Source organism: Apium graveolens, chromosome 8 (genome assembly GCF_009905375.1).
Source record: "Apium graveolens cultivar Ventura chromosome 8, ASM990537v1, whole genome shotgun sequence".
Taxonomy (NCBI): domain Eukaryota; kingdom Viridiplantae; phylum Streptophyta; class Magnoliopsida; order Apiales; family Apiaceae; genus Apium; species Apium graveolens.
Window position 1 is genome coordinate 45,298,091 of NC_133654.1, and position 72,089 is coordinate 45,370,179.

General features: G+C 35.1%; 3 protein-coding genes across 12 annotated transcripts; 1 reads left to right on the forward strand and 2 right to left on the reverse strand.

Moving 5' to 3' along the window:
- Positions 1–15: 15 nt before the first annotated feature.
- Positions 16–3,587, forward strand: LOC141677119 (uncharacterized). Its single transcript, XM_074482879.1, has 2 exons — positions 16–271; positions 3,218–3,587. Exons 1-2 carry the CDS (start codon positions 136–138, stop codon positions 3,316–3,318), a joined length of 237 nt encoding a protein of 78 aa, XP_074338980.1. The 5' UTR covers positions 16–135; the 3' UTR covers positions 3,319–3,587.
- A 340-nt stretch (positions 3,588–3,927) lies between these two features.
- Positions 3,928–11,825, reverse strand: LOC141677118 (magnesium transporter MRS2-1-like). Of its 3 annotated transcripts, XM_074482878.1 has the most exons (6): positions 8,452–11,654; positions 6,581–7,180; positions 6,173–6,297; positions 5,741–6,080; positions 5,594–5,641; positions 3,928–4,576 (listed from the first exon to the last, which is right to left on the reverse strand). In XM_074482878.1, the coding sequence occupies exons 2-6, from the start codon at positions 7,163–7,165 to the stop codon at positions 4,346–4,348; spliced, it is 1,329 nt and encodes a 442-aa protein (XP_074338979.1). In that variant the 5' UTR covers positions 7,166–7,180; positions 8,452–11,654; the 3' UTR covers positions 3,928–4,345. The 3 variants fall into 3 exon arrangements, with proteins under 3 accessions (XP_074338979.1, XP_074338977.1, XP_074338978.1); XM_074482876.1 differs by lacking the exons at positions 6,173–6,297; positions 8,452–11,654 and adding an exon at positions 11,693–11,825 and having other exon boundaries at positions 3,931–4,576; positions 5,741–6,076; XM_074482877.1 differs by lacking the exon at positions 6,173–6,297 and having other exon boundaries at positions 3,931–4,576; positions 5,741–6,076; positions 8,452–10,338.
- Positions 11,826–20,182: 8,357 nt separating this feature from the next.
- Positions 20,183–55,931, reverse strand: LOC141676882 (uncharacterized). Of its 8 annotated transcripts, none has more exons than XM_074482603.1 (12): positions 55,661–55,931; positions 50,212–50,273; positions 48,505–48,618; positions 48,324–48,410; positions 47,767–47,845; positions 26,922–26,999; positions 25,088–25,378; positions 24,826–24,955; positions 24,456–24,714; positions 23,893–24,296; positions 23,487–23,755; positions 20,183–21,119 (listed from the first exon to the last, which is right to left on the reverse strand). In XM_074482603.1, exons 4-7 carry the CDS (start codon positions 48,365–48,367, stop codon positions 25,115–25,117), a joined length of 465 nt encoding a protein of 154 aa, XP_074338704.1. In that variant the 5' UTR covers positions 48,368–48,410; positions 48,505–48,618; positions 50,212–50,273; positions 55,661–55,931; the 3' UTR covers positions 20,183–21,119; positions 23,487–23,755; positions 23,893–24,296; positions 24,456–24,714; positions 24,826–24,955; positions 25,088–25,114. The 8 variants fall into 8 exon arrangements, with proteins under 8 accessions (XP_074338704.1, XP_074338701.1, XP_074338700.1 ...); XM_074482600.1 differs by having other exon boundaries at positions 50,212–50,341; XM_074482599.1 differs by having other exon boundaries at positions 50,212–50,341; positions 54,520–55,931.
- Between the last annotated feature and the right edge of the window lie 16,158 nt (positions 55,932–72,089).

The following is a 72,089-nucleotide window of genomic DNA, read 5'->3' on the forward strand; positions in this document are numbered from 1 at the left end:
GAATACTGAATTTTATTAGTCTCCATTTTGTAAAATCAAAATTAGGGTTTTAGAACCAGAGAGATTTACAGAGAGAGAGATTGAAAGAGAATGAGAGAGAGATTGAAAGAAAATCAGAGATAATCAGAGAGAGAGATGACAAGCGAGGCAAACGGAGGATTCAGGGGAAGAATGGAGCATTATCTATACAGTGGAGAGAAGAAACATGTGTTTGCTGGCATAGCAATCATATCTGTTGTGTTTGGTGTTCCTTGGTATCTCTTGAATCGAGGTCATTTCTATCTTCTCAGTCTCATCTTTAATTCTCATAATTTTTTTGTATATGAATTATATGTGTTCATTTCTATTGGCCCTTAATCATGTCCTTTTTATAGAGAATTTTTTAGTTTTTTTTTATGAGTTGTTTGTTTGTAACGTAGTGGAGACTTTAGGGACTGTTACGTCTGTTGCAAAATTTGGTGGGATCAAATCTTGGAATTAAATAAATGTGTTGGGTTTTAGTCTAGCAAGTTTATTGAAGTCTTTGGGTGGTTTTTAATGCAGAGCTAATGCATTTAAGAATCGGCTTTAATGTATTTTGAGTCATAAATTTACCTCGTTTGTGTTAATTTGGTGAAATGTAGCAAACAGTCAGAGTTTTTCTGTTTGTACGGGCTTCTACCTTGTTAAAGTGAATAATTATATGGAATTCCATACCATGGACATGATACGAGTAAATGAATGGTTTGAATGATATTATAATCAGTGTTGTTTGATACCCTATCCCAGTTGTAAACTTGCTAGTAAGGGAAAAAGAAGTATACTGATTTTTTTTGTCATCCTTCATTCTTTGTTAATTATCACATCAATGTTCTTTTATTTTTACACATACTTTTTCTTGAGCTCAATACTTACGTGGATCTGAGTTGGAACTCCAAAAAGATGACATGGACTGTTTGATTGAATCAGAGCGATTTTTTATGGTCCAAATGATAGGAAAATATGTTGTGGCCTTGTATCACGGCTAGCTGAGTGGAAATAAAAAACTGTCAATAGATCACTTATGTGTACCTCTTTTATGGCTATTTGAGTTCTGGATTTAGAAAACCATAATATGAATACTAGATTGGTTATAGATCTTATAGTTAGATGTGTACTTTACCTTACAGTACAAGTTTGATTGACCATCTTTGGCTTCAATTCGCTGCATCTTGTTAGACTAATCTATCTTACAGGGTTACAAGTGTGATCAGTTTTTATCTATAATTTTTGATATAGAGAATGATCTCGTATTATCTACAAAATGAATTGCAATTATTAATTATTTACATAATCATGTCTTTGTCTGTGTCTGTGTTCATAGATGATAGATATAATCAGAACAGGGAAAACTGTAACTTGGAGTTTTAAAAATATCAACTATTTTATATAATAAGGGCTTGATGCTATAATATTTTCATAAGCAATGACATAACATTTCAAAATGGAAGATACAGGAAAAACTGTTAAGCTATGACGTAAAACTGGAATAGAATATAACCAAATATTGTGATTATCCCTCCTGAACCACGGGAGGAGAATTTATGATTATGCCTCCTGAACCAGAGCCTGTTGCTTAAGTGCAGTTTACCTTGATTCTCGTGGTTTGCAGGCTATTGCGTGAGTCCGTGGGGTTTACCCAGTGCGCACCCGAAGGGTAGCGGCTGCGGGTTCTCTACGATAAAAAAATATATTGTGTATCTACTTCTCTGTAGGCAGAAATATACATCACTAAATATAAACACCATGATTTTTGAAGGTTTACGTCCATGCATAGCCATACAACAGCTCTTTTTGCCAAATTCAGGTTCCTAACAATTGACAATCCTTAACTGCTGTGTTGATACAAAATTCGACACACGGATAATGGGAATCATAATTTCGATTTTGTACAAAGGGTAGAGCATAATCCAGAAACTATTTCCATATTTCCTCATTTCAATCTTCTTGGTCTCATCTTTAACTCCCATATTTTTATGTAAATAAATTATATGTGTTCATGTTTGCTGGCCTTTAATGAATTTGTCAGAAATTTGTCAACAATCACACCCTTTCTTTTAATAAAGAAAATCGAGTCTTTTTTATGGTTAGTTTGTTTGTGACATAGTGGAGACTTTAGGAAATGTATATGTCTGTTGCAAAATTTGGTAAAATTGATTACCCAGAATTAAAGAAATGTGTTGGGTACTTGGGTTTTAAGTCTAAAAGTTCATCCAAGTCCTTGGGTGGTTTTTTTATGCAGGACTAAACTACTAATGCATTAAAGAATCAGATTTGATGTAATTTTTGTCATAAATTTACCGCAATTAGGTTTTGGAATCCAGATTCCTTGAGTACTGTTTATTTGGTGAAATTTAACAAACAGCCAGGGTTTTGTGCGGGCTTTTACCTTTTAAAAGTAAAAATTATTTTAGGATCACAAGATACAGAATACAGTACCAAGGAAACGATACGAATAAATGGTTTGATTACGTGAATGATATTACAATCAGCATTATTTGATACTCTATCCCAGTTGTAACCATGCTAGTAAGAGAAAAAGAACGTTAATGTTTTTTAATTTTTTTGAAATTCTTTATTCTTTGTTAATTATTACATCAATGTTCTTTTATTTTTATACACTCTTTCTATTGAGCACTATATTTATGTGGATCTGATTTGAAACTCCTAAAAGATGACACGGGTCTGTTTGATTGAATCAGTGCAATTTTTTAGGGTCCAAGTGGGTAGGAAAATATGTTCTGGCCTTGTATCATAGCTAGATGATTGGAAATAAAAAACTGTCAATAGATCACCTATGTGTATCTATGGCTATTTGAATTCTGGCTTTAGAAAACCATAATATGAAAGCTAGACGGTAAGTTTAAGGTCTTCTAACGAGATGTGTACTTCACCTCATGTTACAAAGTTGATTGGCCATCTTTAGCGTCAAATCGCACTTATCTATCATACATCCTTACCTGGTTACTAGTGTGATTGTTTTCTTATTTATAATCCTGGATATAGAGAATGATGTCATATTATCCTATTCTTAAATTTTGTTAGGGCTCGACCGGTCAAGGAATGATGAAAATATTTATTTTCTTTAAGTAAAATATTATAGTTCACTTTGCATTTACATTGTTTGGTTTGCTTATTTAGAAGTTTTCGTTGAAAAAAATTTGGGTAAAAAATTATTGATCTTCTGTCTCTGTTCCAGGCACGAAACAACTGTCACACCAAGATTATTTGGAAAAGGCTGAAAAAGCTGATAAAGCGCGAAATGCAAGACTTTCTTCAGGTTCATCTTCACCTAAATGATTGAAGAAACTATAGGAAAAAGAAAACGATATTGTGCTACCGAACTCAGAGGCTCTCTTGTTTATCGCCTCAGTCTTCTTCTTTTGTTGACAAGAATCGGCTCAGTCCTTTTCTTTTTGTAACAAGAACAATGAAAGTGTTAGTCCACAAGAGATAGACTATCAAAGCTGATAAAGCTTCGTCTTAAGATGTTTGTTTTGTAATCCGAGTTTGAAAGGATTTCTCGGATAAAGAAACTTGATTGTTAATGCAGAATAATTTCGCTTTTCTTTTTCTTATGAATTTAAAAGTCATTCCTTTATCTAAACTCCTTGCTACTGAAGCATAACCTTTGTTTTTCTTGTAGTACATATTGTTCAAATGATACAGAATTGCAAATATGCAAAGTGTAGGAAGCAATAGTCAAATTATGAAGTGGCGGTGAATTATGAATTATTCTATCAATGAATCCGGAGGTAATTTCATTGCTTGGAATCAGCTGCTATATAATAATTAACCTTGTCTTTGCCGGCTTCTTGCTAGTATTTGCAAATTATTGAATTTGATATTTGCCAGAGGTTTTAAAAGGGCAATACAGTATGCACAATAAAGCGTCAATTAGGATTGGAACCACTTTCTATACAAAAACGGGGGAAACAGCCCATCACTGATGTTAAATTAAATGGAAATTATCTATTGGCACGAAAACATATTCCTCAGTCGCTACTTCGTACAAACTTCTTTTTTCGGAAAGTAGACACCTCTGGGCATGGCCATTATATACTTAAATTTACATTGTAACATGAGTCTCCGAAATAAACTCAATGTACAATACTCAGTTTTGCACTAATCAAAATGAAATGAATAACATCATGCAACATAGGCCCTAAAGGGGACCAGCCTTTCTTTTATGTCCAACTAAACAGTTCCTAATCCAGCTCCAGGCTAATTGCACGATCTGTTTTTTCCTTTCTTATATTTCTAGTCCATACTCGAGTAGTGAAGCACCAACTGCACGATTCTCTGAAGAAGTTCCCAATAGAATCATCTAAAGCGGCATCAGTCTTCTGTATCTGAAAAACCACAAGAAAATAGAAAATATGACAGCCCCTGTGATTCCAGTAATAATCAGGACCCACTTGAAAGCACCAGGAACATCAAAAAATGATATTGGGAAGTTCATGCCAAATATTCCAGCAACCACACCAAAGATAGCAACAACAAATGTTGCAGTAGTGAGTAGCAGCTCAAATTGTATAAGCTGGTTCCGAACATTATCCTGAAGTTGCAAAAACCAGATTCTTCAGTTTAAGTGCAATATGAAAATAATTTTGAGATTAGAGATGATTAAAAAAGTTTTTCTGCCACCTTGTGCAAACTAATATTGCAATATCTTCTATTTTGTACTGTAAGGGAAGATATTAAACTGCTGCCAGACTATCCATCTGAAAAATTACAGATATGGACCATTTTCTACTTCATCTATTTCCATCTTCATTAAGGTTTGTTGAATTATTCAGAGTTCAATCCATATTCTAGCTGCATAATTATTTTTATTCGGTGTATAAAATATTCTAATTGAATCAGATTTGGACAATAAATCTAGTACGGATACACTGAGTCTACCCTCCAATGATAGGCCCAGCCAGAAGCATATTGCATTTATGAGTATATCACTGAAGATACTTTGCTGGTATTTCATCTATCATAGCATTACCAGGGTTGACAAAAGGAAGCATTAGTTCTTTAATGTAGAAAGCTGTATTGGGGGTCCGTATCGTTTCAAAAAAACTAATGGTCATCCAGCAGACTGTCTCTAGCAAATATACAAGCAAAAAGTATGTAACCGACTGGATTAAGGTTAAAATAAATTTTATAGTTCAAATTTGGTTGATAAATAGTCTACAGGCATGTTTTTAGATGTGTGTAAGCTGTGCACAATAATTATCTAAGTTAAAGTTAATTGGCCATGAAATCGTCCCACATACATTATATGGGCATAATGCTACAATGTTTATTACCATAACAATCGGAATTCTTCCATCCGTGTTCTATGAAATGGACATAAAAAGGTATCACAACATCGTGAAGTGATCAATCTAGATACTATAGAACTAGGTCGTAAAATTTATTGGTCATTGTCTGACAGATAAAGTTCAAATATTATTCAACGTCTGCAGAAATGGACCTCGCTCACCCTAGTCTACTAAAGTACTTGACTATGGAAGAAAGAAATACCACAACCCAAACTATCAAATTAGAGCTGGAGTTTATGGGAGCAATAAAAAGCACATACCAGCTGAATGTTAATGAAGTCTTCTGTGTCATCTATGTATTCCTTCAGCTGGAATGAGGACAAACAAATTAATTGTTAAAACATTCTTGTCCTATTGACGATTTATCTGAAAAAACATATGTTTCATACAATTTGTAAAGTATTTACCGATGTCAGCTTGTTGAGGGTGCTATCGATGACAACAAAATATGCCTCCAACAACATCTCCAACTCTTCTATCCGTTCTGTGCCACTCTCCGTACTCATGCTCCCATGCCTGCTTCTTCCAGTGCTTAAAGTTTTTTCAAGCTTTCGGCTATCAGGGGGTGAAGAAACAGGTGTTATTGGAGCAGAAAGTGAAAAAGCGGGGTCGATGGATCTGAATCCCATCAAAGATTGATCCCCATAGAATGATGATGATTCCATCCGTCCTTTCTTGTCTGTAAGATACATTTCTGCCATATCTCCATCATCATCCATCAACTGCTCTATCTCATCCCTGACCTTTAAGAATTGAAGTCAGAATTATACATATAGGAAATTATAGTTGGTTGAAATATATAGAAGAAACAAATACTAGTAGAAGAAAATATCAACTTCTGGACTCTCCGAGTCAAGGCCAGAAGCCTGCTTTTAAGTCGACGAGCTTTTTCCAAGGTTAAGGTACTGATCTTTAATATAAGTTCATCTAACAATGGATAAGCTTCGATCTCCAATTCCCCAGCCTAAAACATTATTTAGATATTTGAATACTAATTTCCAGAGCATACTATCAAGAGAAAAAAAAACTTTGTTCAAACAGAAAAATGCAAAATCGATATAGTGCCATGGTTCCACTAGTGGCTCTTATGGGTTCTAGAGGTGGCACCTAAAGTCTAGCTTATGATCAACCCTAGTGCACATCTTGGAAATTATAATCAAAGCGATTGAGCTGATGTTAAGATGACAATTAATTTAATAACTTCCAACATATTAAAAATCTAGGGAAATGCTCCTACTTTTACGCACCTGGGTATCCAGAAATGTGCAAGCAGACTCTAGAGCAACTTCAAGAGCCCTAAACTCAAACGGCAAGTAGTCAGGCGATGTGTTCTCATAAATATTATTAAAGCTCCTATTTCCTCTCCTTTCGTTAAACTCATTGCCTTCAAGCTGCCAAACTTCACTTATGCCACTAGTTGTCAGTTTTCGTTGTAGCTCCACCACATACTGCAATACATAACTATCGAGAGAATTCAAAAGCAAAACCTCATCAGCTATAATAATACATCGAATCTGCTCCAAGTTTACAACTATGGCCTTCTCTCTGCCAAGAATCGTTGAAGGATAAACAAATAAAGGATCGAGCAAACGTAGATCACGAGCCGGGAGATCACATCGACACATCATGCTAAATTTATCAACCTCGATAACCTGAGAGTTACCAGATGTATCAACTCGAATCCATGAGCGAACGCCTTGTCCACGTTTCATCAGGCCTAAAACATCCACACCTTGAAAAGGTTGACGACCAGAAGCAGACGGCCTATAAGATCCATCTCTGAGATTCGGAATAGAACCAGGCGCCAGTAGGCGTTCTTTGAGGTCCGCCATTGTGGATGAGTCTGACTGTTGAATAAAGAAATCACAAAAATTAACAAAGAGATTTTATTAGTCATAGAAAAACGAGACTTCACCAAAACAAAAAACAAAAATTTTTTTTTTTGCAAAGTTGATTTTTCTGTCACATTTATTTCAATAATGTAGCACATATTATTTCTCTCTAACCGCAAAAACAAAACCATTGTACATTCAAACAACAAAATGGAAACATTTTTTGCCTTTCAATTGAGCACCAAACAATTGCATATTACATATCAAACTAAATCATTTGATCACATGGGTCATGAGTCTAGCATAAAATTACAATTGCAACTTCCACCTCTCAATTGAGCCCAAATCATCTCGCATATCGAACCAACTCATCCACTCCCACGCGCCACGCGTATAATATAGCATAAAATTAAGATTACAAATATAACTCTTTAAGACATCACACTCCATAAGATCAACAAACTATCAAATTTCACTTACCCCCTCTGCCCCCGAAAACTCAACAACTTAACAAGAACATATTCAAACACGAGAAAATCACCCCTCAAACCATCCACAAGAGCCACACATTTAGCATAAAATTGTGATTACAAATCTACTTAGTAACCTTCAAAAACTCACATTCTACAAAATGACAAAGTAAATTTACATATTATTGTTCTCCACCGAGAAACAAGTCTGTGTACATTCATATTACAAAAATGAAAACAACTTCCACCTCACAATCAAGACCGACTCATTACATATTAAACTAAAACATCTGATCACACAAGTCACACGTCTAGCATAACATTATGATCATAAATAAACAAATAAACAGTTTGAAACCTCAGTTTCTACAAAATCATCAAACTATTAAATTTCACTGATCTCAACTACATTGCATATCCAACAATTTGACATGGATAAATTCAAACATGAGCAAATCACTTGTTCAATCATCAATCACACGAGCCACACATCTAGCACAAAATTGCAATATAAATCTACAAAACTCTGAAATTTCACATTCTATACCAAACATACTTAGTATATCCCGCTAAAACACAGGGTCTCGGGAGGGTAAGATGTACGCACCCTTCCCCTCATTCCGAAAAAATGAAGAGGCTATTTCCCGAAAGACCCTCGGTTTGTGTGTGCGTGTAAAAATACGTAAAAAGTGAGATGAACAACATAACATATATGCAAAAATCAATACCAATTTAAAACAAACCAAAATTTCATCACTTAAATTGAAAAGATTCCAAACAAACCTTAACCCATGGTATTATTCACACGGGACTTACCTAAAATCCACTTTGAAATAGGTAATGATGAATAAGTACAAATTTCGCACAATTTCCACTGCCATGTAAATGTAAAATTGATCACAAGATGTGCCTTTTCTTTATGAATATTGGATGGAAAACAGTTTGTAGACGTTTGTATCCTCTTCCCAAAATTGCTTAACCAATCTTTGTAGCTTGTGCTTTGCACTTGATCCCCAATCCATTGTCCATGAACAAATTGATGCGCAAATTGCGAGTAGAAAGACACTAGGAATTTGGATGTGAAATTGAAATGTCTCCCGATTCATATACCAAATTGCATGTCTCGAATGAAATTTTGAACACCAAACTCTTCTTTCTGATTAAACTTTTGAATGGATTTTCTTGACAACGGGATGATCATAGTCGTAAGAGGATTAAAATAAAAAAAGGGCAAAGAAAAATAAATTGACAAGAGTATTTGCGCGAAGCATTAAACATATCCAAACCCTAACCCTAGGTATGAGTCTTCTTCACGATTATTTTCCCCTCACCAGAGACACATCAGGTAACTTGAAGCCAAATGTTGTTCTATCCTCTACATTGCTTCGATCAACTTTTAATCAGATTCAATTAGGTAATCTAGTTATTCGAAATCGACGCAATACAATTTCTGCTATCAAATCGGAGATTTCTAGACATCTAGGAGATTCAGGATCGATTAGTATCGATGTCTACGACTCATTTGGACAGGATTTATCCCTTGCTTCGGGTGATCTGGACCTGAATTCAAGGATATAGAGGGGTAATGCAAAAAATGAGACTCAATTGGAATATTTACATTTTCAAGATCAAGTTTCTTTCGTCCTTTGATCTTTTCTCTCCATTTACAAGATCAGCACTCTGTAAATATTCCAACCGAGTCTCATTTTTTGCATTAATTTAAATGTATGCCATGTGATTTTAAAACCTTGTCTTATTATCTTAACTTGATGCATTTGCCATCCATTACTTGCAAGCATAATGATAAGAACATGAGTAGAAACCATGTTATGGCAAAGACTATCAGTCCTCCTAAGGTTAGGAAGGAAACTCCTACTTGGAAGCTTAAAGACATTTTTAAGGCTTCTAAAGAGAAGAAGGAGTCAGTCGATGAGAAACAAAAGCATGCTGAATTTGCGTATGATATTGTTCAAACTGTGAATCTCTCTAGGTCCTCTGGACCCAACTTAGTTTGGGTACCAAAAAAAACTTGATCCATAATCTTTTCTCTCCATTTACAAGATCAGCACTATGTAAATATTCCAACTGAGTCTCATATTTTGCATTATCCTTCTCTATCCTTGAACTCAGGTCCAGGTCACCCGAAGCAAAGGATAAATCATGTCCAAATGAGACGTAGACATCGATACTCATCGATTCTGAATCACTTAGATGTCTAGAAATCTCCGATTTGATAGCAAAAACTATATTCCGTCGATTCCGAATAGCTAGATTACCTAATTGAATCTGATTAAACGTTAATCGAAGCAATATAGAGGATATAACAACATTTGGTTTCAAGTTACCTGATGTGTCTCTAGTGAGGGGAAAATAATCGTGAAAAAGACTCATACCTACGATTAGGGTTTGGATATGTTTGAGTTTGAAGAAGAAGAGAGTGTTTTATTGTTTGGATATAAATCCTCAACACTCACCATCAAATGATCAACCAACACAACAACCAACACACACAGAGCATGTGTAACCAAGTGCCCGTTTGGGAAATCTTAAAATAAGTAACTTATGACTTAAAATTAATAAGTGACTTAAAAGTGATAAGTAGATGAACACTTATAAGTTATGTAATTGGTTAATTTTACTTATAAGTCAGAATTTTTTATAACTTAAATGAACTAAAATAAATAATTTTTAAATATTATTATCTTAATTCATAAATTTTAAATTAACTTCTTAACATTTAAAAACATATATTTAAAAACTAAAATAAATAAAAAAGTGAAAAATCAAAATAAGTTAAGAAAAAGTACGTCGTTACTAACATTCAACTTATCAGATTATAAGGTGTAAATTCGACTTATAAGTTGGGTCGACAAACAGTCCGAGATAAGTACTTACGGGTTTATAAACTATAAGTAACTTATAAGCCCGTACACAATCAGGCCCCAAAATTCATCACAATCATTACGCACATGTTATAAAACTATTAATTGCCAATACTCACTATTAAATGATCAATCAATTAATCACAACAAACATACACGCAAAGGGAGGGAGGGAGAGAGCGAGGGGGAGAGAGAGGGAGGGAGAGAGACAACAAGCATGTTTAACTACAATCATCACAATCATTACGCACATGTTATAAAACTATTAATCCTCAACACTCACTATCACTATCTGATCAACCAGTTAATTACAACACGTACGCCAGAGAGAGAGGGGGGAGGGGGAGAGAGGAGAGAGAGTACATACAGAATCGAAGGAAAGTGTATTGGTCAATAGGAGAGGGAGATTTGTTAGGGCTAAAAACAGAATTAAACTTATTGACAACGAGTTTAGAATGCTTCTCAACATCAATTTGCTCCTCACCATCGAAAACGAAAGCCGAGTATTTACTTTTACTTTTACTTTTGCCTACTCCTGTGCTCATCATCTTCCCCATCTCTCTACAAACCCCTAATTTTTGTAATTATAAATCTACTTAGTTACGCTTTGAAAGCTCACACTCTACAAAATCATCAAACTATCAAACTCCACTAACCTTCGCTATAGTGAATCCAACAAATTAACACAATGAATTCAAACATGAGCAAATCACTTGTTAAATCATCCGATCACACGAGCCACATATCTAGCACAACATTGCGATTATAAATCTACACATTATCCCTCTCTATCGGAAAACAAGTCATCGTACATTCGCAGTATACAACCGAAAACAACTTCCACCTCTCAATTAAGCACTAAATCATCGCATATCAAACCAAATCATCCGATCACACGACGCACACATCTAGTACAAAATTGCGACTACAAAACCTCCACATTCTACAACCTATCAAACTTCACTAACCTCAATTACCCTGAAACCTCAACAATTCAACACAAACATATTCAAATACGAGCAAATTACTAGTAAATTTCCCAATCAGCTTTTTTAATTAGGTTATAATACAACATATTTAAATGAACAAGAATGCACAAATGATTAAATTCGAAATAAACAGAAATTTAAAAGAGAAATTACACATAAGAGATCGAATAGAATATAGATACATACCCGATGATTACGAGATTAAAGAGTTTGTAAAATAAAACTGATTAATAAATTGAGAGTGCATGATATTTGTGTTGTGTAGTTTAGAAGTGTACAAAGTGATTGAAGAAATGACGACAAAAGCTATATATACAGGGTATGTGTTTGTATATGTACCGTTGATATGGTTGCAAATTTATTTTTTTTTTTGTCAGAAATCTCGAAACATATAGATTGTACCGAGATTCAAAATAAAAAACGGTTTTTCTGGGATATGTCCATTAGCACACAATAAGCACAAACTTCTATAATTTTGACTTATTTTGATTGGTCAACACTTTTTAATAATGATGAACCCCTCATTTACAACAAGTGCATCAATCAAAATACTCCAAACTTTATAAGTTATAGTGTTTAGCATGTGCACATGGGCACACGCTAGACAAACCCAATAAAAAAAGGAGTTTTCTTCATACAATAAAGTTTATCATCTAACTGAAGATTTTGCTTAATGGTTCTGTAAACTTAGACAATAACGCCTTGAGGTCTGAAGAGAGAACACCCGAATAAATAAAAGAAAAGTATGATAACTTATCTAAAGTATATGCTTAAGCAGACTACTTGTAGATTAATCCAAATTTTCGACTTTCAAATCTAGTCCAACTAATATCCTATTCAAAGACCATACCTGAATAAGATAACAAAAAAAATTAGTCACTTAAAAAATTTCGATCAGAGATGTAACTTCAATTAATACAAAAATTCAATTTGATAACATAATTATAAGATAGGTAGAAGTATTAACATTATGTAAAAATCTAAGCAAAGGGATTCCTTTGGTTAGATACATGAAAATATTTGAATATGTTTCAAATATTGATACATATTGATATATTTTAACTTTCGTGACCCTCAGACATTATTAAATACTGACATATATTTAACATATAAAATGCTTATTATAAAATAAAACATTTTTAAATTATAAGTTGGATATGCCCACTACCATAATATACAAAGGTATATGCCATCAAACCCAATTTGGTACAATATACCATTCGAAAGGCACCAGACAATAGACAATGGTATACACCAGCAAACCCAATTTGGTACATTACTACCTCTCAAAAGGCACAAGACAATGATATACACCACCAAACCCAATTTGGTACAATATTACCTCTTAAAAGACATAACACATTGATATACACCATCAAACCCAATTTGACATGACTTTACTGTTAGCAATCTTGTACGATAAAGACATTGTTATATATATATTGAATATATAACTACTTCACAAAAACATTGTTAATTCTTAAATCACATAAGCATATGAGAATTAACAATTAAATTAGGAGAAGGGTTTGAGAAAACAAACAGAGATTGGATTTAATCTCGAGTCCAGAAAACTGTCTCCTTAAAGCAGTTTCGCCCCGCACCATCCGTGTTTAGCGACCTGCTTCCCAGGATAAAACGAGATACTAGTATAATCGATAGATCGAATATACTCTCAGCGAACTTGAACTGAGCCCGAGAACTATCACCGGAATATTGGAAAAATTTAAGACTAAAGAGACCGAGAATGAAAGAGATGACTCTTATTTCCTCGACTTAATAAAACTGGTGCCCTAAGACTCTATTTATAAAGAGAGGCTTGAAAGGACTTGTTTTTCTTTTCGATGTGGTACATGGTATTTTTAAGAAAAACTAAGGAATAGGTTTGTGCTACTCTCGATGTGGTACAAAACCACTTTTCATATTAAAAGGTAAAACTTTGGAACATCAGTTCTCATTCACCTTTTACTCATTTTGAGCGTGTTAATATGCGTTGGAATCCCCTCGAAGAGAAGAATACGTTCCAATAAATACACACCACTAACACATAATGTGTCTCACTCATATAGAGTCTCAAAATGATTGACAACTTAGTCTAAAATACTAAGTTTGTCCAACAATCCCCCACAAATGAGATTGATGGTCCAGTAGCACGCACCATATAGACAGACAGACGCGGAGCTTGACTTGGTGATAGTTCCGGCGGTCGGATATAGCATACGATAGGTAGAGAATGCTCCTTGAACCTTCGCTCGAATAAGTATATCGACTTTACTGGTAGACAGTATGACGCGATGTCCTTGAACTGTTCGACCGTTTGTGTAAACGATGACATACTCATCACTATATCTTTCCTGACTCATTCAGTTCTCATGATTATGTCCATTTTGGCCCTGGAACATCGTCCTGGTTCTGCAAGAGTTTCTAAAGAATTGTGCCTCGCAATTCTCCTTTGAAGCGGCCATACTTCTCTCTTACATAGGTGATCTTTATCTTATAGAGTAACCCGTGTTTACTTAACCGAATATTATGTATTCAAACTTGAAATCCCTGTATTCGTCAAAGATCATTAAAAACATAAAGCTTAACCTCGTACCTTACGGGTCTCACTGTTTCATCATCATAGAAATAGGCCAGGGGTTACCCCCACAGTGATTTGGTCATCATGATTTAGTTGTCCCATTGAACCAAGTTCTTGGGATCTCCAGTCAGCAAGGTTGGGTGTCCACCATGACGCCGTTAAGCAATAGGCAAGGCCCATTCCTCTCGATGATTTGACAACTATCTCTCGGTCTAACTAGATTCCCTTGGCTTAAACAGATTCACTCAGTTTAACCATCTGGTTAGTGGATCCAAACATTATCATTTAACTTTACATAGTCAATCATGATAATTCTCGTTGAGAATAGTTGTTTAATGGTATTATGTCCTCATCATAGATGTGAGACATACCATTTCATACACAATAATGTGATCTCCCAATTTGCATATTGATTACACAATATATGCATATTGAAGACACATTTTCCTTGTCATTTAGGAATATCCTTATAAAGTGGCTACTCGGCCTTTTAACTGCATTTATTTTATGCACCAGACTCGTATTCCATAATGAATCGAGCTAAGTTTAGGATTTTCATGACACGACTGCTAAATGTGAAATGTATTCTCGAATGACTTTTAAGTTCTTAAAGTCAAATATCTAATTTACATACTATATTCACATAGTACAATTAGATATCTTTCGTATTGAAGTCCAAGCTCACGAGCACATATCATACACCTTAAATCTCATTGCAATCACTTCCAAGTGACCAATTTCCATTGTACTCGTGCATCTACCCAGTTTACCAACTGTGTAGCCTATGTCTAATTTTGTACAATTTTAAAAAGTACAACAGACTTGCAATCCTTCTTGAGAGATCCTTGTTCATCTACGCTTGGATATATATAAATCCATTCCAGCTATGACAACTTTAGCTTCGTTGACCTCTTCAAAATTCACATCACCAACATGTGACATGTATCATCTAAAACTTTTAAAGTCACGAAGATTGTAATCTTCAAATCAAAACTTTTCAATCTCATCAAGATTTTCAGAGATGATCCTCTTGTCATTACTTCACGTAATGATCAGATCACTCACATGCAATCAATTATGACTTGCATATCATGTGTAAATAACACATGCACACTTGTCAATTCTCTGATTTTGAATCAGTTTGACATCTCATATTGACATATTTCATATTTATGAAATAACTTTACTAGTTATTACTTAAGGCTTCACTTGTTATTGATATTACCAGCTTTTAGCGTCCCAAAAACCAGCAATTTCAGTTTGCATCATTACCGAGTTTAAGCGTCCTTAAACTGGCAATCCTTATTCACATAGCAACCAATATTGACCGTCCTCAAAATGGCAACCATGTCATTTATTTGAAGCCATTGCTTATCATAGCAATATCAAATTTAATATGTCATTATTTCATGTCAATGTTGTTTCACTCAACATGATCACCGAAAATACAGATTTTCTACTCTTGCTTTATCTAGAGCAACCCTCGGGTTCACGTAAATAGATATTTCTCCAAATATCTATTTAGAAAGACCATCTCAATGTTCATTGATGCACTTTTAAATTTCACAATACGATAATTTTAGTATCATCTTAATGAACCTTATTCTCAAAACTCGAGAATATTTCATAAATTATATAAGGTCATCACTTTCGACTGTAATATTTTTGTATCGGTCTGACCTTATACTTCCTTCAGACCCAGATATATTTTCCCAATTTAAAAATTCATTTGGATCCTAATGCTTCTATCTCGTAAGAAGATCTATATATATTTTTTAAACAAGATTCTGTCAAACAGAACCACTCTCTCTATTTCTTAACATCCTTTCCCCCACAAAGGACATAGAGAGAACATGCACAATCCATTTTCTAGTACACGTGCTAGAAAATCTTGATTTATTGACTCTCAGTAATAGTCAAATTTTCTCTTGATATATTCACTTATCAAGAAATTATACGTGAAGCGCATTGCTTCTATTAAATTTACGAGTTCACCTTCAAGCAAATTATCAAGACATTCGGGACTAGCAATTATCCAAGTCTTTTGCTCTCTGCAGGTTCATCCTCACATTCATCCAATAACTCGTAAGTTCATTTAGATGACTTTTAATTACAGATCTACTAGGATCTACTAGCTTATCGCATAAGCATTCCTAAACTCTGTAATAGTATTCTTACGAATCTCAAAAATTAGATTCATATATCGGATATTATTAGACTCAACCATTGTCTATGTATCCATCCAAAATATCTCAATTGATTTTGGATCTCATGGTACCAACAGAGGTATTGATATCAAGTTTCGAGATACCCCCACATTTCAATTATTTTCAAGAATGTTTCATTACATTCCACTATTCATAGAAAATTCAATAATTTTCTATTTTAGATACCCCCACAATTTTAATATTTTACAGAATGTCAGAAAATATTCCAAAACTAATAGGAAATTTAATTATTTCCTTCTGTGGTATCATGTTTAAGGAACGATTAGCCCTTCGTAACTAATATCCTCAAATTCAGTGATAGTCTGAGCTGATCACAATCGTTTTGCATCTTTTTCAGAGCGCAACTCAAGTCTGCATCTACTCCATTTATATAATGCGAGTAAGGTGCAACGACCTCATGAATATTCACGTTGCAAACAGAATTTGCCCGGTGATTATTTATCATCAAATTTATTCACAACCATCTTAATTATCTGTATTAAGTTGGATTTACCCTTGAGTTTATAGAGCACACATCTCTCTATTTAGCTTCAATATTGACTCGACTACGAGTACGAGTGACAAATGTTTTACTATCAAACTAGACAGTAAACACGTATCGTGTCACTACCTCTCATCTGAGCAGGTTTTACGTTATTCATTAAAACCTATAAGATTTTAATATCATGTTAAAAGAACTTCCCGTAGTTCTTATCATTAAAAATTCAATTACCGAATTTCTCGAAAATATTTACATGGTTCACACGAACCTACATTTATGGCTCACCTACTGGTACAACCAGAAAAGGCCCAAGGAAGAACATAAATCTTCAATAAACCCACATTCAGTGATCCTTGATCAACTGATGCGTTAGGGTTAACAACTTTTCGGATTCTCTCCGAAGTTCAGCATAAATACTGATATCAATATTCGCCGTATTAAGTATCACATGGATCACTATAATAGGCTCGTGTGTCACTGCCGCAGCAGACCGACACCAACACGTGAAATTACTATTTAACTGGAGGAAACATCCAACCAGAAAAATATAATTTATGTGCCGACCCATAACCTGTACTCCAGGCCCATTAGGTTTTTTAATGTGGAGAATCCTGAGCAATTGTAAATCTGGTTCACTTCAGCTGCCCACCTCGTCACATTATTTAACAACAAACATGTTACTGCATTCTATCCAGTATTACAAGTTTGTGATATAACTCCATTATTAAAGATTAAACAATAATAATTGATGCCTTATCATCACTCAACAATGATTAAAAAATTAATCACCAAATAATCAAGTTCCATCATGAAGGGTCACATTTATGTAGCCATATCATTTAATTGCATAGCAATATCATGTTATGAACTTGCAAACATGCATGTAAACTATAGCATATATGATTCTTGTATCAGTGTACTAATAATTCCAAAATCAATTCAGAATTAAGAAATCAATCACCATGTTAACAAAACATAATAAGCTATCCATTAATAGCAAAAACATGGACGAATTATAAATTTGGGTTTAATCTACCAATTTATAATGATCAACCCGAAAGAGATGTCACCAAATATGTCCACTTGAATATAAGTTGATCATAAATCAATAACCATTAAAGCATCAATAGCCTTATAAGAAACCAATTATCCAACAACTTTGTGCTTACTTTTGCCTCGTACCTGTTATGCTTAAACAAAGCACCACTTAAAATCAAATTTATATTAATTTTAAGCACATGACAACAAGTGATCAAAGAAATTAACGCAATAAATTTAATTTAATTAATGAGGCAAATAATGGCCACTCATATACCCATAAATAAATCCAATTTAAACAATCAAATTGACTTTTGCGTCTACTCACAAGAAAGTATGAAAATTGAAGAAAACTGCTTTAAGATTGTTAGCAATCTTGTACGATAAAGACATTGTTATATATATATTGAATATATAACTACTTCACAAAAACATTGTTAATTCTTAAATCACATAAGCATATGAGAATTAACAATTAAATTAGGAGAAGGGTTTGAGAAAACAAACAGAGATTGGATTTAATCTCGAGTCCAGAAAACTGTCTCCTTAAAGCAGTTTCGCCCCGCACCATCCGTGTTTAGCGACCTGCTTCCCAGGATAAAACGAGATACTAGTATAATCGATAGATCGAATATACTCTCAGCGAACTTGAACTGAGCCCGAGAACTATCACCGGAATATTGGAAAAATTTAAGACTAAAGAGACCGAGAATGAAAGAGATGACTCTTATTTCCTCGACTTAATAAAACTGGTGCCCTAAGACTCTATTTATAAAGAGAGGCTTGAAAGGACTTGTTTTTCTTTTCGATGTGGTATATGGTATTTATAAGAAAAACTAAGGAATAGGTTTGTGCTACTCTTGATGTGGTACAAAACCACTTTTCATATTAAAAGGTAAAACTTTGGAACATCAGTTCTCATTCACCTTTTACTCATTTTGAGCGTGTTAATATGCGTTGGAATCCCCTCGAAGAGAAGAATACGTTCCAATAAATACACACCACTAACACATAATGTGTCTCACTCATATAGAGTCTCAAAATGATTGACAACTTAGTCTAAAATACTAAGTTTGTCCAACATTTACCTCTTAAAAGGCACAAGACAATAAATTAAATATGTATATATGACTCAAAACACAAATACAATGCATTAACACAAAAATATAAAAACTGGCAAAAGTTTTAAATACTAAAACTTAAGCAATTAAAATATAATAATAAAGCGTAATTAAAAGTCAACACAATCAAGTCAGATTAAAAGAAATTAATGCATTAAATTTCAAACCCAACCTTTGCAAATCCGAAACGTGCTACTTACAAGTTTACTTACTGATGAAACTTCAAATTTATAATTAATTAATTAACTGATTTCATATTTTGAATAAAATAATATATGTTTTGAAAAATTGTTTTGAATAAGTATGCTGCAAATATATATAATAATGAATTTATTCAAAAATTAGATTAGTTGAATAATTTGTTGTATATATTATACGGGATTTAGGAAGAATGTCACGTTTGAAAAAAGACCCTTTATCTCATAATTTGGAATAAAATGGTCTCTATCACTAACTAATGAAATTGACGCTTCCATCACGTAGAAATGCAATTTTAATATGGATTTCTGAAAAACGCAATTTCATCATGCGCTTTGAGCAAGAAAATCATTTAAAACACTTTTATTCTGCATTTCAGGAACAAATTTTATGTTTTTGAAAAGTTTGGATACGTATTTACAAATGCATGTCTTTTGTAATTTACAAACGCATAGTTTAACTGTGTTACTTCGTGATAATTTGGGCATTCTATTAAATTGTGATATTTTGGACTATTTGATTCAAATTATGATATTATGGCCCAATATCCGCAAGTTTTGAGCTATATGTTTGCAATTTTACCGACTTGTCTAAACTATTGTAAAAATACATTAATTCGAAATTGGACAATATTTATTTTGCAAATATACGTTATTCACTTTTTGTAACTACCTAACCCATTCTCCAACCCTGGCCACCTTCTTCACTTTCGCTCTCTCACTCTGTTTTCTTTCTCTCCATGGGTCTTCTTTCACTTTCAATCTTGTTTTCGTGTTTTACTTTATGTATAATCCTCTCCCTCCCTCTCTGTTGCTCCTTCTCTCTCTGTTTTTGTCTCTATCTGTTTTTGTCTGTACCTCTCTCTCTCTCTCTCCCCCACCCTCTCTCTCATTCTGTCTCTGTCGCTCTCTGTTGAGTATACAACAACAAAAATGAAACCCAAAGCGAATAAACAAGAACAAGAAATAAATGATAATCACACAAGACAAAGATTTACGTGGTTCGGAAATTCCTACTCCAGAAGCCACACTAATTTTTTATTGATCTCTCACAATTTGTTGTACTATGATTTTACAGTTACATGAGTATTTATAAGAGAAGAAATTAGGCCCAAAACAAAATTATATTCCAAATCTGAAAAATAGACTAATCCATAAACTAATCTGAATTCAAATTTGATTAGTCTATTTTCGTGGGCTTAATTAATAGACTCCACAAAACCAACAATCTCCCACTTGGAGTCTGGCCACATCTTCACTCTTATAAGTCTACTAAAATCAATTATTCAATCAATAACTCTAACTAGTGCAGCGTCTTCTCATGAATCAATTCTGAAGGCTAGTTGAAGCTATGCAAAGCTTCAACTTTTCATTCGTAACCACCCTAGTCAACATATCTGCAAGATTCTTTGAACCAAGGGTTTTCTTCAAGGAAAAAGTACTATTGCTTATCAACTCTCTTGTAAAGTGATATCTCATTTGAATATGCTTCGTCCTAACATGAAACACGGGATTCTTCGCAAGATGAATAGTACTCTGACTGTCGCTATACAAAGCACTGTCCACCTGTTTCTTGCCTAACTCCTTAAGAAAATTCTTCAACTAAGTCATCTCCATGCTAGCTTCAGAGATAGCCATATATTCTGCTTCTGTGGTTGAAAGAGCAACACTCTTTTGAAGTCGAGACATCCAACTAACTGCGGTGCCACCCAAAGTGAAAATATAACCTGTTGTACTTTTTCTTGTATCCAAACATCCACCCAAATCTGTATCAGAGAACCCTTTCAAGATAACATCGTTCTTATTGAAACATAGTGCAACCTTGGATGTGCCTTTCAAGTAGCGTAACAATCACTTGACTGCTTCCCAATGCTCTCTTCGTGGATTAGACATAAATCTTCTAACAACTCCCACTGCATGAACAATGTCTGGCCTTGTACACACCATAGCATACATCAAACTGCCAACTGCAGATGCATAAAAAACTTTAGCCATATCATTTTTTGCCTTCATCTGTTTTTACTAGTACAAAATAGGCATTTTACATCGGATAAATATGTTATATACGTCGGAAAAATGCCGACGTATACCGGGGGACGCATAAAGTGACCGGATTTTACGTCGGCTAAAAAGATGATGTAAATATTTAATATACGTCTGTTTTAAAACCGACGTAAGAGATCTAATACCAATATATAATATTCTTATCTTTCGACGTATAAAAGCATAATAACCGACATATAAAAGCCTTATAGTCGACGTATAATCTTTAAAACCGACGTATATGATTTGCAGATTTACGTTGCTTTTGGTACTAACCGACGTATATGTCTGTAGTATATACGTCGTCTGGATTTTTAGAATGACGTATTTCGCCAAAAATGACATTATATTCCCAATTTATTTATTTGTACCCTGAATTTTTGCTATTGCAAACCAAAATTTTAACTAAATGTAATTGAAGTGTGCACTCAAAAATTATCAACACAATGATTCATAGATTAAAATAACTATTATTGCAAACTTGAAAATCATCCACAATATTTAAATTTCTTGATACATAACATTTAATCATACATACATCTCAACATGTTTCATATGTCACTTTCATAAATCCAAAAGGGAGTAGCCGTTTAATAATTGTTTCAGACTATCATGAGATCACACTCCCCATTAGCAGTAGTCCCCATGATAGCGGTACTGCAAAAATTGTGTGTTGGAATTTGTTAATTAGTTCTAAGTAGAAAATACAACTATTCACGAGTAAAATCTTTTGTTTTTTTGAACTAAAATTATGGTAATGTACCTAATCACATATATTCACGAGTAAAAATATCTGCCCAAATATCTCGAATTTCTCCAATTTGTTCGTTTGTGCATCTTTTTCTAAGAATCTGTGAAAAGAAAATGAAATGTAAACAATATATGCAATTTATGTGTTTCTAATATCTATAATAATATTATATTATATTTTATGTACCTCCTTCCACTTAATTTTGGGGTCTTTATTACGAGATAACATGATTATGTCGTACATATACCTCATCACAAAATAACCACATATAGTACTTTCTTCTTATTGAGGACACTACAAAATAAAGTTGAAATATTTAAAATTCTTGATAAAAGAATACGAAAGAAGAATTCTAAGACTAAAACAAATAGTATAAAATACATGAACAACTCCATCGTACCAAACTAGGTTTTTTGGTTATTTTTCTTACAACTGTATTTAGTAGCAACTTTATATGCCATGTTAAATAAGAACAAATTTGAATATATACGCAAAAAGTTTGAACTACTTAAAGTGGAAACTAATAATTTTTAGTAATTTTGTAGATTTAAATTTGTTTATAACTTATGTTTCCCAAGGTGTCTTCACGTGTATCTTTTGTTTTTTGTTTAGCGGATCAAACAAGTAAACATCACTTTCATCGACACAATACATAAGCAACATCCAATGCTTACTACAATTTTACAAAATACCAAATTATGTTAAAACATCAATCTGTCAAAAAATATATTAAGGATACTCTTAATGGCATTAGTAACCTCACATATGGATAAAACATATACTCACAAATGTTGATCAAAATATGAGATACTCACAAATGCTTATTTTCTTACCTTTGGATATATGGTGATAAGATAAGGCGTTTTTTCTTTAGCATCTTTCATAACCTCACATAACCTCACATATATATATCTAGATATATCATCTTGATGCTTAGATTCACGTGCCAATGCTAATACAGATGGACACATGAATGCAAATGAATTATCTTCTAAATCAAGGCACAACTTGTGAGTGTACCTTGGATATAATAAGACTTTGCATAGTTAGTTTCTATATAAAATAAAAATGTATAATTAGATATTGTTAAATAAATGAACAAGAAATTAAAGCCTTACATCATAAAAATATGCAAAATGGGTATATTAAGACAACTCAATCTCACAAACTCGTAGACATCTTCGTTGGTGACATATATCGGAACTTTAGCACTTTCATGAAATTTAAACACCTCCACATTTTTATCAGTAGCTTTAGTAGTAGATTCTGGAGGCATATTTTCAACCAAAACCAGTAAAGTTCAACATTTTTCACTCAATTTTTCACCTTTGGGAAAAGCTTGATTCTTGAGAATAGGCGTCACTGATTCTTTACTAACGATCTTTTTTAGTTTCCGAGAAGCTACCTTATGAACTTTTTTCTTCTCAGGTTCCTAATTATAAATAAATTAAGTCAACACTGCATTTTTCTTTATTTTGTTCTGTAGTCTATGAAGTTGAACAAAATGAATAGCCTTAGTTTATTTATTGAAGGATCTTACCTGACCCAAGATCACAAGATCATTTGGCCATTGAACAAAGCTACCAGTTGCGTCGGCTACAGTTTCATGTTCATCACAGGGCACCAGAAGGGGAGTAACTTAAAATTCGACTAGAACTTCATCAACATATACTTTCACATTATTTGGTACAATTGATTTTCCGTGAATAAATTACTGCCCTCTTTATTTAATGGGAAAAATTGCCCCCTTCCCACAACAACCTTTCCTTTGTCTGGATGTTTAACACATAAACGACATAATCTCGGAATCTGCATTGATTGGGAAAAAAAGCAAGATAAAGAAGCAAGATAAAGAAGCACAACAAACTTAAACAAAACTCCAAAATATATTACATGTTTGATATATAAATCCAAAAAATTTAAACCAAACTCCAAACAAGAATTACCTCGATATTTAAGAAGTTTTGTGGTTGGTCCACAGAATGACAACTACTTTTAACCAATTCATTTGAATGTGTACCATTCCGCATCTGCCCAAAATTATCCATTGGAATCGGCAAACCCATACGCTTTAAATGGTCGTATATCCCTCGCAGCTGGACATTCATCATTTCTTGGCACTCCTCCCTCACTTTCTTGGTAATTTTTTGTGTAATTGTAACTAACTCATCCATAGAGACAACCCACTTTGTTTCCTTTTTTGTGATCCAAATACACTCTTGATTTTTGCTCTTCCTCCAATCCCTCTAACGCGTCCCTCATGTTACTTCTTCCCATGTGCACGAGTGAGCACATCATCATGACCACATAGGGTCCATGAACCATCAGATATTTGCCCTTGCAACTCTCCCTACCCACGATGTAGAATAAGACATGACAAGTTATATTCACGACACAAATCAATGTATAAGCACTAAGTATAAGGTTCTAGTCCTGACATATGTAAGATTTTAAATGGAAAAATGTTATTGCATGTCTCAAGAACTTATTTGAAGTTAAAACTACTTACAATTTTCTTAAACACTTCTCTAGTATGCTCATTAGGGATGTAAAAACTTCCATCTGCCTTTTTTAGTTCGTGCTCTTATCCATTCGTAACTACGCTCGGTCGATAGAATGGATGGATCAATAGATGATTCTGACGTGTCTAACGAAGCGATGGGATCGTTTTGGCGCCACTTGCCCCTGTTTCCTATATATCCACCTTTTCCAACAAAATGTCGATCTTCATCGTGTTTTTTACTTTTCTTTGCTTTTTCACTTATTTCCTACACATTAAAATATATAAAACAAAATGAGGTTTGCATTAAAATGTTACTGTGGATAATATCCAACTCACGAAACTATCAATATTCTTGAAAAAAACTACTAATATTTACCTTAAACTCAGGAGATTCGTGTATCTTTCTAAATGTTTCCCATTCACCTTCATTGATATAAGGAATATTTCACATGCAAAAAATATCAAACCAGATTTGCCTTGAAGTCCTTCCAACTCCGTCCCTACAACTTCAATACTTGTTTTTAATTGGTCATCCTTCAATTTCCAGTGCATTTATTATAACCGATTTTAATTAGCAAATAAAGACAATAAAGAATAAACATCTAATCTAATACATTTTCAGAAATATATTTGCATACCTTAATATTTTCCCCAATCACATTCTTTCATCCCTGGCTAACTATATCCCAACTCTTGATATTTATATTAACATGTAATCTACCGGCTGTTCCAACATAACACGCAAAACGGGGTGCCATCTCCCCTATAGGGTTACCATCTTCATCAAACTCAAGATCGCACTCGATTTTTTGATTTTTGATTTTTTCTTTTAATTTCGAACATAAGGTTGGACCTTTAGTCTTTTTCTTATTGTCTCGACTTGAACTTGACTCATTATTATCCTCATCCATGGCAAATATGACAAATACCTAGATCATGATAGCAAATATGGTATTAGTTAACATGGAAAGTAAAAAATGATGAATAATAAAAAATATAGCAAGTTAACATGGATCAACAGTAAGAGTGAACAAGAGATACATGCATCAATGTTCAGGGAAGCTTCTTAAGTCTGTCTCTGTTTTTTCACTCTCCTAGACATGCGGACTAGCCTAATTTTCCTAATATTGATATTAAATATGTAAATAATGGCAGCATGAACTCTTGAAACTTTTTGTTATGGCATTTTGCAGCCTTAGCGTAAAATTCAAACTTTTAACAGCAAACTTGCAAATGTTCGATAACACTAAAGATGTGTATACTGCATATGTAATTGTAATGTACTGGCAGTGGCACTTACTTTTTGAAATCAATCTTGTTCTTGAATAATTTGTGGAAAGTTTTTATTTTTGTTTAATTTTAAATTTTTATGTTAGTGATATTTGTTTTAAGATTGTAGTTCTTGTTAGTTTGCATATGTTTGTTTATGCAGAACAATACACTAAGATTAACTCTAATGCCTTGAAGAATTTAATAGAATTATTATAATTATTTGTAATATGTTAAATTAAAACTGTAATAATTTATTGACTTTAGTTTTCTTGCTCTATTTTATGTTAATTTTGGTGAACATGATTGTTTAAAACTTTCTCTCGTCGGCACTAGAGTTTATTAAGTTGTCATTGTTGATTGTCAGACCTAAATTCAAATGATTATGTTGTACGTTGTTATTTGTATTGAAATTGTAATTTGCAAGGCTAAGATGGTTTTGATGTTATATTTTAGTTAAGCACATGGGCTTGTCCAGCGGTGTGCTTTTTTTTCCGGAAACTTAATGGGCTGCACTTTTCCTCACTTACGTGATGATTTGGTTGAGGTTTCATATGTGTTTATGCAGGTAGTATCAGTGAAGTTGAAGGACTAATTGAATTGTACAAGAGCATCAATAGTTCTGTGATTGATGATGGCCTGATAAACAAGGTATTATTATCTTTTGGCCTTCACAACTGTTAAACTAATCATTGCTTTGTTCACAACAAATTCTTCAGGACGCTGATAGCTCTTTCGATCGTCAATTTTTCTGAATTTGTGTTAAAATTATGATTCTCAAGACCATTTTCTTCTTTTAAGTAGCTCTGCTCTAACATTTAAGAAAATCACTACTTTATAGGATCTTTTATTAGACGTACAATGTTTGAGTGAAATTTAGTTAATTTTGTTATTAGTAACAATTTTACTTTATAACCTTTTACTTTCAAAACCGTTACCCTGATAAGAAAATCAGAAATCAATAACACAGACATTCCCGTAAACTAAAAGTACAAAACTTAAGGTGGAAGAAAGGACGGGAGTCGTAGTTGTAGAAATTAAAGTTCAATTAAGTTTTACTAATAACACAACTTCCTGTCATAACCTCCGGCCAAGCAAACCAAGTGTTACCTAATTGACATCTAAGCCTAATCTTCAAAGAATGATATGTATGTGTGCAGTGATAGATAAAACATAAATTTTGTTAACCAAATTAGCAATTACCTTTCCGTTGCTGGCCTCCTTCACGCCAACAACCAGCATGTAGTTGTATTGTGATCTTTGAGCGTCACGTACCTGGAGCTAGATATATAGATAAAAGTTATGAAGTTAAAGAAAACCTTCACCACCAGAAGTAGAAATATGGTGAATTAAAAGTTACTATAGGAACTTAAGCTTAATATATACAGGGCCAAGGCAGTTGTGCTTGCTTAATACATAGCTATAGAATAGTTATAACTCTTATGCTAAAATAATGAGTAACACTTCCTCAATTCTAGAGCTTTCTTTGGTTACATGCTTCGCCCAGGTTACTAAAAGTAGCACCATTATACGTTTGTGGAATAAAGTCTAGAAGCCAATTATGATTTCCTGAAACTAAATAAAAGAAAAACAAGCATGCTTGCAGACTGAACAAAAGAATAAAGAATAAAGCTTTATCTTATATTGGTTATTAAAGGAAAAATCGAAAGTGTTGATAGCACTTAAATGTAACGTACTGGCAGTGGCACTTACATTTGGACAAGATCATGCATCATTTTACCACTGTGTTTCTACCGATCGAACACAGGAAGCCCTTGAATATTAGAGATGATCAGGGAAGGTACTATTTAAAGAATGTTTCGTTCAGGGAAACAGGAGTACTGCTTGAATATTCCATGTGTATTTTAGGGCGGTGTTATTTGGGGAGTCTGAGTGCCTTGGACCAAGAGAAAATTCTAAGCGTACTGTTTCTATCTCTCACTTGACTTATAGAAATTGCAGTGTTTGATAAATTAAATGAGGAGTACTGATTAGTAGCGTAGTAATCACTTTTGTTTAGAACACAATACTTTCTCTCCTAGATATATTAGTGCTCCTGCAGGTGGGCTACCTGGAGCTTAGATATCACAAAGCTGGTCATTGGCACACATTAGTTAAGCATAGAGTTGATTGGGATGTAATTAAAAGCCCCATAAAACACGAACGACCTACTAAACGGGTACCACTTTCGTAATTATTTTTTGTAGTTATAAACTTTGTTTAACTATTGTTAGGAATATATGTGTATTAGTTTGATGATAAGTTAAACAAAACACTTAAGTAGAAATCTAGTATTTGTAGCCTCAACGGATAAGACCACTTTGGCTATCCGTTGATGGAGTAGCTTTACTTAGAAATAAGTTTAGTATTGTAGCACATTTTAGTCTTTGTAAATGAGTTATAATTCTTAGAAGTTGTAGGAAATTATAAGTCATGTTGACTACTTGTGGATATGTAAATAGGAGGGCTAATGGTAATTATTTCATGCCTTGTAATTTTGTATAAATGAAGTAGTATCAACTGGTAAATTAAAGACCTTCAACGGATGAGAAACAAAGCCTCAACGGATATCTCTAAAGCTTCAACGGATAACATCCATCAACGGATGAGTGCATCAACGGATAAAGCTTCAACTGCTAAAGCATCAACGGATAAGAGCATCAACGGATAAAGCCACCAACGGATGAAAGCTTCAATGGATTCTCAGTTCCATAGCAGTTGATAGTGATAATTCATAAGCTGACAGAGGCACATGGGTTGACAGAGACAATTGGAATGTGGTAGCCTCTTGGATGAATTAAGAAAAAGCAGCATTTCCATTCCGGTGTAAACAAAGAAGTATTCAAAGATTCACAGATTATCTTAGATTGCATTGGATAGAGAAATGAAGAAGAAACATGTGAAGGACTATTTTATTATTGTATTTTATCTTTGTCTTCACTTGAAAACTTGGTGATATATAAACCAAGTTGCAGCTAGTAATTAGGTGTGAATTTTCCAGAGCTGTTTAGAAAAATTCAGAGAAAAAATCATCTAGTTTGTACTTGGAAGCAGCTGTGAACAATTCTTTGTATTACAGATTTTCTGAAATACACATCTCTGGTGGAACAACAAATCCACCAGCAAAGTTTTTAAAGCCTTTGTGTTCTTTACATTTGTGTTTTGAATATACATCTGTTTGCATTTGCTTAAAGCAATTCACACACATCTGTTCATCATACACTTAGCTTTTGAAACTGCTCAAAACTTTAAAAAGTTTTGAGATTTACATTCAACCCCCTTCTGTAAATCTCATTGTTAGTTCCTTGGGAATAACAATTGGTATTAGAGCAAGCTCTTGACATACAAAGAGTTTAAAGATCTATTCTACTAACATCATGAGTAAGAAGGATATTGGAGTAAAGATTCCAATCCTGGAAAGAGATAATTATCATCACTGTAAAGTGAAGATGCATCTATATCTTCTCTCTCAAGATGAAAGCTACATAAACTGCATTGAGAATGGTCCTCACATCCCTCATAAAGTAGCCATTGCTGCTACTGCCACAGTTGCTGTGGGACAGTCTATTCCCAAGCCAAGAGCAGGATGGACTCCTGAAGATATTGAAGAGGTTCACAAGGACAAGAAGGCCATGAACATTATGTTTAATGGCCTAGACAAAGATATGTTTGATAATGTCATTAACAGCCTCTCTACTAAGGAAATTTGGGATACTGTACAACTTATCTGTGAAGGTACTGAGCAAGTTAGAGAAAACAAAATACAGCTTCTCATTCAACAATATGAATATTTTCATTCTGAAGAAGGAGAATCATTGAATGATACTTTCAATAGATTTTAGAAACTGTTGAATAGATTGAAGCTGTATGGCAGAGTGTACCAAGTCAAGGATTCCAACTTAAAATTTCTAAGGTCTCTACCAAAGGAATGGAAGCCTATGACTGTTTCACTAAGGAATTCTCAAGATTATAAGGACTTCACACTTGAAAGATTATATGGAATTTTGAAGACCTATGAACTTGAGATGGAGCAAGATGAGCTGTTGGAGAAGGGAAAGAGAAAAGGTGGATCAGTTGCACTTGTAGCTGAAAATGAGAGAATTGAAGCCAGGAATGAAGAAAAGACAATGCCAAGTCTCAAAATTGGCACAAGCAAATCAGAATCAAGCAAGGGAAAGGAGCAAGCAACTGAGGTTGAAGACAATTCCAGTCAAGATGACTCTGATGATGTTGATGAACATCTGGCCTTTCTGTCCAGAAGATTTGCAAAGATGAAATTCAAGAAAAATACTAGAGCCACTAAGCCAAACAAGAACATGGTGGACAAGTCTAAGTTCAAGTGTTATAACTGTGGCACAAGTGGACACTTTGCAAGTGAGTGCAGAAAGCCAACTTCTGAAAAGAAGAAATTTGAGCAAGTGGATTACAAAAAGAAATATTTCTAATTGCTCAAACAAAAGGAAAGAGCTTTTCTGACTCAGGAAAATGACTGGGCAGCTGATGGAGCCAATGAAGATGATGATATGGAGTATGTCAACTTAGCCCTAATGGCTAATTCTGATGAGAATGAAACTAGTTCATCAAGCAACCAGGTAATCACTACTGACCTCTCTCAGCTTTCTAAAGATAAATGCAATGAAGCTATAAATGATATGTCTACTGAATTGTATCATTTACTTGTTTCCCTTAAATCACTGACTAAAGAGAACATGAGAATTAAAGAGAATAATCTGTTTTAAGTGATAGGAATGCTATGTTAGAGGGTAAGGTAATTGAGCTTGAAAAGATTAAAATCAAATGCTTATCTGTTGAGAGTGAACTAGAAGAGTCTGTTAAGAAAGTAGAAATTCTTTCTAAACAACTAGAATGTGAGCAAGAGGTAATCAAGGCCTGGAAAACATCTAGGGATGTAAGTGCTCAAATTGCCAAAGTTCAAGGAATTGAATCTTTCTGTGAGAATGCCTGGAAGAAAAACAAAAAGGAAATGGAATTGATTGATGGACTGTCAACGGATGTGGAATCAACGGATGATGAAAGTCATTCGTTGAAGGAAGAAAATAAGCATCCGTTGAAGGTTGATCAGTTGAAACAGGCAAATGATTCTAAAAAGGATAATTTGAAAAATCTCAGTAAGAAGTTTGGTTCAACTTCTAAGAACTTTGTCAAAGAAGAAGCTAGCACATCCAAAGATGCTAGTAAGGTGAATATAGGACACATGACTTTAGATCAGTTGAAGAATAGGCTTAAGTTGGTTGAGGATAAAAAGGAAACTAAAAGAAAATCCAATAGAAATGGGAATGTAGGGATTAACAAACACAACAACTACACACCTGATAAGTATGCTCCTAGAAAAAGTTGTGTGCATTGTAGTAGTGTTAATCATCTATCTTCTAATTGCAAATCTGTAGAGAATGCTCCCATGCCTTTATCTTCTTCCATGCCTAACATGTCTATGTCACCGCTGCATGCTATGCATGTTATGTCTCAATAGAATCCACATGTACATTTTGCAAATATGCCATATGTTAATAATCCTTATTTTGCTGCATTTATTATGCCTCAAATGCCATACAAAATGCCTATGCGGAATAACATGTTTGCACAACCCATGCCTTATCAAATTCAACCAAATGTGCTAAATGATTCTGTGACTAACCCTACACTTCAACCATCTACATCTGAGGCCAAGGTTGACTCAAAGTTACCTAAGTCAAAAGGTGCAGAAAGTGTGAAGTCTAGGAAAAAGACTAACAAGGCTGGACCCAAGGAAACTTGGGTACCAAAATCAACTTGATTTGATTTTATTATGTCCAGGGAAAAAGAAGGAATCTATGGTACTTGGACAGTGGTTGTTCAAGGCACATGACAGGAGATTTCACCCTGCTCACAGAGTTCAAGGATAGAGATGGACCTAGCATAACCTTTGGAGATAACAACAAAGGGTTCACTATGGTATATGGCTTGATTTCAAAGGAAAATGTCATCATTGATGAAGTTGCACTAGTTGATGGTCTCAAACACAATCTATTGAGCATCAGTCAACTATGTGACAGAGGGAATACTGTTTCCTTCAATTCTGAAGCCTGTGTTGTTACCAGTAAGAAGGACAACAAAGTGGTTCTAACTGGAGTTAGAAAAGGGAATGTGTACTTGGCTGACTTCAACTCTACAAATGCAAAATCAATCACTTGTCTTTTCAGCAAAGCAAGTCAAGATGAAAGTTGGCTGTGGCACAAGAAGCTGTCCCATTTGAATTTCAAGACAATGAATGATCTAGTCAAAAAGGATTTAGTTAGAGGAATGCCTCTAGTGGAATTCTCAAGGGATGGACTGTGTGATGCTTGCCAGAAAGGAAAGCAAAAGAGAGCATCATTCAGTAAGAAGCTTGAATCAGCAATTGATGAACCATTACAACTGCTACACATGGATCTTTTTGGACCAGTCAATGTATTGTCAATTTCAAGGAAAAGATATTGCCTAGTGATTGTAGATGACTTCTCAAAGTTTTCATGAACCTATTTTCTTGGTTCAAAGGATGAAGCTAGTGAAATCATTATCAATCATATCAAGCAAGTCAACAACCATCCAGATTTCAAAGTAAGGAATATCAGGAGTGACAATGGAACTGAGTTTAGAAATTCTACCATGAGGTTGTTCTGTGAAGAAAATGGGATCATGCATGAGTTCTCAGCTCCAAGGACTCCATAACAAAGTGGTGTGGTGGAAAGGAAGAACATATCACTAATTGAAGCTGCAAGAACAATGCTTGAAGAGTCAAAACTCCCAACATACTTTTGGGCTGAGGCTGTTAACTGTGCATGTTACACTCAGAATATTTCTCTAATTAATCAGGCAAAAGGCATGACTCCTTATCAATTGTTCAAGAGAAGAAAACCAACCTCAAACTTGCTTCATGTATTTGGTTGCAAATGCTACATTCTAAGGAACAAACCTGATCACAAAGGCAAGTTTGATGCAAAGACTGATGAAGGGATATTTGTTGGGTGTTCTGCTAGAAAATCATATAGGGTCTACAATCTAAGAACCAACATTGTTATGGAATCTGTGCATGTTGTGTTTGATGATAAAAAGATTGATGGACTAACAGATGAGGGACACCATGAAGGACTTAAATTTGACAACATTGAGATATATTGTGATGATAGTGAAGATGAGAATGATGGAGAAGACACTTCAAAAAGGATTCAAAATTTGCCTTGGATAATGCACAAAATGCTGCATCAGTTGAAAGTCATAACTCATCATCCGTTGACAGAAGTAATGCAGCATCCGTTGAAAGACAAAGTGCATCATCCGTTGAAGTACATAATGGAGCATCCGTTGATCATAGTTCATCAACGGATAATCAAATTACATCATCAGTTGATAGAACTCCCAGTTCCTTGCAAAGGACCAATAACTCAGGGGGAGTTTCAACTAATCAACACTCTAACTCACATCATGACAACACTGAGGCCACCTCATCTAGAGCTAATCTACCACCTTAAAGGAAATGGACCAAGAATCATCCCTTTGAACTAATCATTGGCGATGCAACATCTAAGGTGCAAACTAGAAGGTCTACTCAAGATGAATGTCTATACAGTAGTTTTCTATCACAGGAGGAACCTAAGAGAGTGGAAGAAGCTCTATTGTATCCAGATTGGATTGTAGCTATGCAAGAGGAGCTAAACCAATTTGAGAGGAACAAAGTATGGAAGCTGGTACCCAAGCCAAAGAACAAGAGTTCTATTGACACAAAATGGGTATTCAGAAACAAGATGGATGAAAATGACATTGTCATAAGGAATAAAGCTAGATTGGTTGCCAAGGGCTACTCTCAACAAGAGGGAATAGATTTTGATGAGACATTTGCTCCTGTTGTAAGACTTGAAGCCATCAGAATTTTTCTAGCCTATGCAGCCCATGCCAATTTCAAAGTCTATCAAATGGATGTCAAGAGTGCATTTCTAAATGGATAATTGGAGGAAGAAGTCTATGTGAGTCAACCTCCAGGGTTTGAAGATCCAAATTTTCCAGACCATGTGTATTATCTGTTGAAAGCACTCTATGGACTAAAGCAAGCACATAGAGCCTAGTATGAGACTTTGTCAAAATTTCTTCTAGATAATCACTTCACTAGAGGTACTGTTGACAAAACTCTTTTCTTTAGAAATGTTGATGGCTCTACAATACTTGTTCAAATTTATGTAGATGATATACTATTTGGTTCCACAGATGATAAACTTTGTAAAAAGTTTGCTAGTTTAATGCAAAGTAAATATGAAATGAGCATGATGGGAGAGCTAACTTATTTTCTTGCTTTACAAGTTAAACAAGTTAGTGGTGGAATTTTCATTAGTCAAACTAAATATATTTATGATCTTTTAAAGAAGTTTGACTTAATAGAATGTTCATCTGCAAAAACTCCCATGGCTACTGCCACTAAACTTGAATTAAACAAGGCTGAAAAGTCTGTGGACATTACAAGCTATAGAGGCATGGTTGGTTCACTTCTATATTTAACTGCTAGTAGACCTGATATAATGTTTGCTACATGTCTTTGTGCTAGATTTCAAGCTGATCCTAGAGAATCTCACTTAGTTGCTATTAAAAGAATTTTCAGATATCTCAAAGGGACTCCAAATCTAGGAATTGGATACCCTAGAGAGTCTGGTGTTGATCTAATTGGCTACTCAGATGCAGATTATGCAGGTTGCAAAATAGACGGGAAAAGTACAACCGACACCTATCAATTTCTGGGAAATAAGCTTGTGTCATGGTTCAGTAAGAAGCAAAATTCTGTTTCTACATCAACAGCTGAGGATGAGTACATTGTTGCTGGTAGTTGTTGTGCACAGATATTATGGATGAGGAATCAACTATTTGACTATGGGCTAAATGTTGACAAAATTCCAATATTCTGTGACAACACAAGTGCCATTGCCATTACTGAAAATCCGGTGCAACATTCAAGAACCAAGCACATTGACATCAAGTACCACTTCATAAGGGAACATGTGATGAATGGTACAGTGGAATTTCATTTTGTTCCATGTGAAAAACAAATTGCAGACATCTTTAACAAGCCACTTGATGAATCAACATTCACAAGATTGGTAAGTGAGCTAGGTATGCTTAATTTTTCTTAAATTCATGTCCAAATTGTAATTTGTAATGCAGCCTGAAATGAATTTGTTGCAAGAGCAAAGTTGGCTTTAAGTAAAGTTTATTCTATTAATGGATATTTTCTATCCGTTGAAAGCCAAAGTTGTTCCATCAGGGGATGTTCATTATCCGTTGAAAGACAAATACATTTCTGGAAATTTTATCCTTCAACGGATAAAACTGTGTTAATCTTCAACGGATGACCGTTTACCTCATCCGTTGAACTGTCACATCAGTCGATTCAAGTGGATCACAGCCGTTGATTCTATTTTCTTAACCGTTGATACATATATATATAATTGTATGTATTTGTATTAAAGGCAGTTTTTAGAATACATACAGTTTTTCTTTTATTCTTAAACGGCTGTAATTTACTTTAAAATATTGTTTAATCATTCTCTTTATGTTTTAATTTGAGAAAGTATAAAAGTCTCCTTGAATTCTTATTTTCACTTTACACTTTCTTGAAATTTCAAAAGCTCTTACTCTCTTTCTCTCCCAAAACTCTCAACTTTTCTCTGCAACTTCTACCCACAACAATGACACCAGTAGTAAAGATAATATCCCAATCTGGGTTTGTCTATGAGAAAAACAATTTTGTAGCTTTGGTGGAAAAGAATGAAGCCCACTCAGATTATCATAAGATGATGGATTTCATCAAGAACTGCAAACTGAGCTATGCAATGCTGGAGGCCCCAATGATTTACTGTGAGGTAGTTGAGGAGATTTGGACAACTGCTGAGTTCAACTCCACTGATATGGCCATCTCCTTCTATCTCAAAGGTAAGGATTACTGTATTAACTCCGATAATATACAGTCTTGTTTTAAATTACCTGAAAACAATGCTATGACACCACACACTGATAATGATGTATCTAGTATGTTAGATTCCATAGGCTATTCCCTTGATTCTACTAGTTTAGGCAGTGTTAAGAGAAAAGGCCTTAGGAAAGAGTGAAGTTTTCTCAGTGATGCCTTTATCAAGGTTTTCTCTGGGAAAATTAGTAATTTTGATGCAATAACTTCAGCTCTTGTTAATATGCTCTATATGCTGGTTTCTGATAGGTACTATAATTTTAGCAACTATGTTATGCTAGAATTGGGTAATAGGTTAGGTAACAAGGCTAATAGAACTCATAATATCTATTATGCTAGATTTTTTATGTTATTGGCTAACCATGTTGCTGAAGGTTTGGTCATAAATAATGAGAGTAATAAGCTCAAGTGCTGGATACAAGAGAAGAGGGTCCTTGCAGACCTTTTAAGGATTGACCTCAACAGTAAGGTGCCATTGGTATACTTACCAATAATGGATGCACCTCAGGTAAGTAAGATAAATACTTCTTCAACTCCTACTACTTCCAACCCCAACATTTCTTTGCCTTCAAGTGTGGCCATGTGATCTGTGTCAATGCCCCAACAAATTCCTACCAAGGCCACCAAACCTAAAGTTTCAAAACCCAAGTCAAAGAAAGCCACCTCTGTTGTCTCTCAAAAGACAACAGTTGTAACAACTACCATAAATCCTGAGGGGAGTGAACATGGTGTTAGTGGTGAGGGGAGGGGTGAACATAAAGAAAACCCCCAGAATAAGGTAGGAGAGGTGAGTGGTACCCAAGCTAGCCAAGCCACAGTTTCTCAAAAGACTGTGGTGGTTGAAAAGGATTCAAACTCATCCCTAGTTGCACCCTCCCAAAAGGGTGTAGCTATTGAAAATAGTCCCCAACCAGGGACACAGAACAAAAGAGGGAGGGACACTGAAGCCACACACTCACCTGTAAAAGGCTTCACAAGAATAAAGAAGGTCAAAACCCTAGTTTTAACACTAGGTGCACACACTGCACAGATATAATCACTTGTATCTATGCCTTCAAAAATTCAGCTTGATGTGACTCCAACAAATGTGGAGTCATAGCCCCATTCTCTCAAAATTGACACACACCAACCACCAAATTTTCCATCACCATCTTTGGATGTGGACATGATTTTTACATCAATTCCTGATTCTCCCTCTTTACAACTCAGGGAGGAGCCCCACTCAAGTACTGGTGATCATCATCTTTTAGATGATTTGTTGGATCATCAACCAATTCTTTCAGACCTAGTTGAAGAATCTGTGTCACTTAATTTAAAATCAATCCACACAGATTCAACAATTATGTCACTTTCAATTTCTACTTCTTTTCCTTCTTCAACGGATATCCCTCATCCGTTGACAAGTGGTTGTTCTTCAACGGATAAGCTTAACATCAGTTATCCGTTGATACCATCAGTTTCAACTTCAACGGATATTCTTTATCCATTGATGGTCTCTACACAAATAACTGAATTAACTCCAAGTGTGGAAGACATGGTTACTGTAAAATCACTTCTAGGGCTGAGGGAAGGGAGTGAAAACTTGAGTGAGAGGCTGGGTTACTCCCAGGCAAAAGGAGAGCTTGAGAGTATAAATATGTATGCTATTTCTTCCAGCATGACAAAAGAAAGTGAGAGGAGTACTACCTTAGTAGGTGAAGGTGAGGGTGTGAGGAGTGTGAGTCAAGGGGAGCCCCTGATGCAAGAAAAGAGAGAAATTGAGAGAAAAGCAGGTGTAGGAGATATAAGGGTGAATCCAGCCATTGCTAGTGAGTCAATGATTGTGGATGATGCTGACAAGGAAAGATAATTTCAGCAACATTACAAAGCTGAAATTGATAACATTTCCTTGGATGCTAACACCTTTACTCATCCTGTGTCAGCCTATCAACTGTTGGCTACTGAGGGCAATGAGGAGGAAGAAAAGACTTTAAACCTAGTACATACTTCAGAATCTCTACAAAGGGATAAAGCTGTTGTCAGTATGATGCCTTCTACAGCTGGAAGGCCATCTGAAGAATTTGGAGTAAATTCTAATAATGATGACTTTGGTTCTTTTGATGGAAGCATGAGCTTAGGGGGAGATGAAGGCCCAAGTTCTATTCCAGAGTTACCTAAATGGGCATTGGTAGTCTACACCAGGGCATTTTAATGTATCCTTAGTCAAATAAGTCATGGCTATCCAAAAGGCAATTCAGGAAACTTCCAATGCTGGTACCAAGGCCATTCTCCAAGCCCACTTAGATTCTCTACATCTCATGAAGCTACAACAATTAAGACAGAATCTAAGTGTGGATGAACTCAAAAAGGATATAGCTAACTTAAAGTCATACAATACTGAGAAGCCGGATGCAATCATGCCCTTTGGTACCATGCAGGAACTGTTACTGAGACTGAGAAGAGAATCAGATGCTGAAAAGAAGATGGCCAAATTGGAGGAAAGAGTTCAAATTATTGAAAACTCTATGGTGACCATTCTTCAAAATCAGTTGTCTCAGACTAGTCTTCTAATGCAACTGGCTAAAGCACAGGGCTTGACCCCTCTTGTAATAACCCCAAAATTTTAAACTTTTTGTAACCCTTATGAATAGTGTTTTTGGCTGAATGAGAAAACTTTTCATGCCCCACTATGTAGGGGTTCTGTTTTGGATATTCTGAGATTTTATTGGTACTCTATAGGGTATATAAGTGTATGTAAAGATCGTCAGAATCCAAATTTGAACCTTTTGATTTTTCCCGAAAATCCACCAGATATCGAAAGAATTGAGTATAAGGTAACAGGATAAAAAGGATTTAAATTCAAGGATTTTAATAGAGGATCATAAAAAGGAATATAATGTATTGAGAAAGGTTCAGGGAACCTAAGTAATAAGATCCCGGGTATGATCCCTCAAACGATAAACGAAAACGAAAGTTAAGCGAACCGTATAACAGATCAGCGGTCATTAGGCAAACAATTAGGAAGTTAATCAAAGAGATTAGAGGGGATGATGTCATCCAACCAATGAGAAGAGGACAAAGAGGGGAGGATGACATCACATGATGACATAAGCATGACATAAGGGAAGGAATTGTTGGATGATTTAAAACCACACAAAGTTCAAGGCTAAAAAGGTAATTAACCAAAACAAAAACAAAACTACATCCACCAAGCCAAAACAAATCATTTCATCAAAACAAAAAAAATTTATTTCTCTTCACCAAGAACATTTGCTCTCGGCTTTTTCCATTTTCAAGAAGAAAAATTTTCAAAATTCAAGTTTCAAGTTTCCTAAATTGGTAAGTTAATTATCTAGTACTCCTTATGCATAGATATGGCTGTCCTATGAGTTTAAGCCTCCAATTCATTCTCAATCTTCTCCAATAAATCAATGAAGAAGATAATGAATAGTGATTTCAAGATTTTTAACTTGATTTTTCTTGTTTTTCTTTTAAGATCCAAGCATCCCTAAGACATCTCAAGGCTTCTTAAGGCTTCCTAGCTACTCACATCACTTCAAGGAAGGTATATCATCTCCAAACCCTAGCTTTACTTTGTATATTAGGATGATTTTGGTTGTTATGGTAATAGAGCAGCTTAATGCTTGTTGGTTTAGAGTTTGGGTTGGAATGGTGGTGAATTGAATATTGAAATCTTATGGTTTGGTTAAAGGACTTAAGTATAGTTTAAATTCAAGTTTAAGAATAAGTATAATGTTAATATTGAGTTGATTGGGGCTGTTATGATGTATTGTGGATGGATGTTGGTTGTATGGATGGATTGGGATTGATTGGTGGTTGTATTGGAATGGTATAAAATTGGGAAATCGCGTAAACATAGCCGTCGTAATGTCCGATTTACTTTAGACAGCTTTTGTTCATAACATTAGGACCCGAGAACTCCCTACTAGGTTTTGACCATTGCAATGTTTAGATAGTTCATGTTACGAGCTTCGTTTTGATATGTAGTTCGTTTGATTCTGATGTACGGTTTAGGAGAAACGGCTGTTTTAAGTAACGACGTTTCGCGAACGAACCATTACCCCTCGCCTTACTTTGAAACATAGGTTAAAGACCTTAAAGGGTTAATTAATGTATGAAACAATTATGTTAAGTGTGTTAGGCAGTTGGTAAGACACTCGCGAAAGAATTGCCTTAAAACTCGTAATGGTTAATTTATTAAAAATGGTGGAGCCGAGGGTACTCGAGCGACTTAAGAGAATCATTAAGCGCAAAGCGAGCGTTAGAGTCTAAATTTGGTTAAAGTATAGATTTACAAGTGACTTTGGTTTAATTCCAACTCACATGTTGTTTATAGGTTACCAGACTCGTCCCGAGCCATTTGTAACCCCCAGTCGCTCAGGCAAGTTTTCTACCCGTTATACTGTTGTTGTGATTTATATGTGTATATGCATGATCTTGCGATAAATGCATATTTGTTATTAGCAAATTCTTGCGATATATTGTAGCATGTGATATGGTATATATGCATGCCTGTTTCATATTCTTGATTTATATATCTGTTGGTTCAATTGCTTATTAAGTTGCATAATACCTATGCTAGAGATAAGCAGTAGTTGTGTATACCCTTAGTATAGGGACCCAAAGGTGAAAACATTTTCTAAAACCGGGAGTCGAGGATCCCGAGTAGATTTTATATATATATATATATATTTATATATATGGTTATAGTTTTTAAAACTATTAATCGATTAAGGTTTATTCGATAACTTTATATTATTTAATGAATATTATTTTGAATATTCATTCGAGGACTTATGACTCACTTTATATTATTTATTGAATATTATTTGAATATTCATTTGAGGACCTATGGCTCCGATTATTTACTGAAATATATTCTTTATTTTATTAAAGAATAAGGTGTCGATAATCAAACTTATTTTTGATTATTCAAATAAAGATAGTACTTTCGTATAAGTATATCTTTGGTTATTTAATACTCATTTCAAGTATAAGTTTTACAACTTCTACTTCGAATATTTTTATAAGGATTATCTTTATGAGAATATTATTTAAATAATAATATTCAGATATTTTCTAATATATCGGGACTGATTTACTTTATTAAATCAGCATTACTCCAAACACTCTTTAAAGTGTTTTCGAGTCTTCAAAATGATTTTTAAAGGTTAGAGCGGATCCCAAAACTCGTTTTCAAATTTAAGATCTTCCTTTTTGAAGGGGACTTGAATACTCGCTCAAAAATCTAAGGGATCCGGCTCTGTGGTGTATTTTATATTCGCAACACGGTTGCTATTTTGATAAATGAATTGATTACTTACCCAACGTTCGGGAAGTAAGTCCATCTAATTGAGTCGGCATAAGCGACAGGCCGGGGTACGGTCTATCAAAGTATAAGTGGCTGGGTGGCAGTCCATCAACGCGTAAGAGGCCGGGTGGCGGTCCAACACAAGGTCCTTATGTGGCCAGGGTGATGACCGGTGGGGGATTCATCCATCTACTAGTAGAAAAGGTTACTTATTGGTATCTTTGCCTGATCAGCAAGATATCGGGTTTATGCCAAAATTCTTTTCCTTTCCAAAATTCATTGGATGTTACAAACTCTGTTCATACTTTACATAACGGAGGTTCCAGGAAATGTTTAAGATATATATATGTGGATATATATCGGGACTAAATAAAGTATCTCGTAACTTTATTTCATTCAATAATATTTCAAAGATTGAATCCATTCAAGTCTTAACTTGTGGTCTCATCTATGGGATGACCTTTTTTTTTAAACCTATAATTCTTTGAACAGTGGTAGTTCAAGTAGCCTTATAAATGATATAAGTATAGTGAAGTATTTGGTAACTTCATCCCTTATTTTTGCTTATATCCAGTAAGTAATTATCTTACACTTGATAAAGGTTTTCAGTAAGTTATCTATTTAGATACTTGCATTATTGATTACACTATATATTATCTTGCGAGCTGTAATGCTCACTCTTGTTTCATTTCTTCATCACACAACAACAGTTAGGAAAGATGGCCAGACTCAAGCAGACCCAGCACAAGAGCGTGGGAAGCGCCCCGCGCCTTCCCGTTGAGATCCTAGCTGCTATAGCTGCAGAGGTAGATCTATCTGTAGATCAGACATTCTACTTTTGAGAATCAATTATGTATAATTATAACTTGTGGCAGATAATGGCAATTAACTGTAAACTTATCAAGTAATCATTTTGGGTTGTAATAACTTTTAATTGTGGATTCAAGGACTTGTACTTATTTCAATTTCATCTCTGAGACTATGACGTGTTGTGGTGTGTGTTAGTGTGGGGTCACGGCATGAGGTGGTTTATTATTAATTAAGTTAAGAGATAATTGTGGAAAGAAAGACCGTGACGACCCGGATCCCTGACCCCGGATCTGGGGGTGTTACAGAAATGGTATCAGAGCCAAGCGTTATAAACCTCAGAGATGATGCGACGATATAATAATAAACTCACAAAGATAATAAGAACTCTTGCCAAGTTAATGGTTGGACTACTTAAAGTAGCACTGACAGTTAAAACCCTTACGAGAACCCTTATAAGTATCATGATAGTAACTTAACTCATTTAATGTGTAGGCTCATGAGATAGAGGACCCTGAGATGTTCGAGCGTGAGCATGATGAGGCACTGCTAGATGTCGAGGATCAGGAGGAGCCTGAGATGGAGGAGGATGAGGAGGACCCCTCAGAGGAGTCAGAGACAGAGGTCATTGCTATTTCAGATGAGGAGGACCCGGATGAGGTCCCAGTGGCTGAGGAGCGTGTCGGAGCTATGGTAGTGTACACTGGTACCCCTTTGCCCACACTCCCTGTGGTCAGAGCCCCTACCCCTCCACTACCATCCTGGAGCACCTATGATGACAGCTCAGAGACCCATACTCCCGAGCCTAGGCAGACCGATGAGGCACCCCCAGCGGCTCCGGATTCACCACCTCTCGACCCTACCCATAGGCAGTCTTTGTTAGCCCACGGCTATGTTCAGGATATGCTGAGGACCCGAGTGGCTGTTGCTGAGGCCCGACTGGATGAGGCCAGGAGGGAGTTGGATGCGGAGGGGCGGGTAGGCATACCCGAGCTTATGAGACCAGGGCTGCTATACCCCGATCCTTGAGGAGGGAGCTGACGGGGATAGAGCTCACGTCCCGAGCGAGACTCAGATCTCTCCAGGGGGACAGGCATGGTAGGATCTCCAGGCGGCAGGTCGACTATATCTTCCGTCGTGCGATGGAAAGGGTATGGGAGCTGACCCGCTCCGGTGTGTGATTCAGGATTGACGATGGGATAATCTAGTTGTATAGTTAGTCGAGGCCTTAGTAAGAGCCAATTTTCCGGGATAGTTGACTTGTATATAGCATCCCTTTTTCTGACTAGACAGATAGACTCTTGTGTATCACTTTTGGGACAGATGGTTGTAGCACTGTTGTACTTTTGACCAGATCGAAACTATGTATTTCTCGGATTGTATATATTTGTTTCCTTTCAGTAAAGTTCCTTAGTGACGAGATCACTGTTTTTATCATTATTATTACTGCACTTCTTATTAGAACTGTCATAAAACATTAGAATTGCGAGATACATTCTCCCCATTATAGAGCTGTGCAAGGCACAATGTTGTGTATGATTGTGACCTAACGTTGAATTTCCCAATATTTTTTTATTATCAGTATCATGCCGCCAAGAAAGATTGGAACTAGGGCGAACCCTGGATCTGAGGACCAGGGAAGCCATAACCAGGACGATAGGAGCCAGGAACACAGTGAAGAGGAAGATGAGGATTATGTGGAACAGGATGACTCCCTGTATGAAGAGGAAGATGAAACATATGATGTTGAGGGATTTAAGATAGAGTGTGAGGAAGGAGAAACTGAGGTTGAGCAACCAGTACCAAACCCAGGCATGGATCCCATGGGCCAGTTCATGCAACTACTAAGGCAGAACTTGGAACGTCAACCCAACCCACCCCCTCAAGGAAATAACAATGATGTGGCAAACTCTTTTAGGGCTTTTAAGTCCCTTAAGCCCCCTGAGTTCCACGGATCAGCCGACCCAGTTGAGGCAAGGGCATGGTTAAAGGAAATGGAGAAATCCTTTGAGATTTTGAGTACCGATGAGGCACAGAAGACTGTATTTGCTACCTACCTTCTGAAAGGAGAGGCCAACTACTGGTGGGAGGCCAAGAAAAATATGGAGACAGATGCTATTATAACCTGGGAAAGATTCAGTCAGTTGTTTCTGGGAAAATATTTCCCGAGGTTTATGGAAAACCAGATGGAGCTCAAGTTCTTGGAACTAAAGCAGAATAACTTATCTGTAGCAGAGTACGAAGCGAAATTTACTGAATTATCAAGGTTTGTGCCGGAATTTGTAAGCACCGAGGAAAAGAAAGTGAGGAGGTTTCAGCAGGGACTGAAACTGTGGATTCAGAATAGGGTGGCAATCCTTGAGCTTACGGATTATGCCACTCTGGTGCAAAAGGCAACAATTGTAGAAGCCGAAAGTGAACAGATGCAGAAGGAAAGAGAGAAGAAGGGAATAAAGAGGAAAAGTATGAGCATGGGTGGGGGTTCCGCAGGAAGGAGCTTCCCAACTAGATTTAATCGAGGAGCAGTGTCCCTACCGGGAAAGAACACTGGGTTCAAGCGGCCAATGAGCGTGAATGTGAGCCAGAGCGGCCAGAAGTCAAGAATGTCCTATTCCAACCAGTCTCGACCCCCATTGCCAGCCTGTAACACTTGTGGAAGGATGCATTCTGGGGAGTGTAAAGGAAAGCCGGTAATCTGCTTCAAGTGTGGTCGAGAGGGCCACTATTCGGATAAGTGCACTTCGCCAACCCCCATTACCCGCCCAACCACCACTTGTCATCAGTATGGACGCCTGGGTCATTGGAAGAGGGAATGCCCAATGAACAAACCAGCAGCTTCGGGAGCAAGCAGGGCTGCTTCTAATAAGCCACCTACTGCAAGGAATTTCAACATGACAGTCCAGGATGCTATGAAAGATTCAGATGTGATAGCAGGTACCCTTTCTCTAAATTCAGTCAATACAAACGTTTTATTTGATTCAGGAGCAACTAAATCTTTTATATCAAGGGACTTTGCGCGTAAATTAAGACTTAAAGCTGAACCCTTGATAGAGCCCTTACAAGTAGAAATAGCCAACCATGAAGTTATTCTTGTTAATCTGATTCACCCCGCCTGTAAGTTAGGCATAGGGGAACAATCTTTCAGTGTCGATCTGATTCCTTTTAAGTTAGGGGAATTTGATATAATTTTGGGAATGGACTGGCTATCTAGCAATGATGCTCAGATAGACTGTAAAGGGAAGAAAGTTAAGTTGAATATTCCGGGAAAGAAAGAAGTCGTATTTAGGGGAAAGAGGCAGACGCATAAATTTTTGACCATGGCCCAGGCCAGAAGGATGCTACGAAAAGGAAATGAGGCTTACCTAGCCTATGTGGTGGACACGCAAAAGGAGGTGCCCAACTTACCAGATATTCCAGTAGTCAACGAATTTGAAGATGTATTCCCACAAGATCTTCCGGGATTACCACCCGATAGAGTGACTGAATTTGCTATTGAGTTGGCCCCGGGGACGGCGCCAGTTTCAAAGGCACCATACCGGTTAGCCCTGTTAGAAATGAAGGAATTAGCTATCAAATTGCAGGAACTCTTGGATAAGGGTATGATAAGACCCAGTGTGTCTCTGTGGGGAGCACCAGTTTTATTTGTTAAGAAGAAAGATGGGAGCATGAGGCTGTGCATCAACTATCGAGAGTTGAACAAGCTAACCATAAAGAACAGGTACCCGTTACCTAGAATAGACGATCTGTTCGACCAGCTAAAGGATGCTGTTTATTTTTCCAAGATTGACCTGAGAACTGGGTATCACCAACTAAAGATTAAACCCGAAGATATTCCCAAGATAGCGTTCCGTACCAGGTATGGGCATTATGAGTTCTTGGTAATGTCCTTTGGATTAACCAACGCCCCAACAGCTTTCATGGATTTAATGAATAGAGTATTTAAGAAGTACTTGGACAAGTGTGTGATCAATAAAGAAGGAGTATTGGTCGACCCCTCCAAGATAGAGGCGGTCTCAAATTGGGAAAGGCCAACCACACCCACAGAGGTAAGGAGTTTTATAGGATTGGCCGGCTACTATCGTAGATTTATGCAGGACTTTGCGAAGATCGCAGCCCCTTTGACATGACTTACTCGTAAGACAGAGAAGTTTGAATGGACGGAGAAATGCGAGAACAGTTTTCAGGAACTAAAGAAAAGGTTGGTAACGGCCCCGGTGTTGGCATTGCCAGACGAAAAAGGAGATTTTGTGATATATAGTGACGCGTCGCACAAAGGATTAGGGTGTGTGCTTATACAGCACGGTAAGGTGATTGCGTATGCATCGAGACAACTGAAGGAATACGAGATTAGATATCCTACTCATGACCTTGAGCTCGCGGCAATAGTTTTTGTCTTAAAAATTTGGAGGCACTACTTGTATGGAGAGAAGTGCGAGATTTTCACAGACCATAAGAGCCTCAAGTACATATTTACGCAGAAAGAGCTCAACATGTGCCAGAGGAGATGGTTAGAGCTAATCAAGGACTATGATTGTGAGATTCTCTATCATCCAGGGAAAGCCAATGTGGTGGCTGATGCCCTTAGTAGAAAGGAAAGACTCAGAATGATAACGACTTCGGAAGAATTGATAAAGGATTTTGAGAGAATGGAAATCGAAGTAAAGGTAACCGGAACCGGAACTGAAAAGCTTTTTGAGATCTCAATGCAGCCAGAGTTATTGGAAAAGATCAGATTGTGCCAAGAGAAAATAATGAATGAAGGCAGAGAGTCAATGACTGGAGAAGAGATCCATACTGAGAAAGATGATAAAGGGATAATGAGGTACTCCTACCGAATTTGGGTTCCGAATGTTCAAGAACTTAAAGACGAGATTTTGGATGAAAGTCATAGTTCAAGGTATTCCATTCACCCGGGAAGCACCAAGATGTATAGGGATTTGAAGGAGTATTACTGGTGGCCCAACATGAAGAGGGACGTAGCAGAATGGGTAAGCAAATGTTTGACTTGCCAAAGAGTAAAGGCAGAGCACCAGAGACCCAGTGGACTTTTACGACCCCTGGAGATTCCCGAGTGTAAATGGGAACAGATAGCGATGGATTTTGTTGTAGGCTTGCCAAGGACGAAAGCCAATCATGACACCATATGGGTAATTATAGACCGACTGACAAAGTCAGCTCACTTCATTCCTATCAATGAAAGATACACAGTCGATAGACTGGTGGACATTTACCTTAAGGAAATAGTGACGCGACATGGAGTCCCAGCGTCCATTGTCTCAGACCGAGACCCCAGATTCAACTCCAGATTTTGGAGGAGCTTTCAAGAATGTGCGGGGACCAAGTTAAATATGAGTACCGCGTACCATCCCCAGACGGATGGGCAGAGTGAAAGGACCATCCATACACTAGAGGATATGTTGAGAGTCTGTGCAATAGACTTTAAAGGAAGTTGGGATGATCACTTGCCGTTGATCGAGTTTTCTTATAACAATAACACTTTCGGCAGGTCTATAGCTGGTGTCCGACAGGTAGATAGCTGAGGTGCGTTTGGAACGGTGGTGAAAATCACATTTGCTCACCTCCTACAAAAAATATTTGTTCATACCTCTAAACTCAGTTGTTGCAAGTAAGTCCTCTGAACATTGCAATATCAATCAAATTAATATGAGGGTCAATTGTGAAGCTACTATTTTCGGGGGAGATGCGTGCTGGATTGTCCGGGAAACCATTACCTTCATTTTTAATTTTCAAAATATTTGTATTCAGTTTGTTAAGCGATCCGGAAACAAAACGGCTAATTATTTAGCTCTATTTATTTTTCAACCTGGTTGCATGATCAGTTGGGGGTTTGTCCCGATTGAATCTCTTTCAAGTCATTAATGAAATCTACTTTAAATTTGACAAAAATAAATAAATAAAGAGCTTAACAAATTTGATAAACTAACCTTTGTGACCTGGTTTGATTTTGACTTATATAAAGCTGTTCCAAAATAAGATTCCAATATGAACAGAATTTGTAAGTGCCTTGCAAGTTCAAATAAAAATACAAATTAATAATAAAGATTTGCAGAAAGTTAAATTAAATTTCTCTTATAAAATACTTTTATAAGCAAATCCAGTTATTCATATACAGAGACATTTTTTCTAGTTAGCAAATCCTAGTTAGCGTTCCTCATATACAGAGATATTTTTTCTAAAAAAGATCCAGTTATTCCAGAATATCCACATTTTATAGCAAACTGATATGCAAAGTTTATTCGACTGAAAAACAGAATTACAATTTTGAAGATACATGCATTAGGATCCCATAACCAATTAATTTATCCAACACTCTATAAAGATTAGTGAACACATACAATAATGAAATCTAGACGGACATAAGAGCAATTTGTATCTTACTATAAACTTTAATTTCTAATGCAATAATTTATAAATTCCATTATGTTTTAATTTATATCTTACTATAAACTTTAACTTCTAATGCAATAATTTATAAGCTTACCATTCATACTTGGCGATCAATCCATAGTCCTTCATCATGGTCATTACGTAAATAATTGAAATTTACCTTACAGCTGGTGCCTTACAGCTGTTGCAATTAGTCAAGAAATTTAACCATAAAAAACATATGGCAGGAGATAATCTATATTAAATAAGGTGTGAGTGGTAATAAGCATCTTCACCTAGTTCTGCAGGAACGTATTCATCAGTCCTTATGTAGTCCGAAAGTGAGGGTTTACGCCTGGTTCTTTTTGAATCCTTAGCAGAATACCTTTCGACATCTATGCTTTCATGGCCTATCATATACATTTGTAATAGATACTCAAGATTCCTCAAGTGGATGTAGAGAATACCAGAAATATAGTTAACAGAAAAATATTGGTTTACAGAATAAATCAACAATCTACATAAAAAATGATCAAATTGATGGCCTGCATTATCTGATATGTAACATAGAACTTAAGTACTATTAATTATTATGTTAATAATTCTCTACTATTGTATAAATTTAAGATCAGATTGTAATTAGTTATTAGTTTAATATATAATTAGTAGGAATACTCCAGAATTAAGATAATCATGTTAGTAGTTATCTTCTACTTGGGATTTTCCATTTGATAGTGTTTGAATTAGTAATTTAATTGATAGGGTAAATCATACCCTCCCCACCCCTTGAGATTTCATATCATTCACATTCATATACCCTTCATTCTTTTGATGGAATTTCCCATTCCTAACAACTACTAAGTATCTCATATGATTATCCTAACAACTACTAATTTCCCATTCATTTGATGGTGTTAGGAATGAGAAATTACTACTGATCCTTTGATGGAATTTCCCATTCTTAACAATAAAATTGAAGTTGGGGTTCTGATTCCCGTTAACCGGGTTCATTAATCGTGAACCGAACATGACTATTAGATTTGGGTAGTACTGCTTTAGATCCACTAGAAAAATAGTTGTAATCACTACTCAAGTTCATTTGATTATTAACTTATCACTGGATTTTTTCATTATTGTCAATTTAAAGGATCTCACATAACTTTTCCTAAATTTCTAGACTCTTGAATACCAACATAGAGAAGCTTACACAACTACTTCAGACTTATTAATTTATTTAAATCAAGGGTGTCTATACCTCTTAGAGAAATATAAGAGTGGTGTATTTATGCAAAGTATCTACTAACTAATTTATTATCACTAAATTCCTTATTTAGAATTTATTAGTAAACACTTCTGCAGCTAATCACAGATAAGTAGATTTTTTGCCACCAAATACGGTTTAATGTTACTGCAAATTTCTTGTCGGTTTAACAAGAAAGCATAACATAAGGTCATCTTTATTCAGCCGGATTCCTTACAATATTGGGTTTTTAAGTTTAAATTTCTAAATAATATACTCGCATGTGTGTGCGCGCGTGGGTGCAAGTGTAGTTGTTTCACCCCCCAATTTTATGTGTCTAGTATATCAATATTTGTATTATCGTCAATCTTACGCTCATATGCTATGATTAGGTGTAATAAGCAATATTATTTTGATTTTATCCATCTATTTCCTATGGGATTTTTTAGAAATATATGTAACTAAAATTTATTTATTCTTTGTGGTAGGAAATCTAGAAAGTAATATATATATATATAATTATAATATATCCAGAACAATACAAAGAATTGTAAGATGAAATTCGGTACCCATACTCTCATCTAATTTATCCATTGACAGTGCGTTTGGCATGCTAAACCATAACCTCCCCCTAAAATAAGCCTTTTCATAATGCATAATTAACATATAACCAATACCATAATTTCTCTGCATAGTGCATAAACATCTCAGCCACTTTGCTAAATTGCATGTTCAAGAAAATTAGTATTTTGGTCAGGCTTACCTTCAGTCTCGTTTCTCAACCCCTTGTAATTATACGGAGATAATTTCCATGACATTTGAAACCTGTAGCTCCAAGAAAAAGAAACCAGGTCTTGTTTCACATTTTGGACATCGGGAAAATTCTCGATTCTCTATCAAAATCACAGAGTATAATTAAGTAAAAAAGGAAAACAAAAGTTGGGAGTTAGTTCGTAACTACAAATCCATGTTGGTAATCTATCATGTTTTATGTTTTACTTGTTTGACACTTTGACTTGATTCAGCTTCACAAACCAAAATGATGTAGCCACCACTGTAATATAACTTTTCCATACTTTGAATCCAATCCTAATCAGAATTTAAATTTCTAATAGACATAATAATTAATTCCATGAAATGTTTAGCTGTTTAAAGATTAGTTAACATATTGGTGTTAATTTCATCAGTATTAATAGGATCAGATGGATTTCAAAGAATGAAGCTAAGAGATTTTTTGTGGTAAAAATCAGTGACATTCCTGATCAGCTAAACCCTTGTAATTACAAATCAACAGGCGATGATATAAAGGTTTCACAAGATTTATTGAGCATTTCATAGTAGCCACCAATTTGGTTGTTCAAGATATTCTGCATCTAACTTTTACTACTGGAAAATTTATCTGTATTTTATCAGTGCGAATTTTGATCATCGTAAATTGTATATAAAATTGATATGGTATGAACGAGAAAACCACACAAACAGAAGAATAATAATTACTCTAAAGAACCAAAAGACAGTCAGTGCTTGCTGGAAATAGTTCAAACTTAATTTTTTCTGCATGGCAGGGACCACCGCCGCTGCCAAATATACCACCACATCTTATGTAATATCCGAGAAATATTATGTAATTATTTTTATCAATAAATAATATTATGTGAATTTTGGTGAATTATCTAGTAATTGGAGTTGATGTATGGATGTTTATACGTGATAAAATGTGAGTATTTTAATTTTGATATGTCCAGAATAAAGAATAGATAATTTTGATATTTTTCTGGTAATTTTTGGATTGTTATATGATTTTATAAATAATTTATAGAGTTAATAATTATTTTCTGAGTAATTATAAAACTATTTTATATAACTGGGAATCGTCCAACTTCAACCGTTTTTGCACTTCTACAACCCAAAACTCTTCGGAAAACACCTTCCTATCCTAATCTGATTATTCTGAACATTTTTCGTGTTTTGACTTTTTCGATCTGGTGTACGGTTTGACTCGTACGAGTCCCGGCGCAAAATTTTCGATACGATAGTCATTTTGATAGATCAATAAAACCCGTATTCTCGAGAGACGGGATTTTTCGATTAAATTATTACATTATCTTTTCGTAGGGTGTTTTATAAGAAGTCTGGTTTTGATAATTATCCGAAATTGGCATCAAATTGGATCGTTTTTATAGTTACTTAGCGGCTAAAAAATCTATTTTCGGATCCGATATGATCCAACCGGTATTAATATTCCATAAGTATAAATAGCCTTTTTCTTATTTTATTTTATACATATATTCATAAACAAACAGTTAAAACATATTATTTACAGAGAAAAACTTGAATATTCGTCGCGTTCTTCAGAATCAAACCTAAAAACGAAGGCATTATCGAAATCGAAATCAAGCGTATGAATAATCGAATCGAAGCTCGTGAAAAGTACTTTCAGATTATACAATCAATTTCACTGCAGAAATCAAAGGTATTTTTCTATTTATTTGTTTTAATTTGAATTAATTAATAATTAATATATGAAATTTTGATTTTAATGTTATTTGTGTGATTTAATGATTGTATCTTGTAGATAATTTTGTCCTGATCATTTTGGTATATTATATGTTGAATTTGGAGTTCAATAACATATAGAAAAGTGAGTTTGATTTTCGAAATAATAAAATTAAGGTTTATAGGTTTGAATGTTCTTAATTGATTATTAAGCGTTTTTGCTGTGAGGGTTATTGATTTAAATTAATTACACCAATGAATAGATCGTTAAAAAATGAATCAATTGGTATATATGTGATTAACAGAGGATTCCTGGAACGACTTGGCCGGAAAATAGGGCTCGGAGGCGACGGAAACTTCGACCAAGTTTTTCGGTCGATTCGTTAATTATTTGATGATCCTAACCTTGCAGTCGTGCTTCTGGAATCGAGTAGATTGTACGCTGTTATTTTGGTGAATTTTAGGGCGTGTTTACAGTCACAGGAAAGCTTGGTGACCGCCGTTAATGGCGGCCTGCCACCAGGGACGATGAACGGGAAGAAGACGGTGGAAATTACCGTTTAATCCCTGTAGTTTTGTAAACCTTGCATTTCAGTCCCCGTGACTTTAAAATTTACAAAAAATGGATTTATGTTTTATATATTTTCAAAAATTGTATTATCTATTTATATTATTTTCAGAAAATAGATTTTAATCATTTAAAATTCCAAAAATCAATATTTTTAATTCTGAAAATTATTTTTTAATTTAAAAATAAATCCAAATTATTTAATTAATTAATTTTAGTTGATAATTAATTATTTAATTAGTCAATTAATTTAAATATTAATTGATTTAATCAGTTATTAAATAATTTTAATTGATAATTTAATTAGATTTAATTATTTCTTTTGATTTAAAAATTCTGAAAAATAGTTTTGAGCTTTAAAATATTATTTAAAATTATTTTCAAGGCTCGATAATTATTATTAAATGATTTTAAAGTCAGACTCGGGTGTTCGAACCTTGTTATTTATTTATAAAATGATTCGTTAACCCGTTTTAATTCCGAAAAATGTTCAAAAATTCATATTAAATACCCGAAAAATTATTTTAACCCCGAATCTTCTTTGAAAAATTATTTTGATCGGATATCTTACGTGCTATGTGCTATATGTGATCTAATTGATGTATAATATGCCCTATGTGCATTGTTTGACGGTTTTTGCTGTAACTTTCAATCCGTAAGTCGGATTTGGGTGAAACGAAGGGTAGATAGAAGCTTGTAACGAATACAATGAGGTGAGAATAAGTATTGATAAATACTTGTAATCTCTAACAGAGGAAGCGAGACGTGAAAAGGGAAAACAAGTGGTCAGTGAGTGAGAATCAGTAGACGAGTACAAGTAAAGTGAAAGCGGATTGAAATAAGGCAAGTATTCTCAAACTTTCTTGTAATATATTGTAAGTATCTTTTGAACCATCTTGATATGTATTCAGAATAGTTCTATTTTATATTGAAAATTCTTTGAAGTGCTTAACCCTAAACCCTGGTTCTTCTTATTGATCTTTGAGCCGTAAGCCTTATTCTTATTAAAAAGGAAACTAGTGGTAGCGAGGATCCCCAGGCAAGCTAGCAGAAGATGTTTATCTTAGTTTGAGTTGAAAGTTTGTAAGACTATTTTATTTTCAGTTGTAAGATAAATAAATTGGGATTTGGTACGTTGTAAAATAAATAAGGTTGTGGCTTGTGTGCATACTTTAACTTGTTGCGATCCATGGATTATGGTAAGTAGGGTCACTGCAAGTATTATTTTCATAAACAGGTTTATATATGGCGTGTGTGTGTTGTGAACCCTAAAATTCTGACCCGGGTTTGGAGGGCGTTATATCCTCGACCTCTAAAAGCCATCTATTAGCACAATACAACCAAATATTAAGTTATTGTGCTGCCAGTACATATATGTCCATAATACAGAGAATTAGTAAATCTTCAAAAATGCAACAAAATAATTTAAGTAAATTTGTATATCACTTCCATAACTAACAGTTACAAATTTATGACAAGTTTAATAGTTACTCCTATTTACTACTTGCATATAATTCAAAATATAACTTCAAAGAAAAAGTTGCAGGTGGCAATTTTAATCTATATTAAAGAGAGAGATGCCCCCCTTTATCCAACTTTTGGATCCTAAACCCTATTTCATTACAGCCGCCACCTACATTTCTGTCAGATATAATAATATAGCTTTCACGAACTTATATTTCTCATTTAACTTCTCAATCTTTTACCTAAACCACTTTTAATCACTAGTCATTCAGATCAATACTTTCCCTTCACTAATCCCTGCTTTTCCCACACTTTCATTTTTATTCTCCAATTTTAACTAATGTGCAGTCAAGACTCTAAAGCTTATTCAGATAGAGTGGCCGTTGGACACTTCAGTGAACGTCTAAAGGACCTCAATGCAATAATGTGCTCGTTTATTCAGAAATAGTTTGAAGCTGCCATGGACAATATATAGAAAGCTAAAGAAGATAAGGATAAGAAATAATTTGACTGTCTAGTTATGTTCCTCTGCACAAAACGTACCTTTACATTTACATTAATGTTTGCTGCCTTTTTTTCTACTTGATCAAGTTACATATTCATTGGTAGAGGTGTTGTAGAGTTTTCTCTATAGAGGTTCTATAGATAGTTAAAAAATCATGTTTATTTATACAAACTTAGCTTACATGAGTTTGATATGAGCAATACAACCTATATTGACGTAGGAGTATTCATCTCTAAAATGAAGAAATTAGCATCTTCTCTGTATTAAGCAGTCAAACAGGACTAGGCCAGTAGGCTGACATATACAGAATATCAACATCACCGTCCAACACAAAACATAAAACTCGGTATGTGCTTTTTAATCTCCAAAAGGATACAAAATATTAATATACCATAAAAAATTAAAAATTAGTAAGGCTAAAAATCTCTTCAACTATATGCAGTACACATATACCAATAACATAAAACTATTGACAAGCTCTAATCTGAAAAGTATTCCTACATCAGTATAGGAGTATTGTTCATATCAACAAATAAAGCATAAAAATAAATTATAAACTATATAAAAAATTGAACTGAATACCATAAATTTACTTCCTGCACATGACATCGGTTGTGCATATGGAAGTACTGTAATACAAAGAAGCATTACACGAAGTCTTATATAATACTTGCAACTTTCTTCTAATCTCATCTTATGATTACACGGAGTCTTATGTGAAGTTTTCGCATAACGATAATAATATATACTACTTGAAACTTTCTTTTAATCTCATCTTATCTGATGATTCCTTTTTCGTCAATAGATTCTATCCCTATGTTTTTCCCTTTTTTCTTTTGTAGTTCCTAGCAAGGTTTGAAATTAAATTATTTTGTTATCTTTTACTTGATTCAACGAAAGTTGGAGATCCATCAATGGGGGACTAAAGAATCTACTTATATTATTTCATACTAAAATATGAAACATGATTTTAACACTTGAAAATACAAACTCGATAACAAATAAGCACCCCATCTAAAAATAAAATACAAACTACTCATATCAAGAATCAAATAATATAGATACACAAAGCGAGAGAGAGGAATTAGCATAGCAAGAATCAGTTAGTAATATACATACAAACTAGACACATACATAGAACAGAGAGAGAGAGAGAGAGAGAGAGAGATTATCGATTACAACAATATGTGAGGAGAGGAGATGAGATGATCTGAACCCAGTTAGGTAAAGAGGCTGAAAAATTAAAAAGACACATATCTCAGCGTGTATACATATATGTATATAATACTATCTTTCAAAAATCAAAGGTAAACTATCAATTATAAGATGAATAGGACACTCCAAATAGAAGAATTAAAATTATTCTCTTGATTGAAATAGGATTGAATAAATTGGTGAGATGAATTAGTTTCTCAGTCAGAGCCGTATGCTTTATCTGGGAAGAAGGGAGTCGATTGACTCAACTCAACTCAAGTAACTACTAATTAGTCTAAATAATTTTGGAATTTTTTTTCTCTTTTTAATAATAAAACTAATCTGATTTTCAAATTTATATATACGTCGGATTAAAAAAAATTGTCATATATGTTGTCATCTTATACGACGGGTGTCCAAAAAACCGTCATATATATTAATTATAAGTATTAACTTTATATGCCGGTTAACAAATACGACGTAAATTAAATATTTATACGTCGTGTAAAATGGAACTAACGTATGTATAGAATATAAGTCAGTTTTTTTTGTGAACCGACGTAAAAGGTACTTACAAAAGCCTAATATACGTCGCCATTTTAAAAGTCCGACATATAAACAGTTATTTACATCATCTTTTTTTAAGTGCGACGTAAAATCCCCGACGTAAAAATTCAATTTTTTACTAGTGTTTAGGTGATTGCTTCTTTGTGAGATTAAAGTGACTCACCAACGGTGTACTTCTTCTGGTCTTCGTATCCTGAACACTGAATTTCTATACCAATTTCTCAACATACTTCTCTTGAGATAATTTTAAAGTAGCTTCATCTCTATCCCTTATGACGTTCATACCAAGTGTCTGTTTTGCTGCACCCATATCCTTCATCTCAAACTCCTCAGACATCTGCCTCTTTAACCTGCCGATTTCCCTCATATTTAATCCCGCTATCAACATGTCATTAACATTCAACAACAATATGATATAAGATGAATTAAACTGTTTAAAGTAACAACAATGATCCACAACACTCCTCGTGTACCCATTTTTCATCATAAAGCTGTCAGACTTCAAGTACCATTACCTTGGTGCTTTCTTTAAACCATACAAGATTTTTATAAGTTTGCAAATAAGGTTTTCTTTCCCAACTACCTGAAATCCCTCTTACTGAACTATGTAGATGTCTTCCTCGAGATCATCATATAAGAATGCGGTCTTAAAATCTACTTGCTCTAGATGTAACTCCTCTGCAACCACAATACTTAGCACAATTCTAACTGTTGTCATCTTGACAACGGGAGAAAATATATCAGTATAATCAATACCCTTTTTTGTTGATAACCCTTGACTACTATCTTTCCTCGTATCCCTTGCTACTATCATGTTCTTCTTTGATCCTGAACACCCACTTATTCTATAAAGCCTTCTTTCCTGTTGGTAACTCTGTTAAAGACCAAGTCTCATTCTTCTCAAGAGAACTCATCTCTTCATCCATGACTAATTTCCACTGAACTGAATCATCCATTTGTACTGCCTCTAAATAACACTGTGGCTCTCCATCCTCGGTCAATAATATATAATATACTGAAAGAGAATATCTTTGTGATGGCCTCACAATTCTGCTAGATTTTCTTACCTCAGTCTGTGGAGTAACTGGAGCCCTGTCATCAATATTCTCCAAATTCCCACTATTTCCTGCAAGATCTGTTTCTGTAATATATTCAAGCACTGCTTCTTCTTTCTCATTTTGTTCCTTTGTAAAATCAGAATCGACTACAAGTTTATCCTTATACAGTACATCCTCATTCAAAATAACATCTCTACTTCTACCGACCTTCTTAGTCAGTTCATCCTAGAAACGGTAACCCATATCATCTGAGCTATAACCAATGAAGATACACTTCTTTGCTTTTAGATCAAGCTTGTCCCTGTCGGAATCTTTAGCACTCACATAAGAAACACAACCAAAATCTCGCAAGTATGAAAGATTTACCTCTTTTTGCTTCCACTCTTCTTCAGGAATCTTGAACCCCAAAGGACTTGAAGGTATACGCTGTTTTGCTAACTGCATCTGCCCAAAACATCTTTGGCAATCCTGCATGTAATCTTATACTCTTGGCCCTCTCATTCAAGGTTCTATTCATGCACTCTGCAACACCATTATGTTGTGGTGTCTCTGGAATAGTTTTAATCATTCTAATCCCAAATTTCGCGCAATAGCTGTTAAACTCATCACTACTGTATTCACCTCCATTATCTGACATCAAACTCTTCACCTTTAAACCAGTCTGATTTTCCACTTCAGTCTTCCACTTCTTGAAAGTAGCAAACACATCTGATTTATTTTTCAATAAATAAATCCATACCTTTCTAGTGGAATCATCAATGAAAGTGACATAGTAGTAAGATCCGCCCAACGACGCAACTGTTGTTGGATCATATACGTCTGTATGAACTAGCTCTAACTTCTTAGCCTTGGGGGTCCTCCCTGATTTTACAAAAATAACACGTTTCTGCTTTCCCATAACACATGGCTCACAGAATCCAACTTCCACATTCTTCAGCTCTGGAATCTTTTCCTTCGAAGTTAACAACTTCATACCTTTTTACTCATATGACCAAGCCTTTGGTGCCATAAAGTTGAAGACTCAATCTCATCAGCAACTGTATTTACTTCATAGCTAGATTGTTCAACAATGTACAAAGTCCCCTTTTCTCTCCACGAGCAGTAACTAGATTCCCTTTTATAAGCTTCCACTGTCCGTCTCCAAAAATAACTCGACACCCTTCCTTATATAACTGACCCATAGATAACAACATCTTCTTCAGTCCAGGAATGTACCTTACATCTTTCAATGTCCAGCTAGTTTCCAAAGAGGTTCTGAGATTAATATCTCCCATGCCCGCAATATCCAAAGTCTCATCATCAGCAAGACGAACTTTATCAAAATTTTCAACTCTAAAATTTAACATTAAATCCTTGCAAGTGGTAGCATGGAATGATACAACAGAATCCATAACCCATGATTTAACCAAACATTCAACACAATAAATCAAAGCATCGTCATCCACCACTTCTTCAACTACGTTAGCTGAATTATCTTCTTTACCCTTTCTTTTATGAGCCGCGAGAGCCGTGCACTAATTCTTAAAATGACCCTTCTTCTGACAATTCCACCAAACAATATCCTTGGGATCTTTAATTTTTCCTCTCTTCTGTAACTTTGATCTGCTATGCCCCTAATTCTGCCCCTTTTTGAACTTTCTTCCTCTACTCTCAGCACTCAACAAGGAACCTGACGACTCTCTTAAGTTTCTCCCATAAATATTTTCTCCAATAATCGAATCTTGAACTCCATCAAAAGTAAACTTATCGCTCCCGGATGAATTACTTATAGGAGTGACAAAACCTGACCAACTGTCTGGTAATGAGGATACCAACAACAAGGCCTGTACTTCATCATCGAATTTAATATCCACCGATGCCAATCTTGCTAGGATAGAATTAAATTCATTCACATGATCAGTAACACAATCTCCTTCATTCAATCTCGTGGCAACTAACGTGCGAACCAAATACATTTTATTTGAAGCAGACGGCTTCTCAGACATGTTTGTCAAAGCCTTGATCAAACCATAAGTTGTCATTTCCTTGACGATATTGTAAGCAACGTTCTTCGCCAAAGTCAACCTGAAAACACCCAGAGCTTGCCTGTCCAATAGCTTCCAGTCTTCATCCTTTACTGAAGTTGGTTTCTTCTCTTCCAGCGGTTCGTGTAGTTTTTTCTGATATAAATAATCCTCAATTTTGCATATTCCAAAACCCATAATCTTTGCCATCAAATTTGTCGATCTTTACCTTCCCGTCTTCTTCCATCGCTCCCATTCGCCTGAAAACCTAGGCTCTTGATACCAGTTATTGAGAATACAACAACGAAAGCAAAACCCAAAGCGAATAAACAAGAACAAGAAAATAAATGACAATCACACAAGACAAAGATTTACGTGGTTCGGAAATTCCTACTCCACAAGTCGCACTAATTTTTTTTATTGTTCTCTCACAATTTGTTGTACTCTAATTTTACAATTACATGAGTATTTATAAGGAAAAAAACTAGGTCTAAATCAAAATTATAGTCCAAATCTGAAAAGTAGACTAATCCATAAACTAATCTTAATATGAATCTAATTAGTCTATTTTCATGGGCTTAAGTAATAGACTCCACAAACCCAATACTCTCTTCCTTTATTTATGTTCATGTATTTTTTTTCTATTTATATAGCCTTTATGATTTCTTAATCTTTTCCCTCTTTTGCAGGTGTTGTTTGAAGGTTCTATGAGGTTTGGTTTAGTGGTAATTTTAGTAATTTTGTTTTTGCATGTGTATATGTATCATTTATTTTTGTTGATTTTGGTATTTTCATAATTTTTGTTAGTATTTATATGTTGTATATATATAGTATGTTTAATTTTACAGTGTTATGATGTTATTTATAATTAGAATTTTTTTGTATTCTTTGTTAGCTATGGTTCATACTAGATTATCGTTGACTGATTCAGAAGCTTTTGGGTCGTATTCGAAGTCTAAGTTTAAAGTGAGAGCAACGAAATTGAAGGGTAAAAAAGATTTCATCTCATGTCAAGAAGAATAAATGTAAAATTTTGTCAGAGAAAGGTCTTCAGACTCCTCATAGGGTATGTTTTTTTAGTATTTTGTGTTTCTCATTTTGTGCATAATATATTTACGTTTGTTACTTTTGTACTTTTTGTTAAACTATATTGTTTACTTTGAATTTTTTTTCTTAATTTTTTGGGTATGCATTATGATTTAACTATAAGTAATAAAGGTGCAAAAATAAGCTACTCTTTCAACGGATTAATAACTGCGGTTATCCGTTGATAGCTACAAAATACACTTAATAAATCTACTTAGGGTATTTTGGTGAATTATCATCAACACTACAACATATTCCTAACAATCTCCCCCAATTTATGTCCAATGGAATTATAGGCATAAATTCGGGTCGACTTGATGATAACAAAACACCCTATAAAAACTAATACATTAAAAAGTAGATAAACTATAAAGTACTGCATTAAAAATTAAACTATACAAGGAAAGTTTATAGAGGATTACATGCCATTTTCAAGGTGCTCCTCTAGATTGAGCAAATCATTTCTTTTTCCTTGATTTCCTTGTCTTATTTCCCAATTTTTCATTATTCTCCTCTATCTGAAGTTGAAGTTGTCTGTAGAATTTAGCTTTATCCTCTTTATTGATATCCAGCATTACTTGCAGCTCTTTGAGAGTTTCATTTCTTGAAATTTTAAGCTGGTCTTCAAGTCTAAAGAATCTTCTGACATATTTTTCATCCCTGAACTCCATAATCCAGTAGGGCTTCATGTGCCCTCTATTCCCAGTGTTTAGAATAGTTAAAACTATTGGTAGTGCACTAGGATCTCTCCAACTTTGTCTGATTGAACTGATCTTTTTTGAATATTTCTGCCTTGGCAATTTTTGTGAATCCATAGTTGTTAGATATTGAATACAACACATTGGGGGGGGGGGTGAATGTGTTTTGGATATTTTTAAGCCTTTTTAAAGTTGTTTGGTTGTGTGAACAAAGCAGATAAGAAATGCAGTTATATTATGTCAGCAGAAATAAAACAGCAAACACAATATTTCAATACTCACTTAATTTTGTATTAAAATCAAGTTAGGTCTTGCTACAAATCCTAGGTTATTTATAAGTAAAGAAACCAGCTTCTATCTTGAGAGAAATACAAGAGTGTTGAATATGTTTGTTACTTCTAAACTAAGGACCAGTGCATGCTTTATACACTAGAAGCACGGGGTTAAAAAACTTGCATTAAAATGTACTAAAATCTTTTCTAAAGCAACCTTTTTCTATTTCTATTTCTAGCTTAGCAAATCTGTGCAGAATTTTGCAGGTCTTTGACCATCCTTTTTCTAGTTAATCTTGGCACTTGATCTTGTATTCTTCTCAGCTACTTTGTAGAATTTTCAATCTAGTTGATTGATTATTTGTTGGCTGATAATTTTGGATTTTGAATTTGTTTGCATTCTGTATTTGAGAGACATGTCAGGATCTCCAGTTTGTTCTATAGAGAAGTGTCATCTCGATAAGTGTAATGACTTATCGAGATCTCAGAGTTCTCTATAGGTGTAAATGACTTGTCGAGGTCTCTTGATATTTGCATGCTAAATGACTTGTCGATATGTCTGAGATTTCTACATGTAGAATTGACTTATCGATATCTCAGAGATCTCTGTGTACATTTTGACTTGTCGATATCTCCGAGATCACTAATGATAATTTGACTTATTGATATCTCTAATCTTCACATCTTCAATTTTACTTGTCGATATCTCTGAGTTTTCTACATGCAGAAATGACTTGTCAATATCTCCAATCTTCATATCTTCATTTGACTTGTCGATATCTCTGAGACTTCTCTATAAGCCATTTTGGGCTTCTCGATAAGTTATTATAGAGTTCTCGAATGACTTCTCTATATTGCTTGATTTGTGACTTGTCGATATCTTGACTTAAAACACTTTTCATAAAACAGATTTATTCAACTTCAAGCTTCTATATCATTTCTCTGAGGCATGATCTTCTTCCAGAGTTTATTCCTTAGCCTTGAACTGTTTACAGAAAAATACTCCAGTATAATATTCTAACCATTTTACAGACTCAAGAAATACAATACAAAATATAAAGTAAATTATCAAGAAACTAAATATTAGGGTTGTCAATTTGACTTAGTCTTGTTATTGTATAGGCATGTCTTGCACAACAATCTCCCCCAATTTGTGAGAAAATTGCTTATCACAAATTCATGCTTAATGACAAGACCAACCCCAAATTCCAAGAAAAAATAAAATGATTACATAAAACTGACAGAATAACAAATACAGCTTTTATACACTGGGTGATTACATGAGTTTAAAAAGTACATTCATCACATGAAATTCTCATAGCCTGATTCTTTTCTAATGAGATCCTTTAGATTTACAAGTACTTGAAGTTCCTCTATGATTTCAGTCCCTCTTAGAGCTTCCACAAGCTTGATCCAATCATCCAATAAATAACCATTCAAGTAACCAACTCTGAATCTTGAGAACCTGCCAACTTGTATATTTAGAAAGCGTCAATTCTTTGAAATTCTACTCATCCCCCTTGCCATTAGCTCATTTGATCTTTGTTCAAACCTAGCAGCTTCTTCTGTATACTTCCTATCCCTTCTTCCTTTTCAGCCCTTGCCTTTTCTTTTATTTCATCTCTTACTCTCATCCATACATACATCACAGCCCTCGATGCCCTTGTGCTTGTGTCCTTGTCCTTCATTAAGCTAATCATCCTCTTGAATTATGTGGTTGAAAATATATCCGTTAATTCCCTGCTAAGTAGAGTGAAGAAGCTATCATGATAATAGATTTTGACTTCTCTCAATGATACAACCCAAACTTTGACTATTTCATCAGCTAATTGTTGAAAATAGACATCATATGTGATGCACAAGTTTAAAGGTAGAAAATTAGTCTGATTAAAGCGATTCCGGATAACCCCCTTACCAACTTGCAGCTTCTTAGGTTTTCTCCCAACAGTCTTGTAATGAGTCTTGATTGGTGGTTTAAATAAGGGTAGGTTTGAGATTTTCTTTAAGGTAGTTTGGCTAGAGGTGATTGGAGTTTTGAGTAAGGTGTTTGCAGTCTGTTTGTACAAAAGTTTAGGCTTAGAGGTTAAGGGTGGTTGAGTGTTTGAGCTTGCAGGCTTAGTGGTTTGATTTGTTATATATGAATTGGTAGGACATTTTTCTTGGTACCGTCACCATCTTCCCTTCTCTTTCTTCTTCTTTCATCTCCCCTCTTCTTATTATCCTTTTTCTTCTCTTCTACTTTGCTGCCAGTTGCCTTGGAAGATTGACTTGGATTTGATCCAGAAGGTTTTTGCTCATCATTCTTCTGCTCATCATCATCCTTGTCATCTTTTGTGTTGAATTGAGTAGATGACAACATGGTCTCAACATTCTGTAGGCATCTCCCCAATATTCAGATCATCTCATCATCTTCAACTTTCTTATTCTTCTTGGAATTAAGATCAGTTTCTAGAGTCATAATTAATCTCATATTCCCTCTCACAAAATTCTTTAGAATTGTGAAGTACTTGCACTTTTTGATCTGTGAACAGATGTTGGCCACCCCTTACTTGGATAGAGATAGGCTTCAGAAAAAGCAGTTATCTGAGCTTTCTTGAGTTTATTTAGCAGTTGGGTGTCCTCTGAAATTACTGGATTAACTCTGTCAATAATTACATCCAGCTCAGATGCTCTCATGATTTGAAGATTTGAGAGAGACACCTGTAGACACCACAGTCATTGACATTTGCAACTATCCTTTTCTCCAGAATGTCTCCAACTTTGACAATTACCACTCTTAGGAAGTTGATGTTGTTGGCCAAGGCTCTTTTGTAAGTTATGTAGTTGTTGTAAAGAGACATCCTTAGGACTGTTAATAGCTCATTAAACTCCTTGTATTGACAGGGTCCTCATGCAGTTTTCTATAGTCTGTCTTTTCCAACACTTTGAGAGATTTGTATTTGTGACGAGCTTTGACCAAAGTGAGTTGCCAATTTTCCAGCCTCTTTAGATTGTGTAGATTTACCAGCTTCCTTGGACTGTTGAATCCCAGCTTCTATCTCCCTCTTAGTCTTGTTGGCAGGCAGGAGTAGTGGATTTGGAATTTCTAGCCTCACAGCTTCAGGGAGAGCAGGTGGTGGAACATTCAAGGCATCCATTATAGCTCCCAAAAAAACTGGATTCTACATTTTGAAGATGTTTGTGGGAGTCTACTAGGGTCCTGATATCATTTTGTTGACTCTGCACTAGAGAAGTGAAAGCATTGACTTGAGCTGTGAGTGAGTCATTTGAGGCTTGGAGATTGGAAACTTGCTGTTGAAGAGATTGAATCTGAAGATTAGTTGATGTAGAGATTGGTTGTTGTGAGCTTAAAGAGACAGATGTACCAAATGTGGCTTGAATGGAATCCTTAATTCCCTCTATCAATAAAGCTGAAGGTTCATATATAGCTTGATGAAGTTGATCCAGTTTGACCCTTGTGTCATTGTTACTTGTAATATGATTCTGGACAACTTCATGCAAAGCCACAAAGGATTGCCTTAGATTTTTTATGCTCTGCTCCATAGTGGACATATCAAACCATGCCATTTGATCAGCAAATTTTTGAAATTTATTCTTGATCTTGACTTGAGTAGGCACAAGGTCATCCAACTTGTCTTTAACCAATCTTCTAATTCTGTCTTGATGGCTGTCCAGAGTTTGTTAAAGTGCTTTACTGATGAGATGGAAATCTTTGAGTTGAGCTTTATAGACTTCTATCACAGCATCATAGACTTCCTGTGGACTGAGAGCCTTAAAATTGCTTCCCAAGATAGTGACATATTCTTCTCTAAATATTTCCAAGACCTCATCCATGCAAACTAAAATCCTTGTCTAACCAGGCATCCACATTGTCATCTTGTTCAGCTTCATTGACAATTTTCTGTTGTTGTTCTTGAATATCTATTTTGTAGGGAGCAAGATGGCCTGATAATCCTGATTGGACATATCAGTTGTGAGCAATTGTTGTATGATGTTGGCAAGGCCAAAAAGTTGATCCACCAAAAGGTCATTCATTGTTAGTGGTTGAGCCTGAGCATCCTGTAGCCACTGAGAGATTAGGTGTGAGGGTTGTTGAGAAGGGTTTGATGTAGATGGTATGTTTGTTTGAGTTGAGGTAGAGGGTTGGGATCCATGAACATCACATGTGACAGATATTACGGTTTGACTCACAGTTGGAACTGTGGTTGTGACAGTGTGTTGTTCACCAACAATGGGAACCTCCAATTGAATTGGAGGGGATTTGACCATGTTACTGTCATGTACCATGGCCTCAAACCCTTGCTCTTCTGGCAAAGAGCTGGCACTTGAATGTGCTAAGATTGCATCCCCTATGATTGGATCATGGGCAATTGGACTCCTAGCTTCAATTGTGAAAACAATTTCAGCCAGGGTTTTGAGGGGAATTGTTCCTACATGAGGAACCTCCAATTGAATTGGAGAGGATTTAGATAGCTCTCCCTAAGGAGTACTACCCTCAAACCTTTCTATATGTGAAGATTGATTTTCACACGAAGGTGCATTTATGACAACCACAGGATCTTCAGTTAAAACTGATGAAACCCCTATGTTTTTGTTGGTGTCATCATGGTCTACCCCTGAGTGTAGCCTCGAACTAACTAGATATGGTTTCCGGGTGGTGAGCACAGTTTCATGAACCACGTCACTTGATTTTGGTGACACTTGAGAAGTGGATTCAAGTGTTTTATTATATGAAGAAGAAATTTTAGAAATAAGATTTGTAATTTTAGAGTTGAGTATTGGCAGCTCCCCCCGAATACATGATGGAGCTTCAAAAGATGTGCTCTCAGAGTGTGTGCCATCCTTATTTCTTCCTTCATACACTTGAATGTGTTCAAGTGATGGTATTGACTCTTTACAGGATGCATTAGGGAAATTGATCTTTTCAATAGAGACACCCTGTTGAGAGGATGCCCCTAGAGTTTGTTTTATTCCCTCTTTTTCAACTACATCCTTTTGGAAGGATGCAGAGGTAGTCAAATGAGTGATCAACTCAGATTTATTAGCCTTCTTTGTTTTCTTGACCAGGGTGGACTCTAGTTGTGTTTCGTCCTAACCACTCTCATTTATCACAGTTAAGGGTGCATGTTTTCTCTTCTTTTTACTCACTTCACCCTTTTGAGAGGATGAAGTGGTTAATTTCCTATCTTCTATTGGTAAAGAAGAAAGGGTCTCAGTTTGGGAAGGCCCCTGTTGGCATTCCTGTGTTTGTTCTACCATAAATACAGGAGCCATAACTATACTAATTGTTACTATAGACGTCATGTCAGGCATAGGGTAAGGGTAAGTCCTGAATCTCTCCAACATAAATGGAGTGATTCTGAGACTTACGGGTACCTTATTTTTAGTAATAAGTGAGCCAAATAGAACTTTGGACACTTGTTTATAGTTGTCTATTTGAGTTCTATCTATACCATTAAGTAAGTAAATGTCTTGCACTTTATAGTTTAAAGAAGATATTATAAATCTAAGAAGAAATATTTCCTTACCTCTTGATGCCAAAGGCATTATGATCCTGGTGCTAAGCTCCTCCTTTATCAAATGTCCTACATTGAGGTGTCTGTTGTGAGCCATGGAGAACATTGGCTTCTAAACAACACTTGAAATATTGTCATACCCTGTCTTCCTGCAGGTGAAAGCCCTCACAATTGAGTCAAATAGGAAAGACCATTCCCTCATCAAATGCTTCTTGTTCAAGCTTGCCAAGTTGATCTTCTTACTGTAAGTCCATGAACTCAGCTAGCTCATCTTGAGTTGGGACCTCCACAAGGTTGTCAGTAGGGATGCCCAAACCCAAATTGACATCATTCTCAGAAAACTCCACCTGTTGGCCTTAAATGGAGCAGTTAACCACCATGTACATAGTTTGGTTCTCATGCACTACTGTCCTCATCACAGATGAATTCTAGAAATCGCATAGAACATCCAAATACATGATAGGATTTTCAGTTAGAGCACCTGCAAAGTATGTTTCAGAATGAAACTTCACCAAGCTCTTGAAGCTATCAAGAGCTTGGTTAGCATCTATAAATGCAAGATAGTTGGTTCCCTCCTTTGGGATAAAAGGTCTAACTGTGTTTGATGCCATTTTAAATGTTTGAATTTGAGTGGGTAAGAAAAATTAGAGAGAAAGAGTTTGAAATGATAGAAAACGGTTTGGATTTGCAAAAATTAGGTCACTTAGAGATATCGAAGGCGTAAAGAGGGTATGTCAAGATGTCTGGGTATTTATAGTAAAAAGTAAATGACTTGTCGAGAAGTAGAAATAAACGTTTGGGATTTGCTTATCGAGAAGTCACGTGTGAAAGTAGATATATATCAATATGTCACTTTCCTGACTTTTATCGAGAACTAGATAATGACTTATCGAGATGTCAAATAAATACCCAGTTTGTCCTGAAATGGACTGAATTTTTAAATTTTTATTTGAATAAATCAAAAATAAAATTAGAATGATTTTATATCAAAAGTATTTTACTGAAATAATTTATTGATTTAAATTATTCCTGTTCTGAGTTATTGAGAAGTCTAAGAATTATACTTGTAGAGAAGTCTTAAAGTGACGTATCGAGATCTCTACAATGACCTATCGAGAAGTCCTAATGAAGCTTGTCGAGAAGTCATTCAAGAAGTCTAGAAAAAGAAATATCGTGAACTCCAACGAAAATTATCAAAATGACTTGTCGAGAAGTCAATTAGACTTATCGAGAACTCAGTTCTCTATATACGTTTGTTTGCTTTTGATTCTTCCTTGTACTAATTTTAAATATTGAAAAATGTAAATTAACAGTTAGGCAGTTTCCTAAGAATTTGAAAAATTCCCAGCTAAATTTTGAATTTTATAAAAAAAATATACAGAGACTTCTGAAATATTTGTACCTCATATTAGTTAATTTCCAATTAAATCAAATTAAGTTTAATTTACTAGAAATTAATCTGTTGCAATATATTAGCTGAGTTCTTTCCTTTAGGATGAAAAATTTAACATTCCAATTTTACGAACAAGTCTAGTGAAAGTTGCTTCATCCAAAGGTTTAATAAAAATGTCAGCTAATTATTTTTCTGTTAGAATATAAATAAGCTCAGTAGTACCATTTGCAGCATATTATCTAATAAAATGGTATTTTACATCAATGTGCTTTGTTCTAGAATGATTAACTGGATTAGCCAGAATAGAAATAGCACTAATATTGTCGCATATAATTGGGATCTTGTGTAACACTAGGCCATAGTCCATTAGCTGATTTCTAATCCAAAGCACTTGAGCACAGTAGATTATAGCAACTACGTATTCAGCCTTAGTTGTGGAAGTTGACACAGACTGTTATTTCTTGCTATACCAAGATACAAGTCTTTGTCCAAGAAATTGACAGCTTCCACTAGTACTCTTCCTGTCAACCCTGCATCCAACAAAATCTGCATCTGTGTATCCAACTACTTCAAATCATGTTCCCTTAGGATACCATAATCCCAAGTTTGGTGTCCTCTTCAAGTATCTGAAAATTCTTTTCACAACCATCAAATGTGATTCCTATGGATTGGCTTGAAATCTTGCACACAGACATGTTGCAAACATAATGTCTGGTCTACTAGCAGTCAAATACAATAAAGATCCAATCATTCCTCTATACCCTCAAATGTCTACACTTTTACCTTTCTTATCTTCATCCAACTTTGTAGCTGTAGACATAGGTGTAGATGCAAGTGAACAATCAACCATTCCAAATTTCTTCAATAAATCTTTAACATATTTGGTTTGGCTGATGAAAATTCCATCACTTCTTTGACTGACTTAAAGTCTAAGAAAGTAGCTTAATTATCCCATCATGCTCATTTCATATTCACTCTGCATGAGTTTTGAGAATCTTTGACATAACTTTTCATTAGTAGAAGAAAAAATTATATCATCCATATAGATCTGAACTAGGATCATATCATCACTATGGTGCTTGTAGAAGAGAGTCTTGTCAATTGTTCCTCTAGTGAATCTATGCTTAAGCAAAAATTCTGATAGTGTGTCATACCAAACTTTAGGTACTTGCTTTAATCCATATAGAGCCTTGCATAATTTGTATACAAAGACTGGAAATTCTGGATCTTCAAAGCCAGGGGCTGTTGCACATAAATTTCTTCTTCCAACTCACCATTAGGGAATGCACTCTTTACATCCATTTGATACACTTTAAAGTTTGAATGTGCAGCAAATGCAAGAAAGATCCTTATTACTTCAAGTCTTGCAACTGGAGCAAAAGTTTCATCATAATAAATTCCTTCCTCCTGTGAGTAACCTTTTGCAACTAACCTTGCTTTGTTTCTTGTTACAATTCCATTTTGTTCATGTACACCCACTTTGTTCCAATTACACTTATGTTCTTTGGTGCAGGAACCAACTTCCAAACATTGTTTCTCTCAAACTGATTTAGCTCCTCTTGCATAACAGATATCCAATCATGATCAAGTAGAGCTTCCTCAGTTTTCTTGGGCTCAATCTATAAAAGAAAGCATGCATGTAGACATTCAATAGCAGTTGCACTCCTAGTCCTCACACCAGCATTAAGATCACCAATAATTACATCTCTAGTGTGACTTCTATCCCACTTTCTGGTATGATTTGGTTGACTTGAGTTTTCTGCATTTTCTTCACCATTGGCATGACTTGCAGAACTTTTTCCTCTTTGTACCCCTGAGTTTGTGCTATCAAATTCAGGTGTTTGAGATGAGCTTCCATTATCATGATTCACTTGCTTATTTGACTCTTCATTCATTCTGTTGCTTGTGTTGATTTCAGCTTTATCTTCAGAATCATTATCAATGTTCAAATTTTTAAACTTAAGGACTTCAGCTTCACTTGCATCAAGGCACTCCAAGCCTGGACACTTGTGATCATCAAAAGTCATATTTGTGCTTTCCATAATCTTCCTTTGTTCAAGCAAATAAACTCTGTAGGCCATTCTTTCTAATGAATATCCCATAAAAATTGCTTTAAAAACTTTAGAGTCATATTTTCCCACATATTCATAGTTGTCTTTTAGCACAAAACAATTGCTTCCAAACACATGCACATGCTTTACAATAAGCTTCCTTTTTGATAAAATTGATTAAGGTGACTTGCCAAGATTTTTGTTGATGAGATATCTGTTTTGAGTGTAGCATGCAATGTTGACAGCTTCTTCCCAAAAACTTGTTGGCAACTTGGCATCTTGCAACATTGTTTTAGTAGATTCTACTAGTGTTCTATTTTTTCTCTCAACTACCCATTTTGCTGAGGTGTCCTTGTAGCTGAGAACTCTTGTACAATGCCCTTATCCTTTCAGAATTCATGCACATTTGCATTTCTGAATTCTGTGTCATTTTCACTCCTCAATCTTTTCACACAATTTTGATCTTTAGCCTGCTTCTCAATTGTCTTAATGTGTTCAATTATTATGTGTGGAGTTTCATCCTTAGAATGCATAAAATCTACCCATGTGTACCTTGAGTAGTCATCCACCATCACAAGTGCATATTTCTTTCTAGAAATAGATAAGACATTAACTGGTCCAAACATGTCCATGTGAATGAGTTACAAAGGTGCACTTAAAAAATTCACAGTTTTGCTCTTGTGGCTTGATCTCTTCATTTTGCCTTTTTAACATGCCTCACAGACTTCATTTTGAGTAAACTCTAAGTTTGGCATATCTCTCACTAACTCCTTTTTCACCAGGGTATTGATTGCCTTGTTATTCAGGTGAGAGAGCTTTTTATGTCATAGCTAGCTTTGCTCAACAGATGGATTGGTATAGAAGCAGCATATTCCATCCTTATTTGCTGAGTGTAAATCTGTAACAAATAAGCTTCCCTTTTTGCTCATTTCAAAGCAATTTCACCAGTCTTTTTGCTGATTATTGAACAATCTCCTTTGTCAAATGAAACATTGAATCCTCTATCTGTGAATTGAATGACACTTAGGAGATTCACTTCTAAACTAGCCACCAGGGCTATATCTTTAATGACAACATTTACAGAAACTAAATTGCCATATCCCATTGTGAATCCTTTGTTGTTGTCTCTAAAAGTCACAAAAGGGCCAGCCATCTCCTCAAATTGTGATAGCAGGGCCTTATCACCTGTCATATATCTTGAGCATCCACTGTCTATAATCCATATGACTCTCTTCATTTTTCCCTGCATACAATAAGGATTAAGTGTGTTTATCTACCCAAGCAATGTTGGGTACTTTCTTCTTGTTAACAGATTTAATAGAAGTAGAATTTGATGATTCATAAAGAACAATGTTCATTGATTGATTTGCATATTCCTTTTTAGCTGCATACCCGATGTTAACTTCTTTGAGGTCTACTATCAGCTTGTGGCAACTTGTCATCACTTTCATGTTGCAAGGAATGCAATCAAACCTGTCACAGAATGAGCAGGGATCTTCAACCTTTGCATCATTATACTTGCATGCTCCCACTCCTGGATTACTAACAACCTTTTTACAAAGGTGAGTTAGATGATTCAGAGAGCCACATTGTTGACATTGTTTCCTGGGAGCATCTGCAACAAATACAAAATTATTGTTTTGTTTACGCCAACCTTCCCATTCCTGTTCCTCCTTTTCTTTCCAGCATTCTCAGTCCTAATCTCCTTGACTGGTGTCTTAGAACTTTGATTGACCATAGGCTTCTTTTTAATTTCAGCAACAAGAGTAT

Bases quoted from the DNA above. Each gene is read 5' to 3' on its own strand.
- LOC141677119 (XM_074482879.1), top strand. From the start codon at position 136: ATGACAAGCGAGGCAAACGGAGGATTCAGGGGAAGAATGGAGCATTAT. The intron at 272-3,217 runs GTCATTTCTATC...TCTCTGTTCCAG, and splicing joins TTGGTATCTCTTGAATCGAG to GCACGAAACAACTGTCACAC.
- LOC141677118 (XM_074482878.1), bottom strand. From the start codon at position 7,165: ATGGCGGACCTCAAAGAACGCCTACTGGCGCCTGGTTCTATTCCGAAT. The intron at 6,298-6,580 runs GTGCGTAAAAGT...ATAATGTTTTAG, and splicing joins GCACATTTCTGGATACCCAG to GCTGGGGAATTGGAGATCGA. The intron at 4,577-5,593 runs GTATGTGCTTTT...TTGCAACTTCAG, and splicing joins ACTTCATTAACATTCAGCTG to GATAATGTTCGGAACCAGCT.
- LOC141676882 (XM_074482603.1), bottom strand. From the start codon at position 48,367: ATGACCATGATGAAGGACTATGGATTGATCGCCAAGTATGAATG. The intron at 47,846-48,323 runs GTAAGCTTATAA...TGAACTTGCAAG, and splicing joins TTGATCGCCAAGTATGAATG to GCACTTACAAATTCTGTTCA. The intron at 27,000-47,766 runs GTTAGTTTATCA...CTATATATCTAG, and splicing joins AATCAAACCAGGTCACAAAG to CTCCAGGTACGTGACGCTCA.